General features: G+C 35.5%; 1 long non-coding RNA gene across 1 annotated transcript; it reads left to right on the plus strand.

Annotated features, from left to right (window-relative positions):
* The first annotated feature begins 20,464 nt into the window (after positions 1-20,464).
* On the plus strand, positions 20,465-27,906 carry LOC108585870. The gene is made up of 2 exons (XR_001902415.3): positions 20,465-21,050; positions 27,299-27,906. It is a non-coding gene; the product is annotated as an uncharacterized LOC108585870 (long non-coding RNA).
* Positions 27,907-72,089: the final 44,183 nt, after the last annotated feature.

Here is a 72,089-nt window from a genome sequence, read left to right on the forward strand (position 1 = left end):
TAGAACTTCTAATCATAAGAAAATCTTGTACCAAAAAGGGCAGTATTCTTTTCTATTTTATTTTACCTGCCCCCAAACTCAGATTCATGGTTAAAATTAATGTGAAACTGAAACTGTCACTGGGAAAAGCACTCTCAGTAATATAATCAGCAGAAAATGATGAAAACACAATCACAAAATATATAGCCAGAGGAAAAAGATGCGAGGAAGCTGACAAGCAAATGGAATCCAACATAACTCTTCTCTGTGAGCTGCTTACTTCCAGACAGATAAAAACCACGGAGCAACAATGTTACCACCTCCCTTGAGCAATATCATTGTCTTGTGAGTAACAAGAATGACAGACATTGACTATGTTTCTAGATATGTGAGGCTGTAAGGTCCTTTATGTATTTTGAAAGACACAGAGGTAAAACTGACAGTATAAGAGACCTATATATTTCAAGTGTAGGGCAAAGGTAGACAAGCTTGAGATTATATTTGCCCACACACTTTCAAGGGTAAAAGTGAGTAAAATCAAATGAAACAAATAACATGATAAATTACTGGAGAATAAATTATTTAAAAATCTCTTTTTCCTTGGCTTTGTGCTCAAGCTTCCAGGATCATAAACATGATCTAAAACATAGACAATGCTAGTTGATTAAAGAATAATTTGCCTGTGGTGACATAAGGATATATAACTAATTGTACTTATGAAGAATTAGTAGACCACATTCCATATATTCACTATTTTCTCGAGTAAAATTGCTATTTTAATGTGCTAATACAGGACAACTACAAAAATAGAGGTACCAAGGATCAGAATATAAATTTTAAAAACTAGAAAACCATAAATATTTCTTGAATTTTATACTTATGTTTCACTAGAAATAAAATTCAAAAACATGTTTGAATGTTTTGTAAAAGCTTTTAAAATTAGATTTAATTGCAACTACTTATCGATAAATTTGCATCACCATCTTAAAAATAATAAAATTTATTTTATAAAATAAAAGCTTACAGTAACAATATCAGGGGGTTGTGTGCGTGTGTGTGTGTTATTTTAATCAGGATGAACCTACATATAACATTATGAAGTGTATTGACGTATTAAAAAATTAATTGAACTGTTGATTTTATAGTTGAATTAATTAAAGGTGTTTTCATTATGTATAAAAGAGATTAAGATTCATCTGCCAAGGAAGGTAGGATTTCATCTCCTTGGCCTTCACCTCATGTTACATATGTGAATATGTTACCTGCCACGCAAAAAAGACTTTGAAGATGGAATTAAGTATGCTACTGTACTTCTTGCCTATAAAACTGTAAAATTATAAAGGTATGTTTTTGAAAACCTTTAAATTTGTGGTAGTTTTTTATAGCAGCAATATAAAACTAAAACATTCATACTCATATGCATGCATATGTGTATACATATATATGATCCTATAAATATGATCTTAATTCAGGAACATAGTAAGTGGTGTCTTGGAGGACTAAAAGAGCTAATTCCTCTTCAGTCATTTCTCTCAGGGAGTACACTGCATATTAGTACGTGATTTAATTTAAATATTTTAGCGTACCTGCAGTTTCATTGTTCCTTAGAGGTAACTGACTTCAAATCTTTTGATGCTTATTTTGCTCTGGAGATGGTATCTCTGCATTATTCATGTCTGCCTGCATCTATCTGCCCTATGAGAATTCCAAGAGCTCTAATTTTATGTGTGTGTTTGCATGTGTGTATTTTAATTCTTTCTTTTGTTTAACTCTGGAGATTTTTTTCGTAACAAAATGAATTAAACCATTTTATAGGCCTTTCCACTTAGAGTGACTACCAACTAAATTTATGAAGTATGAATTCAAGTTGAATTGTAAGTGTGTTCTTAGTAACATTGAGAATGTTCACTGACATCATATTATACACATAGAAGTAGTGAAGCAATGGTCAGAATAAGAGAATGACAATTTTAAAATAAGGCATCATGGCTGAACTACCAAAATACTCGGCAGCTATAGCAAATGGGGACTGCTTAGCAGAGGATTCACATAGGTAGAGTTTCAGAAAGTTTGCCAAAATATACTTATTAGTAAAATTTTAAAAATATTTTATTTGAAAATATTAGGTTGGTGCAGAAGTAATTATGGCTTTAGCCATTACCTTTAATGGCAAAAGTTAATAAGTGGCTTTATTAACTCCATAATACATTTGAAAGTGTTATTATAGTTTCTTTTTCTCTGTTTTTGAGTGCATATATGAGGAGAATAACGTAAGTGTATTGATGAATTGTATTGAGAAGTTATATGATTTAATACTTTGAATGAATTACATTATTTGATTTTACAACATTTTATGAGGTGCTTCCCCTATCCCCTATTTTCCACATAAGACTTGAGAAACAGGGATATTAAGAATTCACTCAATCCTAGCTAAAAGGCTGAGAAGTAACGATGTTAAGAATTCGAAGTGAAATAGTTAATAATTGACAGATTCAAGTTCTGAATTCAGAACTTATAAATGTCAAACAAGTTGTTAAAAACAGCATACAATGTAAGACTTTTTGAAAAAAGAGGGTCAAGTTTGCTGAGTATGATGTTTTTAACATAATTATGCAACATTTACTAAAGTGAAAAATATACCATATCTCAGGATGAATATGACAGAAATATATAAGTACAAGTAGTCTCCAAATAATCTTTCATAAACTATAAATATGATAAATTCACAATTTAGAAAAAAGTATGAAGACAATTAAAAATTATAATGAAATTATATGAGCAATACTATAAAAATGTATATTCAATATATTTAAATATATTTTGTGAATGATTACTATGTACCAGATATTTTACTAAGAATTTACACAAACTCATTGAATTTTAATAGGTTCATTCCAGGTGTATCAAACAGCTTTTCTTTCTCCAGAGAACTAAGGGATGGGGAAAACGAAACAGACAGGTTGATACAGAGAGAATATTCAATAAAGGCAATGCTGCCGTGACAATGGAAGTCACATAATAATCAATTCATATGAAGCCAGTTATAATCATTTTATATATATATTTCATATATATCATATATATGTCATATATATAACATATATCATATATATATAGTGTAATTCTTATTTAAAATAACTTTCCTACTCATACAGTTTTGGCTTCTTTTGGTAACTGTGATTTCCAGCATCACTAAAAAATGTTTGGTTTCCCAGAGAAGTTCTCTCATTTTAAATTTGTGCTAACATATGATCCAAAGCTTGAGTCTTTACTCTCTCTTAATTTAATACTTTATATTCTCCTATGTAGGCAGTCAGGTGTAGTGGTGGCTCACTCTTCCTTTTTTTCCTTTTTATTTGTATATGTGTGTTTGGGATGGGTTGAGATAAGAGGAATACAGGGATACATTTGGATACAATATGAAAAATTTGTAAAATTGCTGACATCTTAAAGAAAATTTAAATTGTGCTACTGTAGATTGCTGAGACAGCTCAGTCGGGGAGACATTAACCCAGTGGTGCTAGAGGAATTAAAGACACACATACAGAAATATTGAGTGTAGAGTAGGAAATCAGGGGACTCATAGCCTTGAGAGCTAAGACCCCCAAAAAGAGATTTACCCACATATTTATTGACAGCAAGCCAGTGTTAAGCATTGTTTCTATAGATTATAGATTAACTCAAAGTATTCCTTACGGGAAACAAAGGGATGGGCTGAAACAAAGGGATGGGCTCTGACTAGTTTTCCCTAGCAGGAGCATGTCCTTAAGGCACAGATTGTTCATGTTATTGTTTGTGGTTCAGAAACTCCTTTAAGTGATTTTCCGCCCTGGGTGCACCAGGTGTTCCTTGCCCTCATTCCAGTAAACCCACAACCTTCAGCCTGGGCATCATGGCCATCACAAACATATCACACTGCTGCAGAGATTTTGTTTATGGCCAGTTTTAGGGTCAGTTTATAGCAAGATTTGGAGGCTGTTCCCAACAGTAGGTGGTGCATTATAAATACTTCATTGGTATGTGGACGGTTCTGGGTTGAAAATTCTTTTCTTTAAGAATGTTGAATATTGGCCCCCACTCTCTTCTGACTTGGAGAGTTTCTGCCCAGAGATCTGCTGTTAGTCTGATGGGCTTCCCTTTGTGTGTAACCCAACCTTTCTCTCTGGCTGCCCTTAACATTTTTTCCTTTATTTCAACTTTGGTGAATCTGACAATTATGTGTCTTGGAGTTGCTCTTCTCGAGGAGTATCTTTGTGGCGTTCTCTGTATTTCCTGAATTTGAAAGTTGGCCTGCCTTACTAGGTTGGGGAAGTTCTCCTGGATGATATCCTGCAGAGTGTTTTCAAACTTGGTTCCATTTTCCCTGACACTTTCAGGCACACCAATCAGATGTAGATTTGGTCTTTTCATATAATCCCATATTTCTTGGAGGCTTTGTTCGTTTCTTTTTACTCTTTTTTCTCTACACTTCTCTTCTCACTTCATTTCATTCATTTGATCTTCAATCACTGATACTCTGTCTTCCAGTTGATCGAGTTGGTTACTGAAATTTGTGCATTTGTCACATAGTTCTCATGTTATGGTTTTAATCTCTATCAGTTCTTTTAAGGTCTTCTCTGCATTGATTATTCTAGTTATCCATTCATCCATTCTTTTTTCAAGGATTTTAGTTTCTTTGTACTGGTTACGTAGTTCCTCCTTTAGCTCTGAGAAGTTTGATAGACTGAAGCATTCTTCTGTCAGCTCGTCAAAGTCATTCTCCATCCAGCTTTGTTCTGTTGCTGGCGATGAGCTGCGTTCCTTTGGAGGGGGAGATGCGCTCTGATTTTTTGAATTTCCAGCTTTTCTGCACTGCTTTTTCCCCATGTTTGTGGTTTTATCTGCCTTTGGTCTTTGATGATGCTGACGTATTGATGGAGTTTTGGTGCAGGTGTCCTTTCTGTTTGTTAGTTTTCCTTCTAACAGTCAGGACCCTCAGCTGTAGGTCTGTTGGAGTTTGCTTGAGGTCCACTCCAGACCCTGTTTGCCTGGGTATCAGCAGCAGAGGCTGCAGAAGATAGAATATTGCTGAACAGTGAGTGTTGTTGTCTGATTCTTGCTCTGGAAGCTTCAGCTCAGGGGTGTACCCTACCGTGTGAAGTGTGAGGTGTCAGTCTGCACTTAGTGGGAGATGTTTCCCAGTTAGGCTACTCAGGGGTCAGGAACCCACTTGAGCAGGCAGTCTGTCCATTCTTAGATCTCAACCTCAGTGCTGGGAGATCCACTGCTCTCTTCAAAGCTGTCAGACAGGGGCATTTACCTCTACCGAGGTTTCTACTGCTTTTTGTTTAGCTATGCCCTGTCCCCAGAGGAGTAGTCTACAGAGGCAGGCCAGCCCCCTTGAACTGTGGTGGGCTCCACCCAATTTGAGCTTCCCGGCAGCTTTGTTTATCTACTTAAGCCTCAGCAATGGTGGGCGCCCCTCCCCCAGCCTCACTGCCACCTTGCATATTTTCAAACATTATCTTTCTGGTCAAGAGTTCCCTAAAATAGTAAAGTCACACAAAAAAGACCACGGAATAGAAAATTCTTGATAGTGGAGATTACTAATGATAAAATGATCAAATAATGTAAACAGTAAGGGATGTGTGTGTGTATGTGTACTTTTGATTCTCAATGTGAATAGCTAATTCCAAATTTCAAATTAACTTGTCACTGCAATTCAGTTTAAGCTAAATAAAATTAAAATGAAATAATTTAGGATAATAATTTTAAAAATTGATTTGGAAGCTAAAAATCTTTTTATGCTAATGCATATGTATAAGCTCAGAAAAGTCAGAATTTATTGCACTTTAAATTGATATCTTACAATTTTGTGACTAATTCTAGGAAACTTATCTACAGTGTTTCCTACTAAAGTTAGAAAAGATAAGAACTGCTTAAAATGCTGAAAGGATTACTTTTCCAAGTATATACCGATCTTTTAACAGTAGACTAGTGAACATTGAAAAGATATCCCTCACAGGTTCCAAGACATACATGTATATGCTGGAATACACACACACACACACACACACACACACACACACACACACACACACGTATATATAAAAATGTCACAGACACATGTATTTATTCCAAAAAGAGTAGTAACCCAGAAGAAATATGCTTACAATTAATGTTGCCTAGAAAATACAACTCTGAATACAAAATGTTATGTCCCTTATCTTGGCTCTGTTATTTTGTTTTTTTCTTAACTCATCTCCTTTGCCACTACTGTGATAGAGTATGTTCATACTCAGAACTAGAGCTTTTCACATTTTGCTGTTCAGAGGCTATTTAATTTTAATTGCTCCCTGAGCATAGGCCAATTCAGGATGGCAAGAGCTGAGCAAGAATCCTTCACAGATTCTTTGAAGTTGGGAGAGCTGCTATTCACATTGCCTCAGGCTTCCATTCCCACATTTGTGTGAAAATGTAAGCAGAGGAGCACCTCTGTCTACATGCCCAACGTTACTATAGCTGAAAATATCTTGTGCAGATTGAAGATTTTTGTGTCTCTCTCCATAAAGTTTCAAAGAAGGATATTAAACAAATGCTGTTTTGCTATATGCATTTAAAATTGCCTTAAAATACATGATCGTGATTGACTATCAGTGCTTGAATTAATTAAGCTAAAACAAAGACACACATTGAATCTTTTATATTAATGTTTGAGTTTGAGAGGTGGGGCTTTGTAGAACAATAAGTCATTACCATACTGGAGAATGAAATCATTAACTCTACTTTGTAATTTAACACATTTAGTATATGCAAAATATACTGAATAGCACTGATCTTTATAAAAGGCATAATAATTTCTTAAAGCATTTAATTTCTTGTTTTCTTGTCTAAATCAACGAGAAAATCATAAGTACATTTTCCACTTGCTTAAATGTATATATGTCTACTGTTTTTGTCATGTATTTGTGGAAGATGGAAGTTGAAAATAAATAAATCCCACCTAGTCCAAATTAGCATTATAAATAATAACAAAAAATTATTTTCAAAATTAATTTTTAAATAATTCAAAAGGCCAGGAGACATGTAAAAGGCAAATTATTTGAGAGACACTGTTCATTGAGTATTTAATTTTAAGTGATCATTATCAGATGAGAGAAGCACATTCAAAATTTGAAAACAAATATTTTTAAAGGATGACAAGAAGCTTACCAGAGTTTCACTGGAGACTTTGCCTTTCTAACATCAAAATGGATTCTGTGCATTCATTTCCATCTAAAAGAAAAACTGGTAAAAAATAAACCACTAATATGTATATAAATTAATAAAAAAGTATGGTTCACTGAAATTGGAAGTTCATTTTATTTCTAAATTTATATATTTGAAAAATTTTGTTTGACCCTATATTAGTATCTTCCAAGAGCCCTATTTATTACATTTTAGCAGAAGGGCATCAGTGCGTTATATTTTTTTTTTTATCATTTTTCTTAAGTAGTATTTTCCCAGGTTATTGTTGAAATATTTTATTTAGGTCCATCTAGGACATGTTATTCCTCTTTCAGATTGTATTTCAGTTGGGTATTCCATTCAGCTGCTATTTTTAATAAATCAACAGAGAATCTACTTGTACAATGTACCTTGTAATGGTTTGTGTTTATCTTCCTGGTTCCTCATCTCTGTTCCTAGGTACATCATTGAAATGAACCACCTCAGTTCACATCCTTGCATCGTGGTGTTTTTGGGCACATGTGAACTAAGAAAGAAGAATCTTCCTCTCTAAACTGAGCAATTCAATTTTAAAACTGCTATGTTTATCTGTTTTGATTTTGAAGGTGTTTGGGGTTTTGATTTTTGTAATGTGTTGTTGTAAGGTATGGCATAACTAGAAATAAAATCACAATTTGTCTGATTCTACCTGGTAGCTTTCTGATAATATAGGAAAGATTTCTTCTTTCCATATTCTTTTCTTATCTGCTGATGGTGTTTATATTCAATCCTTGATTATGTGACCCATCTCTTACACCACTAAATTGAAGAAAGAGTATTGTCACTCTTCCTTTATTACTCATTCTTTACTTTGTTTGTCTATTAAAAGCAGCAGCGGATTCAACGTAGATATAAGAGAAGCAATAAAATTGCTAGGTAACATATAGAAGAAAAAAAAAGGCCCTAAAGAAACAACCAGACTCCATCTCTGCATACAGTAATGGGAGAATCTTATTTCATTGGTTTTATTTCTGAGAGGTGGACAGGCATGTAAAATAAGTTAAAAGAAAGAATTGTATATTCAAACAACATTATGGTGTGACAGAATGAATTAGGCTTTGAAGCATACTTTTGCTCCCTTTTCTTTCCTTCTAATCAATCTTCCGTCTCTGACTTCTGGTAGTCATGCATGAGAAGAAGGGGTAGTCCAAGATTGCATTAATAAGAGGGAGTCTTTTTTTTTTTTTTAAGAAAACAAAGGAGGTGGAGGACAATGTTGATCAGAGAATAAAACGATAATAGACATACCAAAAAGATAATAGAAGCACAACTTGTCTATATAAGAGGTAACTATCAGAATGGATATAGCCTGGTACCCAAGCCAAGCAGTCACAAATGAAATTGTAGAAAGAAAATAGAATAATATCCATGATGTAGTTTTAGGAAGACATTTGACAGTGATACTCAGCTGATATCTAGGTTAAAATTGGTAACTTTGTCCAAGATTATTTATATTCTGGTACTATTCCAAACTGCATTTCAGATTAAATCCATACTGTGTACCAAGACAGATTTGGGTTCAGACAAATACCTTATTTACAAATCAAATAAGGTACAATTCAAGGGACTAGACTCTTTCTACCATGAGCAGGTCAGTTCTGTCTTTGGGATATTACCACAAAGGTAATATCAAAGGTAATAGTTCTGGGATACCAAACTTAAAGTTCTGGGATACATGTGCAGAACGTGCAGATTTGTTTCATAGGTATATATGCACCATGGTGGTTTGCCGCACCTATCAACCCATCATTTAGGTTTTAAGTCCTACATACATTAGGTATTTGTCTTAATGCTCTCCCTCCCCCTTCCCGCTACCCACTGACAGTCCCTGGGGTGTGATATTCCCTTCCCTGTGTCCATATGTTCCCATTGTTCAACTCCCCACTCACGAGTGAGAACATGCATTGCTTTTGTTGTTGTTGTTGTGGTTCCTGTGTTAGTTTGCTGAAATTATGACTTTCAGCTGTATCCATGTTCCTGCAAAGCACATGAACTCATTCCTTTTTATGGCTGCATAGTATTCCATGGTATATATGTGCCACATTTTCTTTATCCATTCTATCATTGATGGTCATAAAGGAATATTTGGATACATTATGAGACATCACATGTAATACATGGAAATACTATTTTCAAAGTTTAATGAAATTCTATTCAGAATCACAATAAATTGTCAAGGAATATTAAAATTTAAATGGAAGAATGAATGCAAAAACTAGTCATGACACTTTTGAAAAGTAAATGAAAAAGAATAACTTTTTTACTGGTATCAACATGTACAGGATTATGGGGTTACAATAATGCAAGCACTGGATGTGAGCTAATGTAACACTTTTGGAAAGTATTAGCATTGTCTTGTGAAACTGAAGATACGTAGATTCTGGAAATTTCATTCCTGGGTATATTATCTACAAAACTGTTGTGAATTTTGCCGAAGAGACATGCATGCCATTAATTGAATAGTTTTTTAATAAATAGTTTTAGTTTTAAAAACAGTTTTAAAACAATTTTGAATAGTTTTAACATAGTTTTGAATTGTTTTAAAAAAGAGACACAAATCAATTGTTAATCGAGTGGAGAGGGAGTAAATAAATTGTGACCTGTTTACACAGTGAAGTTTTATTGAGTCTCATAAAAAGGCGAATACAAAGACATACATGAATCTGGGAAACAAAAAGCTGAATGAAAAATAATTTTAGCAGACTACATACGTTTGACACTATTTTTTAAAAGTCTTAGACAATATATTTAAAATCGTACACATAGAAGGTAATCCAGTTAAAAAAATTCAAAGGGATAAATAACTTAAAATTCAAAGTATATATAGAGGGATATAAAGTTTGGAAAAGGATCCAGGTAAATTTCACAATTTTGATTACGTTTTTGCTCATTTTATTATTGTGATTCATGGCTTATTTCCGTGTAATATATATTATTTTATATGTATCAAATGTTATAATGAAAAAATGCAATTGTAAATAAGGCTGCATTGCAAAAAAAGCAAATCTAAATATGCGCAAATTAAAAATATCAAAGTCTCCTCACAGGAGGAAATGATGATGAACAAAGCCAATGAGCATATTGTGTGCTAAAAATCTGCTCTATGGTATTACTAAAAGAGGGATACAAAAGTCCAAACAGATGTGGTGAGAAAAAGGTTATGACAAAGAGAATAGATGAGATTTCTTGTAATCATCTAAAGAAAAATTCAGAAGAAGAGGAAGAGAAAATGGTGAAATCTATTGAAATAAAAGTAACAATAAAGATAACCACTTATTAGATTATTAGAATGTTTTAAACATTATTATATTATATAATAATATCTCTCAGACTGTTTAGGAATAGTGATAAAATTTTAGAAACAAAATTTTACAACACAAGTCAAAAATCTATGAATTTATTAAAAAGAAAAATAAGGTTGTCTAAAATGTATGGATAATTAGATTAGCACCAGATTTGTGTGTGTGCATTAATCACTAGTGGTAAGAGATAAGTCAAGTTCCTGGAAACACTCTTTTTTAAAGTGAATTGTAACTGAAGTGTGAAATAAGTCATACATTCAATTCAAAAGGCAAAATACATTTTCTTCCAGGCAAAAATTCAGAAGTTTACAGTGTTCTCTGAAAGAATTCATAGCTGTGGTGTAACAAATTAAAAAAATTTATCCAAGAAAGGGAAATGTGTGGAATATTTTGTAATAATGTTTTTACACCAGAACATGCTTTTGTTTATATATAATACTGAATTTTGATTATTATACAACATGCATTATAACTATTTATGTTTTCCAGGTGACCTCAAAATATTATATTAGATATAAAATTCATTTCTTATATTAATTCTTTTTTTTTTTTTTCTCGGACTGAGTTTCACTCTTGTTGCCCTGGCTGGAGTACAATGGCACAATCTCAGCTCATTGCAACCTCTGCCTCCTGAGTTCAAGCAGTTCTGTCTCAGCCTCCCGAGTAGCTGAGATAACGGGCACATGCCACCATGCCCGGATAATTTTTGTGTTTTTAGTAGAAACAGGGTTTCATTATATTGGTCAGGCTTAATAAGTAAAGTATCAAAAGAAATTTCTATTTTCTGATGAATGGTATCTACTAGAAACCTGGAGAAAATATTTAGTTAAGGAAAAAGGGTAGAAATATCTCCGCTAAATGCAATAAAAAGTCAAAGTCTTAGCCAAGGAAAAAAAAAATCATGTAATTTTTTTCAGTGTTTTCCTCATTTTCATGATGTCAGTTTTGAAGATGATATAATTATTTACCTTAAATATCTTAGCAATGATATGTACAAGATACATTTTGGTAGAAAATAGAAGAGGATTGGTACAGCTTGGATATGTTTCCCCCACACTCATGTTGGAATATAATCTCCAATGTGGGAAATGGGAACTGGTTAAAGGCGATTGATTTATGGGGGTGAATTTATCATAGATGGCTTAGTCCTATCCCCTTGGTGCTATCCTCACAATAGTGAGTGAGTTGTCAAGAGAGCTAGTTTTTTCAATAGTGAGTCAGTTGTCAAGAGAGCTAGTTTTTTCAAAGTGTGCGATTCCCCTTCTCCCTCTCTCTCTTGCTCCCACTCCCACCATTTGAGGCGCCTGCTCCCCCTTCACCTTCTGCCATGATTGTAAGCTTTCTTAGGCCCTCACAAGACACACTGCTTTCTGTACAGTCTGCAAAACTGTGAGTCATTTAAATGTCCTCTTTTTCTATAAATTACCCAGTCTTATGGATTTCTTTACAGCAACACAAGAATGGCCTAACACAAGGATATTTCTATAATGTTAAGATGATAACTTTTATCTAGATCAGTGCGGCATAAGAAAACTCTCTATGATCATGGAAATGTATTCCATGAAAATCCTTTGGCAAATTTCTCACCATCTTCATGTAAAATCTATGGACCAACTTCTATCTAAATATGTAACCTCTGTTTTCAGCCTTGTCAATACAGATTCATGCCCTGCTCCTATAAGAGGGATTTATTTTGCCCGATCTCTGGGTCCCTTCGATTTTATGCCATCAAATTATTCTCTCATTCATGTGTGATTTCTCCCCATCCATTCCAAATTTCCTTCAGCATATAAATACCCTAGCACTTCAAATTAAGTTAAAGATATATCATTTGGTTTCATGTTCCTCTTTGGCTATGACCCTGTTTTTTTTCACTCATTTTTCCCAACAAAAATTGTTTAAATAGCTGTTCATATTCAGCATCCTCACTATCCCACATTGTATTTTGTTTTTGCCTTCTTCCTTTTTTTTTTTTTTTAATTTAAGCTCTAGAGTACATGTGCACAATGTGCAGGTTTGTTACATATGTACACATGTGCCATGTTGGTGTGCTGCACGCATTAACTTGTCATTTACACTGGGTATATCTCCTAATGCTATCCCTCCTACCTCCCGCCACCCCATGACAGGCCCTGGTGTGTGATGTTCCCCTTCCTGTGTCCAAGTGTTCTCATTGTTCAATTCCCACCTGTGAGTGAAAACATGGGTGTTTGGTTTTTTGTCCTTGTGATAGTTTGCTGAGAATGATGGTTTCCAGCTTCATCCATGTCCCTACAAATGACATGAACTCATCCTTTTTTACAGCTACATAGTATTCCATGGTGTATATGTGCTACATTTTCTTAATCCAGTCTATCATTGATGGACCCTTGGGTTGGTTCCAAGTCTTTGCTATTGTGAATAGCACCACAATAAACATAAGTGTGCATGTGTCTTTATAGCAACATGATTTATAATCCTTTGGGTATATATCCAGTAATGGGATGGCTGGGTCAAATGGCATTTCTAGTTCTAGATCCCTGAGGAATCGCCACACTGTCTTCCATAATGGTTGAAGTAGTTTACAATCCCAGCAACAGTGTAAGTGTTCCTATTTCTCCACATTCTCTCCAGCACCTGTTGTTTCCTGATTTTTTAATGATCACCATTGTAATGGGTGTGAGATTGTATCATTGTGGTTTTGATTTGCATTTCTCTGATGGCCAGTGATGATGAGCATTTTTTCATGCATCTGTTGGCTGCATAAATGTCTTCTTTGAGAAGTGTCTGTTCATATCCTTTGCTCGCTTTTTGATGGGTTTGTTTGTTTTTTTCTTATAAGTTTGTTTAAGTTCTTTGTAGATTCTGGATATTAGCCCATTGTCAGATGAGTAGATTGCAAAAATATTCTCCCATTCTGTAGGTTGCCTGTTTATGCTGATGATACTTTCTTTGCTGTTCAGAATCTCTTTAGTTTTTTGAGATCCCATTTGTCAGTTTTGGCTTTGGTTGCCATTGCTTTTGTTGTTTTAGACATGAAGTCCTTGCCCATGCCCATGTCCTGAATGGTATTGCCTAGGTTTTCTTCTAGGGTTTTCATGGTTTTAGGTCTAACATTTAAGTCTTTAATCCTACTTCAATTAATTTTTGTATAAGGTGTAAGGAAGGGATCCAGTTTCAGCTTTCTACATATGGCTAGCCAGTTTTCCAAGCACCATTTATTAAATAGGGAATCCTTTCCCAATTTCTTGTTTCTGTCAGGTTTGTCAAAGATCAGATGGTTGTACAGTTGTGGTATTATTTCTGAGGGCTCTGTTCTGTTCCATTGGTCTATAGCTCTGTTTTGGTACCAGTACCATGCTGTTTTGGTTACTGTAGTCTTATAGTATAGTTTGAAGTCAGGTAGCATGATGCCTCCAGCTTTCTTCTTTTGGCTTAGGATTGACTTGGCAATGCAGGCTCTTTTTTGGTTCCACATGAACTTTAAAGTAGCTCCTCACCAGCAACAGAACAAAGCTGGACAGAGATTGACTTTGACGAGTTGAGAGAAGAAGACCTCAGACAATCAGACTTCTCCAGGCTAAAGGAGGAAGTTCAAACCCATCACAAAGAAGCTATAAACCTTGAAATAAGATTAGACGAATGGCTAACTAGAATAACCAGTGTAGAGAAGTCCTTAAATGACCTGATGGATCAGAAAACCATGGCACAAGAACCACATGATGAATGCACAATCTTGAGTAGCCGATTCAATCAACTGGAAGAAAGGGTATCAGTGATTGAAGATCAAATGAATGAAATGAAGTGAGAAGAGAAGTTTAAAGAAAAAAGAGTAAAAATGAATGAACAAAGCCTCCAAGAAATATGGGATTATGTGAAAATACCAAACCTATGTCTGATTGGTGTACCTGAAAGTGACGGGGAGAATGGAACCAAGTTGGAAAAAAACTCTGCAGGATATCATCCAGGAGAACTTCCCCAATCTAGAAAGTCAGGCCAACATTCAAATTTGGGAAATATGAAGAACACCACAAAGATACTCCTCGAGAAGAGCAACTCCAAGACACATAATTGGCAGATTCACCAAAGTTGAAATGAAGGAAAAAATGTTAAGGGCAGCCAGAGAGAAAGGCCGGGTTACCCACAAAGGGAAGCTCATCAGACCAACAGTGGATCTCTCGGCAGAAACCCTCCAAGTCAGAAGAGAGTGGGGGTCAATATTCAACATTCTTAAAGAAAAGAATTTTCAACCCAGAATGTCATATCCAGCCAAACTAAGCTTCATAAGTGAAGGAGAAATAAAATCGTTTGCAGACAAGCAAATGCTTAGAGATTTTGTCACCACCAGGCCTGCCCTACAAGAGATCCTGAAGGAAGCACTAAACATGGAAAGGAACAACAGGTACCAGCCACTGCAAAAACATGCCAAATTGTAAAGGCCATCAATGCTAGGAAGAAACTGCATCAACTAGTGAGTAAAATAACCAGCTAACAGCATAATGACAGGATCGAATTCACGCATAACAATATTAACCTTAAATGTAAATGGGCTAAATGCTCCAATTAAAAGACACGGACTGGCAAATTGGATAAAGAGTCAAGACCCATCAGTGTCCTGTATTCAGGAGACCCATCTCACATGCTGAGACACACATAGGCTCAAAATAAAGGGATGGAAGAATATCTACCAAGCATATGGAAAACAAAAAAAGGCAGCGGTTGCAATCCTTCTCTGATAAAACAGACTTTAAACCAACAAAGGTCGAAAGAGACAAAGAAGGCCATTACATAATGGTAAAGGGATCAATTCAACAAGAAGAGCTAACTATCCTAAATATATATGCACCCAATACAGGAGCACCCAGATTCATAAAGCAAGTCCTTAGAGACCTACAAAGAGACTTAGACTCCCACAAAATAATAATGGGAGATTTTAACACCCTACTGTTAACATTAGACAGAACAAGACAGAAAGTTAACAAGGATATCAAGGAATTGAACTCAGCTCTGCACCAAGTGGACCTAGTATACATCTATAGAACTCTCCACCCCAAATCAATAGAATATACATTCTTCTCAGCACCACATCACACTTATTCCAAAATTGACCACATAATTGGAAGTAAAGCACTCCTCAGCAAATGTAAAAGAACAGAAATGATAACAAACTGTCTCTCAGGCCACAGTGCAATCAAACTAGAACTCAGGATTAAGAAACTCACTCAAAACTGCTCAACTACATGGAAACTGAACAACCTGCTCCTGTTTTTGCCTTATTCTAAATAGTGTTTCACTCACAGTACTCCATTCAAACTACAAAGAGAGTAGACTCCACCTTCACCTTTACATGTTTTTTCTTTTGTCTTCCTAATTCCATACTCTTCCATTTTTCTTCCTCTTTCACCAGACACCACTACTATCTACTCACCTTCATCTACTCAACTTCTAAATATTACCACCAATACTCGTGCATCTCCTGTAAACTCCCATCTATACAAATAAGCTGCTTAATGTCCATTTCTCCCTCTCTACCAGTGATTTATCTATTATTCAACATTTAACCACTTAAAAAACAGTTTAACCTGACAGTTTTTGTGAGTCAGAAACTAAGTGTAGCTTTGCTGGGTGTCTCTTGCTCAAAGTTTCCAGAGATATTGTAACCCAATTGCAAGAGGGCTTTAGTTATCCCAAAGCTGGACTTAGTAAGGGTCAGCTTCCAAGTTCACTCTGCCTTCTGGGCTCTTGGTTCTGCTCACAAAGCCATTTACTCTTTATTATGAAAGTCAGCATGCATTAGCAGCTAAGTAGTTTTCACAACCTGTTTTCTAAATGTAGAAGTTTTGGGATCCAAATATCTCTTTTTCAGTTCAATCTGGTGACGTTTTTGCATATATAAGTGTTTAAAAGACTGTGGGTCTTTTATAAATCCTTTTGGGGTTCATTCCACCAGAAAAAAGACATGCCATATCTCCTATAAAGCGTACCTATACCTTTGTCTCCTATTGCGAAGGATGAGAGGAATCCCTCACAATTCTCATAGATCCTTTGGTTAGATTGAAAGGATTTGTGTAAAACACCTTAATCTCCTTCAAAGGTCTTCTATTTGACTGAAGAGCACTCTATGACATCACCTCTATTAGTTGGGGTCCTCCAAAGACACAGAACCAGTAGGATATGTTTAAATGTAGAAAGAGACTTCTTATAAGGAATTTGCTTATGCGATTATGGAGGATGGGAAGTCTAAAATCTACATGTGGGCTGGCAGACTGGAGATCCAAGAGAACTGATGGTACAGATGAAGTCTGAAGGCAGCCTGCTGGAGAACTGCCTCTTGCTTTGGGAGGATAATTTTTGTTCTACTTAGACTTTCAACTGATTGGATGAGGTCCAACCACATTATGGAGGGTACTCTACGTACTCAAAGTTCATTGATTACGTGTTAATTTTAACAAAAAACACCCTCCAAGTTGACCCATAAAATGAATGATCACACCAGTTTTGGTCATTCAGAAGTATTAAGAAGAGCTTTTACAGTCACACTTTCAGTTTTAGCCTCATACCATATTTTTCTGGTAGTTCCTGGATTTGATCTTTTGAAGCTGTTTCTTAATTTAGCACCTAATTTTAGCATTTTTTTTTAACACAGCATCAAGTTCTAGTTTCTTTTTTTACTAGTAAGTAGATCACACAGACCATTAAGTACACTTTCCTCTTTCCACATAAACACAGATGACAATGTTTATTAAAGTTCTTCAACCACATAACAACAATGGCCTTTGTTTCAGTTTCAATGTTTTCCTCACTCATCCATAAGCTCCTCAAAGCCATAAAGTCTATGAATAGTGCACTCGATGCACTTTAAGCTTTCTTAATCACTCTCCTCAATGGCCACTACCTGGTTCAAACACCACTTCTGCATTTGACTTAGGGAAACACTCTAACTCTAGGCACCAAAATCTTTATTAGTTATCTATTACTAAATAAAATATACCCTAATCTTACTGCTTTAAAACACACACACACACACACACACACACACACAGTACCTCACAATTTCTACATTTGATCTTAGCCAAAAGGCTAAGAAGTGATGCCTCCTCAGTTTCTATGGGCAAGAGTCTAGGTGCAGCTTAGCTGGATGGTTCTATCTCTAGTCTCTCAATCATCACAATTTAGCTAATCATCTCAAATCTCCACTGGAGTAGATTCTACTTCCAAGCTCCACCACTGAACTGTTGGCAGACTTCAGGTCATTGCTAGATATTTTTTGTCCTTTTGACGTCTGAATAGGGCAGCTTACAAAATGGCAGGTGGATTGCTGGAAAGTGAATGAGCAAGAGAGCAGAAGAGGATGCTGAAAATCGAAGCCACCATTTCTTTGTGATCTATCCTCAAAATTGTCATCCCATCTTTTCTGCCAAATTCTCTTCAGGAAAAGCCAGTCAATAAGGCCAGCCTACACACACATGGAGGGTGCAATACAAGGGTGGGAAACTCTGGGAAGCATTTTACAGCCTGTCTGGTACACGTAACCACACGCTTACTGCTCACTTTTAAGCCACAAATGGGGTTTTCAAAAAGTCAATCTGTATTTTCTATCTCCACTTCCATGCCTACCAAGTCACGAATTGCATGACATGACTCTAATTTCAGTTGTCTTTTAGATGCTGTGTCTTCTGGCCTCCTTTATTGCTCCTTCTTCTAACTTCTATTTGCATGTTGATGCCCCCAGGATCCATTTCCTTTCTCTATGTGTTTTCCTCAAGAAAAACTTATTTTCTTCTGTGACTATCTCTTCTGAAATTTCTTAAATTTATATTTCCCTTCTGTGATCTTCATTGACATTCATATTTATATTTCTAATTTCTACACCAATCTTGTGATGTGTCTACTCAATTGTGATATGAGCATCTCAAATTTAATATGTTCAAAATCATACACATGCACTCAGGCTTCTTAGGGATTGTGTTAAAATACAAATTTTAATCTAATAGAACATAGGGGTGTCTGAAAGTACACACTTCTAAAAATCCACCAGGTGATGCCAAGACTTCTGGTCATCAGAATGCTCTCTGATAAGCAAGATTCTAAATTACACTCCTCAATGTGTGGTTCACCTTTTGTACTGGATCATTTAGAGACATGACTATTTGCCTGTATATGCAAGTTAATATATACTATATCACACCAGAGTTGTTTTTTTCTCTTATTCCTTCTGTACCTTGTTGCAAAATTATGCACGTCTAAATTCTACATAGTAGTCTAAAATGGTCTCTGATTTTCATCCATAGCTATCAAAACTTTATCTTGTTTATTACTGAAGAGTTGTAATCAATCTACTTGCCTTCCTCAAATACATTCTCCATATTACTGCAAGAGTAATTTCCCTATATAATATAAAGCTTGCTATGTGACTCTTCTTTGTTTTCAAGATAAATTTTAAAGTCAAGCTTTTTATATAAGATATTTCATGACCTCACTTTGCCTACCTCTGAAGTCCCTGTTTCCAGAATGTATTTTCTATAATTATTCTTAATTTTTAGGATTTTTTCCCCCAATGGTTCACTTACTAGAGAGAAATCTCCTGAAAAGTGACTGTCAATTCTACAAGGTCAAGTGTTTTAATAATATTAGTCTTTTAATCACATGTTCATCTTTCCCATGCACACACAAAAATATTTATTTAATGAATACCTGTGAAATTAAACTGTTAGGATAAGGCATAATATATTTACTATTTATAATCAAATATTAAGTCTTCAGCATATATTAATTACGGAAATATATATTTTATTTGCTTTCTAATGCTTTTGCTTTTGTTGTATCACGAGTGTCTTCACTTTTTTTTTACTTTAGGGATATATTATGTTATGGTGTCTAATTGTTTGGCCACCTGCTGCAACGGTGGCTCACATTATAAAGATATTTGGTCATTAGTCCATACAGTTATTTCACGCATGAGAATTATCATTTTTAATTTGGCACCAGTGAACTAACACCCAGCATGTGTTCAAAACTACCACCTCCAAAGAGCAATAAAGAGAGTTGAGTAAGTTGATTAAGACAATAAAACTATTAAAACGGCTTCAGGGCTAACAAAAATGCTTACATCGACTCATACTGTTTATAATTGCTAGTATTTTTTTTTTCTATTTTTTCTTAATGACAATAATACAAGCTACTAATTCAGGTTGTAAATTTAAATCTACATAAAATAATAATGTAGTTCATAAATTAAAAAAATCACCCATTGAAACTTTAATTATCAAAATATTTCAATGTAAAATGCACCATGATAAGATACTGAGCTAAATATATTCAAGTTACAGGCATTCAGTCTTCATATAAGAATACCAAGAGTATTCGGAAGGAAAATGTAAATGAAATGAAAATGTAATTGGAGAAAAAAAATAGATGTGTTATAAAGGGACAATTTTGCCTCTTTGCTTCAACTTCAGTTATCTAAAACTACACTGTCTTTTGATAGCACTCAGGTATAAAGTGGAATAGGAGTTTTGTGGTAAACGAAATAATTCAAGCTATATAAACAGGTAAACTATTTATTGCAAGAGGAAAATGGCGTTTCTTATTAACATTGTGCATAAAAGTTAATAAAGTTTCCACTGGCTATTGTTTATTAGTTACATTTGCAAATTTCACTTCTTACGCTTGTTATTTTTATATTTGATAAAGGAAATATTAATATAGCAGAGTTTTTAAGCTTAAATAATCAACTATAAAAATTATATGAAATGTTTGTTCCATATTTAACCCAAATCAATAAAACAATAACAAAACAGAAATTAAAAGAAGCAACTAATATATGTTTTATGGAAATTTTCTGTCAAAAAACAAAGCATGATAATTTTATTAGATAAATAAACGACAGTTTGCAAAGGAATGACCACTGGAATAATTTGCTTTGCTTTATTTGGTGTTCACCGAGAGCATGGTTCTCAGCAGTGACTATAAATTAGAATTACCTTGGAAGTACTTTATATCCATGAACACCAATCAAATAAGAACTGATGATGGTGAGAAACAGACATCCATAGTTTTAAACAATACTCAGATGATTATATGAGCAGCCACCAAGGATAATTTCCTATATAGGCTCTTTACCTTGCCATGCTCCTATGATGCCTATATAAACAAATTATATACAAGCTTATTTCTATGCAAAAATAAGGTGAAATACATAATTTTAAATGACAATTTTTAAAATTTTTTTGTTTTCCAATTTGTCAAAATTTATTTTGGTAGTTTTTTTAAAGAATGGGAAATCACATGTATTCCGTGGTTCAGCCCCACTTCATATAATTTGAACATTTTGCTGTTTTCAGCAGTAGAACAGTCCCAGGATGATTACATAAATGATATGACCAATTCTTAGTAAAACCAGACATCGTGACGTTCACATTAACAATTTTCAGACGTTCCTCAAGTTGTGAGAGGTCTTTGAAGTGTCTGAGGCGCTGAGTGATAGGCCTGTCAACTCGCAGAAATGTCAGCTTAACAGGAGAAAAACGGCTTCCATGCACGCAGGTGTGTTGAAGATTTTGTTTCTTTTAGTTATTTAAAGTGCCAGTTTCTCCTGGGTTACTGAGAGCGAATCTAGTTGAGCCTTGGTGAATTCAAAGGCCACACTCAGAAGAGGCCACAGTTTCTGCTGGAATTAAAACTAAAAAGATAAAATACAGCAATGTAAAGCTTTCGTTTTGAGAACAGGATGGTGGGAAATATTTCTACTTTATAAAATGTAGCATGGTTTGGAAGCAGGCGCGCAGTATGTAGAATATTCCTTGTTCAGATTTTTTTTATTGTTTTTAGTTATGTACAATGCTCAATTTCTGCAATTAAGGATTACTTCAAATAGGGATTTAGATTTATTGTGAACATTTTATTTATTTCCACAAATATAATAGTTTATGTTTGCCTAAGCATGTTTCATAATTGAGATGAAAAGCTTTTTTAAATCTCATAACTAGAATCAATAAGCAAACATAGCTGAAATATAAAACATACGATTTAAAAAGAGAATAAGGAAATGAATTCATCTCTTAAAAGATAGAAAGCATGCCCTATGTTGTAGTAAGTTATGGTTCCCTAATGGAATAAATAAAAAGCAGTCATTGTCCTAAACATTTTTATAGTTTACTTGGAAAAGAAAGATAAATAAGGACATCTAGGACATAACATACTAACAGATGGTAGAGAATTAGAGTATGTATTGCTATTCAGAGGCTTTTTTGGGTAAGTTTTAAATATACGTGTAGTCATCTTACATGATTAGTTGCAATAAGTTTTTGTGTACATATTTGCAATTATTTGTCCATCAAAGGACTGGCAATAAAGAATGACACAGCCATGATGATGCTTTTTAAAAATTTGTGGTAGTTAATATGTATGTTCTCAGCGCTGAAAATATAGTAGATTGTATTAGGCTCTAGTCTTTAACAGAGCAGATTGTAGTAGGTTATAAAAATAAGTGCAAGTACTATAGAGCGATCTTAGAAAATGAGTAAAATAAGTCAAGTAGTTCATAGCATGATTGTTGATGCTATGATGGAAATATAAATTTTATTCAGGTAAAGTATCTCACATTTCATTAGTAATCTAAAATATTTGAACAGATTTGTTTTTAGTGTTTTAACTTACCAACCCGACATTGTTACCTGTCCCATCTCCTAGACAAAAGCAAACAAGCCAAAAATATGCAGTTGGCTTATTTTTGAATAAATAAATACTAAATGTGTTAATCTGGCTCCATAATTCTCTTTTCTAACAAGTTAGTATGATCCATGAAATTGCTATAATGAAGTCAAAAGGTCAGGTTTTTTTGTTCTGTTTTGTTTTGTTTTGTTCTGTTTTGTTTTGTTTTGTTCTGTTTTGTTTTTACCATATGATGAAAGTCCTTTGGGTTGAAGATGGTATGTTTAACTTTGTTTTAAGGCCACAATAGCGTCTTCATTGAGTGGGTCTTCATACTTGACAATTCAAGCAGAGTCATTCTCAAGTTTTGGTTGTGTACATGTGGCTGAAGAAACCCAATTATATCCAGCCACTGGAGTGAGAAAAGCATTAGATGCATGAACCAGAAGAGCAGAGCAAGTTTTTCCCCAACACTCGTATTTATGTTTCTTGCTATAAAAATTAAGTCTCTCAAAGACAAAATTATTATTCCTAGTTATGGACACGTTGCTAAAAGCTTCCAGGCGGATGGTGGGGAAAAATGAAGGTGAGGAATCACACATTTGGAGGATAATAAACATTACAATTTGCAGTCTAGTTTGTCTCATTACAGATTCAAATGTCTATTTGACCTTTGAAAATCTCTGCCTGCAAACATATTGACATAAATATCCTCAATTTATGTAAATACTGGCCTACTAATTTTGCACAGCTTTATTATTGGTCTTGGCTCTATTCTTGAGATCGGTGCAGCACAATCTTTCTTCACTACCACCACCCCTCAATCATTTGAAGACTTTGTATGTATTATCAAGCTCTGTGAAATTATAAGCAAATCCAAGTTTAATGTTATAAAAAAACACAATTTTTTTTATTTTTAAGAGTACATTATTCACAATTTTGAGACTGACCGAAAGGTTTTTATAAAGCTGTTAGTTTACATCTTCTAATTTGGAAACAAACAATATATTTTAAATAATTGTACGTAGATTTGTTCACTCAATCAAAAATATTTATTGAGAAAGTATTATATGACACTGTCTTTAGGACTAAAGATACAAATCCCTAGTGTAATAGGTGTCTCGAAGCAAACACATTATTATTCTAGAGAAATATATCATCAAAAACTCTCCGTGGACCATCTGCTTCAGAATCTTCTGATAAGATAATTTTAAAATAATGTTTTCTGAGTCCCACCTGAGATCAAACAAATGCAATTATCTGTCTATGAATCCTGATATTATGCATTTTAGCAAATTCCTGAGGTACTGTATTGAAAAAAGAACAAAAATGTTGTTTTGGTTCTAAATCTGTGTGGTTTTGGACATTAGGATTTTATTATCCTAGTTCTATAGTAAAATTTGAGGTGCTGAAGCAATAGAAGAAATACAGTAACCAATTTCTTCAATCAATCTGTAAATGGTATTTAGATGATCTAATTTAGATGGTCTAATGGTCAGTCCCTGGCTGTGTTTAAAAGTTCATTTATATACTTCTATCTCAGTCTCCACCGACAAAATACCAACCCCAGCATTTGATTGTATTTTCTTCCTTGGGTATTATTTCCAACAGAAGGAATCTAGACTTCACTCAGGTTTCTTCTGCGATTATTAATGGAGGTACATTTTGCAGATGAGTGAATTTACTCCTAGCAATCAAGCTCAGATTGATCCATTTATAGTTAATTATAAAACCCTAGGTAGAATAATGGTTTTTTCATTGTGTTTTATTTATATAACTCTAACAATCAAAAAATTGGAAGCTATTAGATATTTGCTAAAAGTTAATATTAATCGAAACAAGTTAATTAAAATTAATATTAATCCAAACAAGTTATTTTTCTATAGTTGTAGGATAAATTGAAAGTTATATGGGTTTTTATGTTCCTCAATGAGGTGAAATGACATTTTAATGGACAGGGGTAAAAGTATCCCAATATAATGTTCTTAGCATAGAGTTAGACAAAATGAACAATGTGTGCTCTAAATATTCACCAGACAATTAGCATTTTCTAAGAAATTTTCCTGCTTGAAGAAAACTATTTTTAATTAAAATTGTGGCTCATGAGAAAAGTGTAGTCAGGGAATAAAGTGTGTGTGCATGTGTGTAGATGTGTGTGTGTGTGTATGTGTGTGTGTGGAGAGAAAAAGAATACGCTTTTTGAAAACTGTAAACAATTTAACACAGCAATGTATTGTGTTAGACACTAAAGGCCAATAAATGCTATTAGAATATATTTTGAGGCATATTTCTTTAGAGGTAAGGAGTTCAGAATCAAGACAAATACACATTTATTTTTACTGAAAATTAAATTTGTTTTAAACTTGCTGAGTAATGTAATTGAAGTCATTCAATTCAATGACTTAGAGGCTTCACTGATACACCATGAAAGATGAGAAGAGGAAAGCAACTCATAAAGATCACCTAAATATCATTTACAGATTGATTGTAATCAATTACCAGTGCCTTCAGAGACTTCATGCTCATATACATATGGACTCGGCTGGCATATGGCTGCTAAATGGCACAGTAACACAAATACAACATTTATGTGCTTTGTAACATAACCCATCAACTGCCAACATCCATAACTAACCTGACTAATATCTAGGTATTTATTAATTTCAGGTTCTTCTTTATTTTTCTGTTTTATTATTCTATCTCTATGCCTATGGATATATTCAAACAAGTCATTGTGTAGCAGGCAAAACTGTTAAAGCAATTTCTTTCCTAAACAATTATCTTTTCCTAAATGAATTCAGTCCAAAAAATAATTTCTTGACAAAGCATTTTCTTCTTCATCTGGAGAAGAGTTAAAGAAAATAAAGAACAGATCAAAAGAAAATTATATTAATACTCTTTGAATATTTATTGACATTTATTATTGGTTTGATAGTTGTATACAATTATTTCCTACTTTACAATTTCTATACTTTGAAGCAACACCAATTAAGCATTTTACAGGTTCATGCCTTACAAACATTATTGTGTAGAAAAGTTAATTTCCCAAGGTAAAGGAATGAATGCAAAGAAAAGCAAACTTTCTCAGACAATTTTGCAAAGCTAAGAGCTTTATGAGCTCAACATATACAAATAATTATAATAATAATTGCAATGGTAATAAAGGTAACTAACACTCAGCTGTTTCAGATATATAAATTTTATATTTAAAAATTAATCTCAAGATAGATACTATTATCATACCTTTTACATAACATAAACTAAAGCACAGAGAAGTGACGGTACTTACACAAAGTCACACAGCCAATAATTTGTAAGATTATAATTCAAAACCAAGCTGTCTGGCTCCTTCATAAGGTTTCAAATGTTGGATCAATTGCAAGTTGTCAGAACGGAGCTCCGGGAAAAAATGAAATAAAATACAGTAAAATTAAACTTAAAAGTTCTAAGGCTTAGTTCTTGGTAAACAACAAAAACTTGGAATTTCTTTGAGGTTTAGGGCAAAAATGACACAGTGATTTATCACGAATGATCATTTTATGATTTATCAGCTGACAAATTGATTACGTTCTTTTAATTTAAATAAAAATGTAAACATCTGAGTTACTAAAGGATTTATTACTCAGTAATTAGGCTCTTTGACTTCCTGAGATCAATACCAATATTTAGAACCCTCCATTTGATTGGTACCGTGAAGTGCTGTTTTGCTTAGAAACGATGACCCTAGGAATGGTGGCAGAAAAACAGTCATAAAAGAAGTGGGAAAGAAGCAGCCAATGGCATGAGTGTATTTGGGAAGATAAAAATGGAAGAAAGAGTATTCGAGGAAGTTAAGGATCTGGAAATTGATGTTATTAAAGCTATTCCTGTTTCCATATTTACCCTTTGGAAAGTCTTCATAAAACCCTTTTCAGGTAGAGAGAGTACAAACAAGTAGTCCAATATGAAAGATACTTAATGAAAGTTCCATTTTCATGTGACTTCTCTGTATATGCTAGAAGAAGTCTGTAATCCTGGTAGCCAGAAAAGATCCATGTGTACTTGCATCTTTGTTGTGATTTTCCCCATATTTACCATGCATATGTATTTTTGGTTTATAGCTTTCCTAATGTTATGATATAAAAATATTCTACAGCCTCTGCTACCCTTTCTTGCTAACCACGCCAAAGTCATGACAGCAGTGAATTTTTTGCAAGTATTTATGTTCACAAGATCATTTTTTTCCCATTTTATAAGGCTTTGTAACAAGAGCAATATACAGTAAAAGGATATATGTACTCTTACATGGGTTTATCAGCTCTGGAGTTAGTCGGCCTCAATTTTTTTTTTTTTTTTTTTTTTTGGTGAAGGAGTCACTCTGTCACCCAGGCTGGAGTGCAGTGGCGTGATCTCGGCTCACTGCAAGCTCCGCCTCCCGGGTTCACGCTATTCTCCAGCCTCGGCCTCCTGAGTAGCTGAGACTACAGGTGCCTGCCACCACGCCCGGCTAATTTTTTGTATTTTAGTAGAGACGGGGTTTCACCGTGTTAGCCAAGATGGTCTCAGTCTCCTGACCTCGTGATCCGCCCGCCTCGGCCTCCCAAAGTGCTGGGATTACAGGCCTGAGCCACCAAGCCCGGCCGTTGCCCTCAATTTTTACCCAGTCTTCACCACTTACTAAGATGTGATATCTTGTCATCCCTCTGTGCCAAGGTTTACTCATTTGAATAATGGAAACAACCAGAAGTATTCGTCTTTTATGGCTGTTGTGATCATAAAGTAAATTATCATGTGTAGAGCAACTGGCATGTTGCCAGGCACATAGTAAGTGATCAGCAAAATGTTAAGAAGCATTATTGTAATTTAGCTACATGTCATAGCTGTGCAGCTAAATTTCTTCTTCGATTTACATTATCTTATTAAGGATACCATTTATAGAGTACAAATTAACTTCTAGCCACTTGGCCGAGTTTTACATACACCATTTTATTTTGACATCTTTAAAATGTTCTAAAGTATATATTATAATAATTTATTTTTACATAAGAGGCTAAGGAAAATTAAATCATTTGGCTAAATATACACCTCTGGAAATATGATTAAAATTCAACCCTGTCTGTCCACATTTTAAATACTTAAATAATTCTTATTTCTTTTAACAGACCCTCTACAGAAGAATGGCATTAAAAGCAAAACCAATAAAAAGCCATCTATCTTTTCATGGAACAACTCTACTGCTTTCACCTAGTATCAGAGATTTACTGTGCAGATTCCTCCTCAGGGCTGAGGCCCTCATTTCTCCACTGACTACAAAATGTGACTGTTGATAATCCATAGCTGAATCTCACTTCAATAATTTACCTCAGCACAGAGAAAATGCTTTAGTCGTGGTTCAGGTCTTCAGTCCTCATTCAAATGCCTGGTCAATGGAGAGATACAAAATCTGGCTCTCCTTATTCCGATTTGGGATATCACTGAAGGACCAGCCCAGGTACAGTATTATCATGTGATCTGCTGGGTGCTTGTTGTAACCAAATTGCAGCTCAATTTCTTGTTCTTTCCAATTCTGCTTCCCTCAATCTTTACAGTTACGATATCTCTAGCTCTCCCTCATAAACTACCTGCCCTGAAATATATGTCTCAGAATCTGTTTTTTGAAGAGCACAAGTTCTAACAGATCTCCTGCTGTTTCTTGGCATTATATGTAAAAACCTATAAAAGAAAATATATGTTGCAGAAATTTCCAATAAACTAATTCTGTGATGATTTTTCAGAAACATGCTAGTTGTTTTTAAAGATATTTCTACTTCAAGTAAGTTTTAATAATTCTGAATTCAATAATAATTAGATATTATATGATAGGATTTTAAAAAACATTTTTCCTCTGTAAAATCAGTTGATTAATATCTATTAATAGCTTTGGAAAAATGAAAAAAAAAAAAAAAGCACATCTCTTCCTAAAGTTTTTACTGTATTTCGATGCTCATTTTACAAGTATGAAAAAATTAGAGCTAAAATACCCTGCTTAAAAAATGTACTCTGGCGTAACTTTAGTAAAGGTAGTATTGGTTGCTGTTGAAATGAAAAAGACTGTATAAAAATTGATATTTCTCTAATATTTTAGAAAACAGTATTTTGTCATCACATAATTTAGCCTTTTGAAATAATTTGATACAACTCTGCATTTTATAGATTCAAAAATGAAGCTTAGTTCAAACAACAATTTCATGACAGAAAATGTACAAACATATTTCTATGAATTTTTAAAAATCAGTGATAAATTCTGCTCTTTTATAAATACCTTTTATCATGTGTAGAGAGAAAAATCTAATAGTTTAGGTTATGTAAAAGGGAAACCATGCCCAAAATATCTAAGAAATTTTTATAAATCAAGAAAAAGTCTACAAAAATCGAATATGAACAGAAGAAAGAATCTAAATGTCCATTAAATATTTTAATTCCAGGCCAGCTGCAGGGGTTCACACCTGTAGTCCCAGCACTTTGGGAGGCCAAGGCAGGCAGATCACTTGAGGTCAGGAGTTCGTTACCAGCCTGGCCAAAATGGTGAAACCCCATCTCTACTAAAAATACAAAAATTAGTTGGTCATCGTGTCACTTACCTGTAACCCCAGCTACTCAGGAGGCTGAGATGAGAGGGTCGCTTGAACCCAGGAGGTGGAGGTTGCAGTAAGCCAAGATCATACCACTACACTCCAGCCTGGATGACAGAGTGAAACTCTTCCTCCAAAACAAAATTAATTCCTTTTGATAATCAGAGAAAACATATTAAAATAATTATATGGTGCTATCACATTAGCATATATTAAAATTAAATTCACTTGAAGTAAAAAATATCAGAACATGCTACCTTAAAACATGTCACCTTAATACATAAATTATTTTGAGCTGAAGGTAACTGAGAATCAAAAGATACAGGAAACAAACAAACAAACAAACAAAAAAACAAAACTCTGGGACCTTCCTTGTCTTACTAAAAGCAGAAACTTCTGGGAAATGAGGACTGCCATAAATCCTGTCTCCAAGGATGTGTGTGGCCATGAGAAGACAGGAAGCTAGCACTGGAATTAGTCTGCACAGAGGAAGTTTATTAAAATAATCCTTATATTTAATTGGTTTCCACATATATTGGCCTTCCCACAATTTACTAACCCCAGAAGTTAAAACTTCCTTTTCTTTTGTCTAGTCAATTATCCACAGTTAATCACCTTTTGTTAAAATGGTATATATGTTTCTGAGTCAAATACTTCTGTAGGTTTTTTCTTCTTTTAGTGATACTCTCATATATATAAAAATGTTAATAAAATAAGACTTTTTTTTTGAGACGGAGTCTTGCTCTGTCACCTGGCTGGAATGTAGTGGCATGATCTTGGCTCACTGCAACCTCCATCCCCTGGATTCAAGCGATTCTCCTGCCTCAGCCTCCCAAGTAGCTGGGACTACAGGCGCCCACCACCACACCCAGCTAATTTTTGTATTTTAGTAGAGACTGGGTTTCACCATGTTGTCCAGGATGGCCTTGATCTCTTGACTTTATGATCCACCCACCTCAGCCTCCCAAAGTGCTGGGATGACAGGTGTGAGCCACATAAGACTTTTATGCTATTAATTTACCTTTTATTAATTTATCTTACAAGCCCAGCAACTGAACCTCAGAGTGTAGTAAACAAAAGACATTTTTTTTTTTCTCCTCTAAACTCCTGTTGTGTCTGACATGGTTCTAAGAGCTTTATCCTCATTGTTTATTTTTCTGAAAATGTACAGCAAACTAAGGAATGAATATCTTTGTCACAAACATGAGCAAGCTAAAACTCAGGGCAGTTAAGAAATGTAAAAGAAAAACAAAGGTAAAATTTTAAACAAGATTCAATATTATTGAACTTCAAAGTCTATAAATCTTCATTAGGACATATACACAGTTGACTTTTGAAAATCACAAAATTGGATTGCATGGGTCCATTTATACGTGCTGTTTTAATAAACATTTTGAAAATTGTTTTAGAGTTTTGCAACAATTTAAAAAACTCACAAACCATGTAGTCTAAAAACACTGAAAAAAATCAGAAAACGGTATGATAGGAATGTATAAAATATATGTAGATACTAATGTTTTTATATCATTACCATAAAACATACACACACACATTATAAAAAGTTAAAATTTATCAAAACTTACACACACAAATACTTACAAACTGTCTATCAGGCCATTCACATTTGAAAGAAATGTAAGCAAATATAAAGATGCAGTATTACATCATAACTGCATCAAATTAACTGTAGTACATACTGTACTACTCTAATAACTTTGTAGCCACCTCCTGTTGCTATTACAATGAGCTCAAACGTTGATAGTATCTGCTTAAAACATCTTGTGGTACTCATCATCTCTGCATGACCATTTTGTCTCTCCAGTAATTTGCCTGCCATAGTAAAAAGTGATTTCTCTTGGTTATTGTGTATTTTTAGCCATGTATAGGGTAAACTTATAAACCCTGAATAACATCATGAGGCCCATACAAAGTGTTACTAGTAATGTGGACGCAAAGTCATGACACAACAAAAAAAGTTGAATTGCTTGAGGTGTATCATAGATTGATAATCTGCAGCTGGGATAGCACACCATTTCAAGATAAATGAATCCAGCATGAGGAGTATTATAAAGAAAAAAAAAAAAAAAGAAAATTTCTGAAGCTGTCACTGCAGGTATACCCCAGGCACAAAAACCTTGCACTTTTAATAAAATACCTTTTTATCTCATATTGGAAATGGAGCTTTTTATATGGGTGCAATATTGCTACAAGAAGGACATACCTATAGACTCTAATATGAATTTTTTAAAAGTTGAAGTCCTTATAAGATAAAACAAAAGGAATATGAAAAATCTAAGGGTGAAGAATTTAATGTCAGCAAAGGATAGTTTAATACTTTTACAAAGGTGTTTGGTTTTTAAAAAATGTCAAGATAACAGAAGAATCAGCTTCTGCTGACCAAAAAGTAACAGATGGATTTCCAGATGCCACTAAGGAAATCATTGAAGAGAAAGAATATCTGCTTGAACAGGTTTTTAATGAAGTAAGTGATCTATTCTAGAAAAAAAAAAAAAGCCACAAAGATTATTTATCTGTAAGGAAGAGAAGTGAGCACCAGGATTTAAAGCCGAAAGGAATAGGCTAAGTCTACTGTTTTGTGCAAATGTTGGTGAGTTTATGATTAGGGCAGTTCTTATTTCTAGAACTGATAACCCCCAAGCCTTTAAGGAAAATGATAAACGCAAATTGCCAATCTTTTGTTTGTTTATGTTTCTTGGACAATGAGAATACATTTTCCAGATTGGTTCCACTGATGCTTTCTTACAGAATTCAGAAGGTACCTTGTCAGCAAAGAACTGCCTTTTAAAATGCTTCTAATATTGGACAACAATCCTGGTCACACACAACTTCATGAGTTCAAAACTGAAGACATCAAAGTGATCTTGCCACCAAACACAATGTCTATAATTCAGCCTCTAAATTGGGGTGTCATAAGGACCTTTAAGGATTACTCTGTGAAAGGGATTGTCAATGATACGAAAGAGAACTCCAATAGAGAGAACATGATAAAAATCTGGAGGGATCACACCATCGAAGATGTCATTATTGTTTTAGAAAAAGCCATGTTGTTCACGGGCCAACTGTATTTGTATGTGTTGGTTGAATTGAAAGATACAACTTTGTGAAAAAGAAAACTTTGGGCCTATGTCTTGTTAATTCACTAGACTGAGACTATGCAATAATTATCTTTATAACTCTAGAACCTTCCATAGCAAAAACAACAAAGCTAAAAATTCAATAACATCCAGCAATAAAAAGGGCTGGTGTCATATTTTTATACATACAATTTGTAATATTTTGAAAACACATTCTAAATTGTGAATTATTTTTATGTCTAAATTTTGCAATATTTTGAGAACACATTCTAAATCACTACCTGGTTCACTATGAATGGCTCAACATGGTAACATGTTTGGCTTGCAGAACACATACATAGAAACTGGAATCTTGTTCTCCATGATAGTAATTGTGAAAATGTATATCACAACTATTAATATATCAATGTAAAAGGCACATTTCCTCACAGTATATTTTGACATATCACTATTTTTACCCCAAATAGTTATAAAAATCAATATTCTATGGTAGTCCTGATACAAGATGGACACAGATCTATCTTTCAATGAAGCCTCCATCTTAGCCTTGGTGAAAAGTGCTACATAAAAACCAGAGGCATAGAAAGGAGCATCCAGATGAGAAGAAACCAAATCAGCAAAATACCAGGAAGGACTCCAGGTAAACATTCTTTGTGCCAGAAGCTAATTATATATGGTGAAGAAAACAAATTTATGTAATATCTATCCCCAAATTTGAAAAAAAATAAATAAATTGAATCTTAGCTGTCAAAAATAAATATTGAATAATAGGTAAATATCTGGAGCAACACCTAGGTCAAAAGATATAATCAATTTTCAACAATCCCAAAGACATCTATATAAATTAATAATTATAATAAAGATAAGGAGGCCAGGTGTGGTGGCTCACGTCTCTAATCCCAGTACTTTGGGAGGCCAAGGAGGGTGGATCAAAATGTCAAGCATTAGAGACGAGCTTGGCCTACATGGCGAAACCCCATCTCTACTAAAAATACAAAAATTAGCCAGGCATGGTATTGGGCACCTGTAGTTAGTCCCAGCTACTTGGGAGGCTGAGGCGGGAGAATCACTTGAACCTGGGAGGTGGAGGTTGCAGTGAACCGAGATTGTGCCACTGCACTCCAGCCTGGGCAACAGAGTGAGACTCCATCAGAATGCCTTCTCACTTTTTTGTGTGCCTAACACTTGCTGGTAACAATAGGTTTATTATGAAAAGTTCATTTAGTCAAGGTTCCTTAAGGAAACTGATTTCATAGAGTAATTAGTTTAAGGAGATTTTAGTAAAGTAATTTTTTTTTAATGTGGGCAAGATTTAAGAAAACCAACAGGGAATTGTCCAGTATCAAACATGGGAAAGGCAAAAGCAAAGGAGCTATTGGAGAGAGACATAGCCCACAGCAACCCAGGAGAGATGAAGTATGCATTTCTGAAAACTGCTTTGGGTAAAGAACCAAAATAATACAAACCACGGCGGGTAAGGATACTACTTTCATCCTGGCAAACAGCAGCAGGCCACTTTTTGGAAAGCTTGGGGGAAGATTCACAGTGTACATCAGCTGCCATGTTGTAAGATCTTTTCTCAAAAAGACCCGGTTTGCCCAAGGTCAGGTCAATCCAAAGTCGTGAATTGGTTAATGCCCAGAAACTTACTATGAGGCCATTTATCCTCATAACAGTGAGTGGAGTTAGGTATCTGCCTACTTAATGTGGACATAGTTTTGCTGTTATATGTCAAGCAACATATTAGTAGCTGATGGTCTATTTTGTTTCTAGCAATATTGTGATAAATTACCCAAAGCCACAGATACTTGTGTGCACAAAGTATTTTCTGTGTATGGCTTATTGTAATAATTCCTTCTACCTTATCTCTGGTAGTTAAGATCTGTCATCCGCCTCTACTACTTTATTATCTTCATGCCTAGTGAGATCAGAAAATTCAACCTTATTATAGCATCTCCACAGTAATCTCTGGCTCACAGAAGACGGCCGCCATTGAACGTTTCAAGGATGTTTACAAACCCTCTCATCAAAGCATTTCTTAGTATAATGGCTTCCAGCTGTTATCATCTGACTCCTTCAGTTGGTATGAAAAGGCAATGCCTTAACAGATTTTACATGACAAATTTCTGGCATTTTTGACTCATAGACTATAGGCTATTACATTTTCCAGGCTTTAGTTAGTCAATTGAACAGATCACTGATGCCACACCCAAGTTCACAAGGTAGTACATTCAATCTTGAATTTGAGGATTATGAAACCATGTCAATAGATTTTACCCAATTCAGCACTATAATTTATTCTCCTTGACTTTATGCCCTGGAACATACTCACATAGATGCTTCTGCAGCCTGAGTGATAGAAATTAGGAATCTTTTACAATTTGTTGGCCTATGTCCTCAAAGAGTAGTCCACGTAATTGTAAACTGCATGCCATGAATTATCAGTATTTTCTGGCAAGGAAGCTATGTACACATTCCTCAAACATGAGCAATCCAATCCCAGAATTCCATGTTGAAGGTCTGTTTCCTAGGGTCACTCCTGGGTACCAATTGTTGTATCACTTGTTTTCTTAGCAGGAAGCAGTTAGACTGGGTATTTCTAGATAAGTTTAATAAAAAAAAAAAATTGTGAAGTAATAATCAGAGTTTATGAAAATCAAAAGGAAAAGTACAGTATTCCAGTACTAATATGGTGATTTTCATATGAAACAGATAGTCATCCCTAATCCCTGCAGTTCCAGGTGTACCTATCACTCCTTTCATTGAGAGGTCATGTATTTTTCCTCCTCCTCATTTCCAGCTGCCTTATGACTTGTTTTGACCAGGAAGAAAATGCCGTTAAAGTGAAGCTGTGTAATTTTTGAGACCAGCTCTAAAGAGACCTGACTGCTTCTGCTTTCACTCCCTTGGGTCCCCGAGCCAATATGTAAAAAGCCTGGCTACCCTCCTTGAGTCAGAGAACCATTCAGGTCTCAGTATTTTCTGACACCCAAGCTAAAACTTCCAGCTGCATCCTGTTGTAAGTGCTATCCTAGCCAATACAATGTGGAAAAATCGCCCCTCTAAATCCCTGATACAATTAAGAATCACGAAAAAGTGAATATTTGTTGTTGTGTTAAGTTATACAATTTAACTTCGGGGCTATTTGCTATGTAGATAGCTGAAGTAGCTAGTAACAGTGAGTCACTGTATCACTCTCAGATCTGAAGGATATGCATTGTAAATACCTTTCTAGGATGAGCACAAATTCCAGTTTCCCTCTGAAATTCCATGCGGAAGTAATCTATAACACCTGTGGATTCCAGTCAAGCATAGTGGCTCATGCCTACAATCCCAGCATTTTGGGAGGCTGAAGTGGGTGGATGATTTGAGGTCAGGAGTTTGAGACCAACCTGGCCAACATGGCAAAACACCATCTCTCCTAAAAATACAAAAATTAGCTGGGAGTGGTGGCACACGCCTGTAATCCCAGCTACTTGCGTGACTGAGGCAGAAAAAATCTCTTGAACCCAGGAGATAGAGGATGCAGTGAATTGAGATTTAAAAAAAAAAGAAAGAAAGAAAGAAACCTCTGGATTTCTAAATCACTTATTGATATAAACCCTGTATCCTTTATAACCAACATCTTAATTATAATTATTTTAATTATTTTTTCTCCCCAGTTATGTTGCTGATCTATGGTATGGGAAATCATTTTTATTTGACTGTTAATATCGCCTTGAAAATGTTTCCATGAATTAGAATAAAAATCAACACAGAAAAGACTTTGTGTAAAAATACATGATAAAGATATTCAACAACAGTGGTCAAAATACTGAATTAGACATGAGATTAAATTTTCTTAATAGAATAGTAATTTTAAAAATTCATTACTTTTATATATTCACTGGCCATTAACAAAGAGTAACTACTACATTCATAAAAATCAATAATTTTTATTTCTACTGTTTAATAATTGCTGTATTTTATTCCTAAAGACTAATATGCTTGTGATATATATTTTATATATATATATGTGTGTATATATATATATATATACAGTACCAGAATTTGCATCTAAAACACTTACACATAATTTATAGGTTTTTCCAAATCATTATTGGCCATCAATAATATGTGTCACATTGTAATGAATACAGTTATCAGACATAGTGATTTTCATCATTAGTATGATAGTATCTTTAATATATGATGAATGAATATCTTGTTAGGAAGCAAAGTAGTAATTGGTAAAATTTGAAAAGTACTTCCTATATACCCTGTGCTTTCCTAAGAGATTTTCCACATTAACTCATTTAACCCTTACAGCAATCTTATGAGTAATATTATTATGACCTCTATTTTACTAGTGAGGACACTAAGGCATGAAGAGATTATGTGAAATTTCTACGTATGCTAATCGGCTACAAAACTAATAGGATGGAGTATTATTTTTTATAAATTTCCAGCAGCTATGTGGACACACCTTGGTATGTGAGGATTATCATTCCATTTTCTTTAAACTATTATCTTTTGGAGTTACTGTAAAGGTAAGCTATCAAAGACACTCAGTGATTTTTCTCCCTCCTTTTATTTTTGGGTTTTCTGTATAATTTCTTCTGTTCTATCTGAGAACATGCTGTCTACTTACATAGTGTGTAGAAATACATAGCTCAGTCCTCTTAAAATTTTTCACAGATACCTTAGTCAACTTGCATTTGATATGTGCTATTTGTTTGTAACACTGGAAAGAATATTAAACCAGTTCACGCCTCTTTTTTATGACTGAGATAGTAATGATGGGAGTGATGGCTCGTCTGGAGTGGCCACTGCCACGACACCAGGTGCAGTGTGGGAGGCATGGCAAGGGCCACACACTCCACAGAGCTGGTGGGAACTGGGAACAGGCAGAAGCCCCACCCCCTTCCAAGTTGGAGGGGTAGGAGCCCCACCTTCCTAGGCACAGCTGTAGTTGCCCAGCAGTGGCAGTGGACCAGGGCATCTCTGTACTCTTGGGGTCCCAGGAAGCACCCCTGCCCCCTCAGGCTCAAAAGTGCCTACTCCCATTGCCTGGCCTCTCCCCGCTTCTGGCGACCCCACTGATTTTGGAGCAAAGTTGTGGCTGAGCCCAGACGCTGTCACGACCTGGCTTGGTGTGCATGCATTCGAGGCAGTGCTGACAAGCCAGTGCCCTGCCACCTCAGGCCCCTCTGGACATTGAGCCCTGATGAGCACAGGAGGGAGGCTGAAGGGGGCTACGAATGGCTTGGTGTGAGCCTGCAGGCACCCCTTGGCACAAACAGCCTGGGTGCCATGAGCACCATGGATGGCAGGTTAATGGTGGCAGGAGGCAGACAGGCTCCTGGGAAGAAAGAGGTTGGTCCTCAGTGAAACCCTACCTTCAGGCCAGGGACAGCCTGAGGCCTGGGGGCTGGGCTGCCAGTTCCATGGACCGGAGTGAGAAACTACGTTGTTCTTTCTAGGCCCACCCATGGCTGCTCATGGACCAATCAGCATATACTTTCTCCCCTCTTAAGTCCATTTAAACATCATACTCAGCCAAACTCAGCCAAATGAAGGGATGAACTGCTTACAGAGACAAAATATGTACTGTGGGTCTCCTCTCCACTGAGAGCTGGACACTTGGGGATGACCTACCTGTGGAGAGGAGTGATCCACTGTGGGTCTCCTCTGAGCTGTTCTTTTGCTCAATATAACGCACCTCTTTGCCTTGCTCACCCTCCTCTTGTTCAGGTACCTAATTTCTCCTGGATGCAGGACAAGAACTCTAGGCCTGCTGAATGGCAGGACTGAATGAGCAGTAACACAAACAGGGCTGAGATACACCCCTTGCTTGCCACATTATTGGCCATGAGAAGGAGAGAAGAGTGAAGGAGAGAAGAGCTGCAGCTCTTCTGGGAGCCCAGACCTAGGAGCTCCCCAAGCCAAGGCTGTGACACACTCTTTGGGGCTCTGTGGTTCCTGGGGTCTCCAAGCTTTCAGGTGCCACTACATTTCCCAATGGCAGCTATGGAAGCTGCTTGCAGTGTGCCTGGTCCAGCCACAGCCTTTCAGAGAGCCAGAACCTGTGCCGCCACTTGTAGCTGCCAGTCCCATCACCACCTGTGTGCTTTGCTGTATGACGTGGCTGTACCCCACGCTCACTCACTCACACACCCCTTGCCACTTTGCACCTGGCTTATCCTTGGCAAGCATGGGATCTAGGCTGGTAGGGCAAGCCAAGTGCAGCCTGTTATGCTGCATGAGCAGAACGAGCCCAGCAAGTCTGAGCAAATCTCAGGCAAAGGTGCTACTCGCCACAGAGGTTTCCAGCCAGAAAAACAACACCCCAAGATCCTGTGACAGTAAGTTAGGCTAAAGAGAATCATGATTCATAAATACCAAAGTCTTCAAGCAGAGTTATAAACTAAAAAGCTATGTGTTTATAGAAAGAAATTGTGGAGGTGAGCCATGCTTCCACTTAAAATCTATAGACCATATATGGCTGTCCCTACTCTCAATAAAGAGCAATACATTGAGCTATTTATAAATTAATTTTTCTATGCATTGTGAATTAAAATAATATTTCATGTAAAATATTCCAGTAACATTAAATAAATTTAAAATGTTCTATTTATCTTTGGGAAATAAATGTTACTTTTCTACTGTGAATGTGTTCATGGAATCACGGAGCAGGTATTGCTTTGTATTATCTGTAATTCTGATAGGTAGCATTTGTTACTTCCTCACAAAGATACAAAGAGAAAACTGATTTGAGTGCAGTAAAAATACTGTGCTCCAGGTAAATCAATTTCGTACACGTTAAATAAATATAATGATGTTTTTGCCAGATAGGTAATTGTCACCCAGTAGAGTTAACACACTTCATTCAGATGAATGGAGCAGATAAGTCTAACTGTGATAGACTGAAATAATATCCATTTGGAGGCAAGGTTGTCAATGAATAGTAACAAATATTTTTTATCCTTGAATATATTGAAAAACCTTTTAAAACTGTGTCCAAATTTGTTATATATTTTTATATACACATGGAATGCTTTTCATGAACTCTTGATTGGCTCTTGTTCCCAAATCACTCTGACACTCCCAGTGTGGGCTCACAGAATGGTGCCTATAGGACTCATTCGAAGGAGCAATTTCAGGCATATTTTGTCCTTAGGGAGCTAGGCAATCCAATCCAACATCAAATTGATTGTTCTTCAAATTCAGTTCCATTGAACAAACCACAAATCTGCCTGGCCTCCCAATTTCCTTATGACTCAAATCCTCACTGTGCATTTGAATAAAGTAACAGACTTTATTCAAATATCCATTGAATGAATTCCCACCCATGGCTAGGTGATATGCTAGAGAAAACACACTACTGATATGACTGCAAAAATCAGTATAAAAAGCCTACATTAATTCTTATGTAATGGGTCTTATCTTTCACTCAAATGAATGTATAAAAAATTCTCTAACTCATAACAGCACTTTGGCCAGAAAAGACTTAAGCAATGAAATTAGGCAACAGAACCAACTGCTGAGAAACTGATTAGGACTTAAATATAGCAAACATAAAATATGTAAAGAAAATGAATCTGCATGCATTAGTGTAACAAATGAAAATAGTGTAGAAATGTAACAAAGTGGATAAAGTATAAACCATAGATAACCTTCTTATTGGTTGTGTGTCCTTGTGCTAGTCGACTATGCTCTCTAAAAATTGTTTTTCCTTTTTCCAAAATGTGAGAAATAAAGTTTACAGGATCTTGTATAATTATAGACATAATAGTCATCTTTAAGTAAGTCTATATCAAATCTTACATAGGGTAAACATTCAATAAATTATTAATAGTCATTAAAGTAATTAATACTAATAAGACTGTTTGCTATTTCAGATACCTTTAGCAATATTTGATTTAAAAAGCCCTATCCTTTAGTTAATTCATTTTATAGATATTTACTAAACATGTACAGTATGATAGGCAACATTTTAAGTCTTGAGGTACCCAGTAGACTTGGTCTCAATGTCATGAAGCTTTATATATTCGTAAAGGTAAGCATGATTAATTAGTAATAACATAAATAAATAAAAGGTAAATAAATAGAAAATATTAGAAACCAATAAGAGTGACAGCAGCTACTTGTGTGTTAGGAAAAGCCTTCACAGGAAGTGGAAATGTGAGTTAAGTTTTGCGTGATGAAAAAGATCAGCTTAAGAAAATCTCCTGACACTGGGAATATAATTCACCCAAGACATTATCCAACATTTTCCAACTTACATAAATATTTTAAATACATAATGGACTTAGAGTTATTGAATATTAGCAGTGATATGTAGTGCATGGACCCTTATTAATGATATGGCTTACTTGTAATATGTAATTCATTACTTCATTCCTACTTCATGCTTCAATATATATGAAGCAGTTATTGAACATTTAATTTACATGTTGAATGTGTTGGCTGTCGTCAAGGCAAGCAGCATGGTGGCTAGGAATTTCAGGACTATATCTGACTTCCTAGTTCTCTTTCACAAACAGCCTTGTAACTTGTACAAATTATTTTATGCTTAAACATTTATACTGTCATTAAAATTCTAATAATAGTATACATGTTGTAGAATTTGTAACATTATATGAAATGATGTTCATAACCTAACCTCAGCATGTGGCATATGCCAATGATTTGGTTTTAAACAATATAATTTAACAAGATAAGAGAAAGGAGCTAGACTTTTTTTTTGTTGTTTTGTTTTGTTTTGTTTTGTTTTTTTCAGTATGAGAGACACGTGATAAAAGCACATGTCCAGGGTGGGTTGAAAACACATAGAAAAACCCTTACCTCTTGTTGAAAGGGGGTCAAAGAACAACTATCAGAGAAGATTTTACATGTCAATGAATGAGTGTTCTCTAAATCACTTACATTTATGGTTTTCAGAAGTTTGTGGCAGATCTGATGCCACTTGGGAGAGTAAACTGTAAGGTTTGTCCAAGGACCTTTTCTGCCCAGATTGGCCATGTATCTCCTGTTTGAATCTATTTGACATTACGAGTTGGAGATGAATAATAAAATATAAACTCTATGTGTGGTTATCTCTAATGTTTCCTTCTGGTTTTTTTGTTTTGTTTTGTTTTGCTCATTTGTTTGTTTGTTTTGAGACAGAGTTTCACTCTTGACTGCAGTGGTGTGATCTTGGCTTACTGTAACCTCTGCCTCCTGGGTTCAAGTGATTCTCTTGCCTCAGCCTTCCGAGTAGCTGGGATTACCGGCACGTGCCACCACACCCAGCTAATTTTTGCATTTTTTTTTTTTTTTCCGTAATAGAGATGGGGTTTAACCATGTTGGCCAGGCTGGTCTCAAACTCCCGACCTCAGGTGATCTGCCCTCCTCGGCCTCCCAAAATGCTGGGATTATAAGCATCAGCCACTGTGCCTGGCCTCCTGGTTTTAGAAGAATAAAGAAAAACAAATCTTAATTCCTATCATTTCTAAATAAAAGTTCAAGCCACACATTGAAAGACTAAATCTTTAAGAAGAGGGAATTTAAAAATACATCTGTATTTAGTACTTTGAACAACAATGTTAACTTGTGCCTTGGAATGAATAATCAAAATCCAGATGAAAGCCTACCGAGTATCTTCTTGAATCAAATGAGGCATCTAGAGAAGGCACACAGTGTGCCCATCTTGTAGAGACAAAATTAGAGAAATGAAGTCTTATTTAGATAAGACATGATATGCCATTTTTAGATTTAGTTAAAATAGTTTATATCAAGTAAATCATCATTCTACTTCTAGAACTAATCCTCAATTAACGGGAATATCTCTAATTATTAAATGTGTGTGTCCTTACAGCTTTAAATTTTGATACCAGTTCTCAGCCTCAGCAATGACATTCCAGTGCACTTGTTAAGACAGTCTCCAAGTTCATCGATTCTTCTAATTTTGTACCCCAGTTGCTGTATGCCTGCCTTATAGGATAGTTTGAATGCATTAGGTTCTTATTAGGTAACCTACCTCCTTTGTTGCATGAATAACTTATCCGGGAGCCTGAATGTGAACAAATCTGTGCTGTCAAACTAAATAGCAGTAATGGCTGCTTCACAAATCACTTCTTCTTGAATGAAATTCTGAATCTTATGCTAAACTTGGACCATTGTCTAGTGGTTCTACACACTGGAACACCATGTCTTCCCTATCTTTTTTCTGACTGGACTCACAGTTCATTCTTCAAACTACATTGAATCTCAAAGTAATTATCTCATCATTGGAATAACTGTCCCAGGGTTTATTTTTAGAGAACTCAATAATCTCTTTGAGTTGGGGAAACATACACAAACCACCCACAATGAAGTGTCATAATTACAAAGCATGTTATTTGATTTATACCACAATAATCGGATTTCAACACACATTTTCATATGAAGGGAAAGTTTAAGTCTATGTTTCACATTCTCCAAGTGCCGTTCTGGTTCATTTTAATTTCAGCCACTGAGTTGATAGGGCTCAAAGGAAAACGAAATGGATTTATCCATCACTGAACACAATTAATTGTATATTGGCCTCTTTAGGAATGAAGTTAGATAAAATGACTTAATCACAATTTTTCAGAGGGAAATTATAAATAATTAACCACTCTGACTATGACTCCTATAAAAGAAAGTGAAATTCAGCACATCTAAGCAAATGACAATCAGATAAGGAAATTACTTACGAAGAATATTCCATTATTGTAACTGCTTCTGCCCCATACAGCAATACCTACTGGCTAAGGCTACTACTTTTTAAAAATAAAACTAGCTATACTAAGAGTGGAAGTCAAATGTGTCCATATAGCTGCACAAATAACCAAATAGTTTACAAATATCTCCATGTTTTACCAATAATTCCACTTTTCATTAATTCACCTCTAAGAAAAATTAAAAATGAATGTGAAGCTGTGCATTTTATCAAATCACTAAAACTGAAATAGTTTTTATGTCCACTACAGAATATGTTTTGGGCATAACCACGTAGAATTAATCCACGGGGAATTAAGGATTTGTCAAATATAGCTATTTATTTGATACAGTTTTCTCAATCTGCAGGTTTAGAGACATGCCCTGAAAAGATGCATATTTGTTGATGATACATAAGAAAGATATAAATAATTTCTTGTCACACGAATGATTGCTTGTCAGATGAAGCAAATATCAAGTCCTTTTGTTTTTGGCATGTGCAAAACTTTGATGGTGTCATATGCAGTAAAACATTCAACCAGAACAAACCATATGAGTTTGCTAGAGTTTCCAGAACAAAATACCACAGGCTGGGTGTCTTAAGAAGCACATGTCTATTTCTTCTAGCTATGGGGGTTGGGAGTCCAGGAGGCTTAGCTTGCTTTGAGGCTTGGTTTCTCTCCTTGGCTTGCAGTTGTTTACCCTCCTGAAGTCTTTTTCTCTTCTTATAAGGACACAAATAAAAGTGGATTAGGGCCCCACCCTAGTGGCCTCATTTTAATTTAATCACCTCTTTAAATACCTTACCTCCAAGTATGTCTATATTCTGAGGTACTGAAGATCAGGATGTCAACATACTAATTTGGAGAAATAAATTCAGCCCATAACACCAACAAAATATAGCAAAATCTTGCACCTTAAATCCTTCAATTTGCTCTGAAATTTATTTAATCTCATCTGCAAAATACTTTCCAAAATCCTTTGTAGTTAAGTTTCCAAATATTAAAAACATGCTGCAGCTGAGATGCAGCAGGTTTTGCCTGAATGTTGACAGCTGATGAACGATCAGGATAATGGTTGCTGAGAGTTAGAATGGCTACGACAATTTCTTAATATAAGACAATGATGGACTCTTCACAAAGGATTCAAAAGAACTTTTGCACAACAAAGGAAACTATGAATAAACAGACAGCTTACAGAAGCGGATAAAATTTTTGCAAACTATGCATCTGACAAAAGTCTAATATCCAGCATTTATAAGGAAATTAAACAAATTTACAAGAAAAACACCAACAACCCCATTAAAAAGTGGGCAAAAGACATGAACAGACATTTTCAAAGACGACATACATGTGTCTTTGAAAATAAAGCTCAAAGTCATGAAATAAAGCTCATTGTCACTGATCATTAGAGAAATGCAAATCAAAACCACAATAAGACATTATCTCATACCAGTCAGAATGGCTATTATTAAAAAGTCAAAAAATAACTGATGCTGTTGAGATTGTAGAGAAAAAGGCACACTTATACACTATTGATGGGAGTGTAAATTAGTTAAACCATTGTGGAAGACAGTGTGGCAATTCCTCAAAGACCTAAAAACAGAAATACCATTTGACCAAGCAATTCCATTAGTGGGTATATACCCAAAGGAATAGAAATCATTCTATCATAAAGATACATGCGTGTGTGTGTTCACTGCAGCACTATTCACGATAGCAAAGATAGGGAATCTACCTAAATGCCCATCAATGATAGACTGGATGAAGAAAATGCGATACATATACACGATGGAATACTATATCACCATAAAAAAGGACACAATGTCCTTTGTGGGGACATGGATGGAATTTGAGGCCATTATTCTTAGCAAACTAATGCAGGGATAGGAAACCAAATTCCACATGTTCTCACTTATAAATGGGGGGAGCTAAATGAAGAGACACATACACATGGACACATAGAGGGGAACAATACACATTGGGGCCTATTGGCAGGCAGAGGGTGGGAAGAAGGAGAGGATCAGGAAAAATAACTAATGAGTACTAGGCTTGATACCTGGATGATGAAATAACCTGTACCACAAACCCGCATCACACAAATTTACCTATATAGCAAATCTGCACATACATCTAAACTTAAAAGTAAAATAAATAAATAAATAAATAAACTTTCAATAAATACATAAATAAAATTAAAATATTTTTAAAAAGAAAAGTATAAATCACTGCAAGTTCTACAATGGAGCATATATTTATATGATTTATTAGAAACATTGAAAGGAGAGGAATGAAAGGAAGAAGAAGGTGGTCTCTAGGGGAGCAAAATGAAAGAGTTGTTACCCAAAGATTAGGAAGCTGCCTAACAACTCTAGGCTGAAGCCTACAGTCCACAATCAATGGAGTCGCTGAAGGCTGTGCTGCTATAATTGATACTGGAATTGAGCAAGACACCAAGAGTCCACCTCTTGCTGATGCATGTGACACAACTGGCAATTGCTTTCAGTATACCTACCATTGCATAGATGTCACTGTTACAGGACATGTGGAAGAGAAAAGAAAATATTGGCTACTTTCTTCTTTCTAGTCTCCATCTAGTGCTTCTCACTGGTAGAGCTTCATAGAAAGCCAGTGGAGCCCGGCGCAGTGGCTCATACCTGTAATCTCAGCACTTTGGGAGGCCGAGGCAGGTGAATCATAAGGTCAAGAGATCAAGATCATCCTAGCCAACATGGTGAAATGTTGTGTCTACTAAAAATACAAAAATTAGCTGGGCCCATGCCCAGGTTGTGCACACCTGTAGTCCCAGCTACTTGGGAGGCTGAGGCAGGAGAACTGCTTGAACCTGGGAGGTGATGGAGGTTGCAATGAGCCAAGATCATGCCACTGCACTCCAACCTGGTGACAGAGAGAGACTCTGTCCTCCCACCTCAAAAAAAAAGAAAGAAAGAAAGAAAGAAGGAAAGAAGGAAAGAAAGAAAGAAAGAAAGAAAGAAAGAAAGAAAGAAAGAAAGAAAGAAAGAAGAAAGAAAGAAAGAAAGAAAGAAAGAAAGAAAGAAAGAAAGAAAGAAAGAAAGAAAAAAAAAAAGAAAAGAAAGAAAACCAATAGATAAGGGAGTCATTTCTGCCTAATAATTACGACTTTATAATAAATCTTAATATTTGCTAAACCAATAAAAATTATTTGTAGCATGTGATGCTGTTTGATAACATTTTACCCACAGATCTTCTTTCATAATTACAATGAACTCTCTCAAACCCTGCTGCTACTTTGTCAACTAAGTTTATTGACTCTTCTAAATCCTTTGTCATTTCAACAATGGTCCCAGCATCTTCACCAGAAATACGTTACACCTTAAGCAACTATGTTCTTTGTTCACCCATAAGAAATGACCCCTCATCCATTAAAGTTTTATCATGAAATTACAGCAATTCAGCCACATCTTCAGGCTCAATTTCTAATTCTAATTCTCCTACTGTTCTCACCACAACTGTCATTAACTTCCTGCATTGAAGTCTTGAATCGTTTAAAGTGATCCATAAGAGTTGGAATCAACTTCTTCCAAACTCCTGTTGATGTTGACATGTTGACCTCCTTTCATGAATCATGTGTGCTCTTAGTGGTATTTAGAATAGTATATCATTTCCAGAGGTTTTCAATTTAAGTTACCCATATCCATCAAGGAAATCACTATGTATAGCCTTACAAAATGTATTCATTAAATGATAAGACTTGAAAGTCAACATTACTCCTTGATCCTTCAGTTGCAGAGTGGATGTTTTATTCATAGGCATAAAAACAACATTAATCTCCTTGTCCATCCATATCACAGCTCTTGGGTAATTAGGTGTACTTTTAATGAACAGTAATATTTAGAAATAAATCTTTCTTTTTTCTAAGCACTAGGTCTCAACAATGGGCTTAAAATATTCAATAAACCATGTTGTAAATAGATGTACTCTCATCCAAAATTTGTTGTTATATTCATGAAGCATAAGCAGCAGAGTAGATATGGCATGATTACTAAGGGCCCTAGGATTTTTAGAATGCTAATGAGCATCAGCTTCAGCTTATGGAACTAATTGAATTATTTCTTAATAAGAGAGTATTATAGTTTGGTGCATGTCCTCACCCAAATCTCATCTTGAAATATATCTCCCATAATCTCCATGTGTCACGGGAGGGACCCAGCAGGAGGTAATTGAATTATGGATATGGGTTTATCCCATGCTTTTCTCACGATAGTGGATAAGTCTCAAGAAATCTGATGGTTTTACAAAGGGTGGTTCCCTTGCACACGCTCTCTTGCCTGCTGCCATGTGAAATGAGCCTTTACTCCTCCTTCACCTTCCAGTGTGATTGTGAGGCCTTCCCAGACATGTGGAACTATGAATCCATTAAACTGCTTTTTCTTTATAAATTACCCAATCTCAGGTATGTCTTTATTAGCAGTATGAAAATGGACTAATACAGAGAGTCAGACTTCCCTTTGAAGCTTTGAAGACAGGCATTGAGTTCTTCTCTCTAGCTATGAAAGTTTTACCTGGCATCTTCTTTGAACATAAGGCTGTTTCATCTATATTGGACATCTGTTGTTTGGTGTAGCTATCTTCATCAATTATCTTAGCTAGATCTTCTGGGTAACTTGCTACAGTTTTTACATCAGCACTTGCTGCTTCACTTTGTATTTTTAAGATATAATGAAGGATTATTTCCTTAAACCTCTTCAAACAATTTCTGTTGCTTCAATTTTTTCTTCTGCAGCTTCTTCACCACTCTCAGATATTATAGAATTTAATAGAGTTAAGACCTTACTCTGGATTAGGCTTTGGTTTAAGGAAATGCTGTGACTGGCTTAGTTTCATCTTCTATCTAGATCACTACAACTTTCTCTATATCTAAAATAATATTATTTTACTTTATTTGTGTGTTCTCTGGAGTAATACTTTTAATCTTCTTCAAGAACTGTTTAGCTGAACATGGTGGTTCACACCTATAATCCTAGAATTTTGGGAATCTGAGGTGCGAGGATCTCTTGAGACCAGGATTTTGAGACCAGTCTAGGCAACATAGCAAGACACCATCTCTACAAAATTAAAAAATTAGCTGGGCATGGAGACATGTACATGTAGTCTCAGTTACTAAAGAGGCTGAGGCAGGAGGATTACTTGAGCCCAGGAACCCAAGGTATACAGTGAGCTAAGATGGTGCCACTACATTCAAGCCTGAGTGACAGAGCAAGACTTTCTTTCTAAAATAAATAAATAAATAAATAAATAAATAAATAAATAAATAACTTTTTATTTGTGTTCATAAGTTGGCTAGATGTTTGGTACAAGAGAGGACAAGCTAATGGACTATTTTAGCTTTCGACATGCATTTTTACTAAACTTAATCATTCCTCACTTTAGGTTTAAAGTGAGAGTTGTGACTCTTCGCTTCATTTGAATACTTGGAGGCCATTGTAAGATTATTAAATAGTCTAATGTCAATATTGCTGTGTCTCAAGGAATACGTAGGAGCAAGGAGAGGAAGAAAAATGGAGAAAAGCCAGTCAGTGGAGTGAGTACTTAGAACATACACGTTTATCAATTAAGCTTGCTGTCTTAATTGAGTATGGTTTGTGGCACTTCAAAACAATTACAATAGTATCATCAAAGATCACTTATCACAGATTACCATAACAGGAATAATTATAATGAAAAAGTCTGAAACATTACAAGAATTACCAAAATGTGACTCAGTGACATGAAGTCAACACATACTGTTGAAAAAATGATGCCAACAGACTTGGTCAACATTGGATTGCCACAAACTTTCAATTATGAAAAGTGGCAATATCTGTGAAACATGAATGAGATGAGGTATGCTTATATTATGGACATACTTCTTTACATACTCAGCTCAGTCATTCAACAACTATTTACAGACATCCATTCTCCCCCAATAAATACTTTTTAGTTATCTTCATGTCAGAGGCCACTCTTTGATCATCTCCATTATTCAAACGTTAAAAGTTGTCCTTTCCATAGAGAAACGTCTATAACTCTAGTCATGTTTCTTTTCCTGTTGTTTGTTTCTTTGTTTTTGCTTTTTCTAGAATGTATCTGTGTGTTGGCATGTACTACACATTTATTGATAAATCTCATCTTTCCTTTAAACTCCATGGCTACCTATTTATCTCTATAAAATATTTATGTCCATAAGAGTTTTATCTGACAAGCACCTCAGTGTAGTATATTCTAGAATGAATTCTTGCTTTAAATTATTGAAAACTATTTGTCTGCTTTTTCTTTCATGCTATTAAATCACATAACCATCTATTAAAGACAAAACCTTATCTAAATTCAACCCTGTCCCTAAATGCAGAAATTTAATCCTACAGCAAGTTCTATCAAATTTGCCCTTAATGTATGTATGGATTTTACCAAATTTTCTTCAACTCAACTTTTACCACAAATATCTCTCACTGGGATAATGGCACTCTTTTCCTAACAGGAATCCCTACGTTTTACTTTTGTTTGCTTTAATTTAGTCTACAGAAGTCATGCCTAGAACTTTTGAAAATATGTCAGAACATATTATTCCCCAGTTAAAATTTGGAGTCAGGACTTCCAGAATGCAGGTATAAGATGCTTGGAGAAACATTCATTATGCTGGTGAAATTTAAGCAAAACCAATCATTCAGTTTACCTGGAGGTTGATGAAAGGACTTACAGCAGATTGAGAAACATTTATTTTAGAAAATCTATGAAATCTTGGTACGACTATTGGGAAGCTATGGCTTTCTAATAGGTATTCCTCCCATCTCCTCATGGCTTTGCTTTGTAGAAGAAATGTTTCAGCAGGCTCAGGGCCATGTGGAAGTCTGCTTTGCTCTCACTTCACTAGGATGAAAGAGCTATTCTGGATGATTTCAGAAGACAGAAGCTATCAGAACATCCAATTTTCCACAGTTTCATTCTGTGGAAGGACTACATCAAATCAGTAGTGGCAACCAGACAACATCCTAACCCTACCACAAACTCCCATGATGTAGGCAGGAGCCAGGCAAGACAGCTGGTAAACAGCATAGTACCTCTTTTCTGCACAGCCCTATGTAGCAGAAAAGCGGAAAGAGTGGGCTTGGCAGCTGCATGGTAGTTCATATATTCCCTTACTTCCTTGAACAGAAAATCTATTCCAGGTAGATGCAGCAGCCAGTGAACACCAGTAGCTCCCACCATCTGGCTGAAAAATATTCATACTGGCATTTTAGTCCGTTGTCCGCTGCTATGACAGAATTCCCAGACTGAGTAATTTATAATGAAGATAAATTTATTTCTCACAATTCTGGAGGCTGGGAAGTCCAAGGGTATGGTGCCGACATCTGGTGAGAGTCATCCCATGATGGAAACAAGAGACAAAAGCCAGCATGCAAAAAGGAAGATAAATGGGGCCAAGCTTATCCTTTTACCAGAAGTCCAGTCAAGCAATAACTAACCCGCTCCCACAATAATGGCATTAATGCATTCATGAGCACAGACCCCTCATGATGTCATCACCTCTGAAAGGTCCAAACTCTTAATGTCATTACAATGGCAATTACATTTCAACATGAGTTTTGATGTGGACATTCAAACCATAGCACAAACCATGTTTAAGTAGCCAGGTGTGGTGCTAGTTTTGAGCTCAGCTGTGCCCCTTCTCTCACATGTGCATATGCACAGCTCCTCCTCACAGTAGGGTAGCACATAGAGAAGGAGCTACTCATCTCCTTCCCTCCCTCCCAATTGCTACTGTTCCATGAACAGAAGTTCTCCCCATGGAGGGCCTGGCCAAATTTCAAATACTGGTCTTCGCCAAAGGGCCTAACTACAAGCAATTAGAATCAAGAGCAATACATTTTTCAGGGATTGTAAAAAAATAACATAGAGTGGAGGCATCATTTAGAAATTAGGAAAGGCTAGGCCATCAAGAAGCTTAATGGGGAACTCAAGGAAAATGATATTCAAAGACAGCATGGCTTTACACAGTCACCCTTGAAGAGCAGAAGACTGTGTACATACTCATGTCCTTGGACTCTGAAGAATATCAGAAGTATTACACTGTTTACTGAAATAGTCTAGCCAAGTCACTAAACAAATAAACAAGAAAACAACAACAAATTCTAAAGGTGGGGAGCTCAGTCTCCAGAGTTGCTATATAGTGTTTTGTAAAGTGCATAGTTTTCAATGAAAAAATAAGAGACAAGCAAAAAAATGGGAAAGTGTGATATATCAAACAGAAAAAAGAAATACAGATAATTGAAATTGACTTTGAGGTGGGTCAGATATTGAATATTTACACTAAGATGTCAAAACAGCTGTTATAACATCCTTTGGACATTAAAGACCTAAAGGAAACTAGTTTAGTTTTAAAAAATTAATATTAATATAATTAACATAATTAATAGAGATAAACTATGTTTAGAACTTAAAAATAATATAATGACAATGTCTTATTGAATAGAGGATGTTAATAAAGAGAAAATTATAAAATGTAAGGTATAAATGAAAATTCTAGAGTTGAAAAGTAGAAAGGACAAATGGGAAAAACTTCATTAAAGGAGCTATAGTTTTGAGCTGGTAGAACAAAGTACCAGCAATATTGAAGACAGATCAATGACTATTATGCAATATAAAGAGTAGAGAGACAACAGAATGGGGAAAAGCAAATAGATACTCCCTATCAAAATTCCAGCTGCTTTTTTGGAAAGTAATTGACAAACTGTTTCTAAAATTCCTCTGGAAAGCAAGAGAACCAGAATAACCATTATAACCTTGAAAAGGAAGAAAGAAGAAAAACATACATTTCATCATGTCAAGACTTTCAAAAGCAACAGTAATCAAAACAAACGGTCACTGACATTTGGAGGTTTGTCTGTGTGTGCGTACATGTGCGTGTGTGTGTGTGTGTGTAAAATTAAATTTACTGTTCAAAAATAAATCCTTAAGTATATGATCAGTTGATTTTCACCAAGGATGCCAAGAGAATTAAGTGGGGGCGGGGGGGGGGGAACAACAGTCTTTAAATAAATGATGCTGAGACAACTGAATACACACATGCTTTTTAATAAAGTTGAAGCTCATAGCACACACAAAATCAACTCAAGATGACTCATAGACCTCAATGTAAAAGCTAAAACTATAAAATCTTAGGAGAAAACATAGGATAAATCTTTATGACCTTATGTTAGGCAGTGATTTCTTAGATAGAATACTAAAAGCCCAAGTGACAGAAGAAAGAAGAGATAATTTGCTTCAAAGAACACCATCAATAAAGTAAAAAGAATCTACTAACTGAGAGAAAACATGTGAAATTAGCTATTTATCAAGAATGTGACTAGGCACAGTGGCTCATGCCTGTAATCCCAGCACTTTGGGAGGCTGAGACAGGCGGATCACCTGAGGTCAGGAGTTTGAGACCAGCCTGACCAACATGGTGAAATCCTGTCTCTACCAAAAATACAAAAATTAGCCAGATGTGTTGACGCCCGCCTGTAATCCCAGATACTCGGGAGGCTGAGGCAGGAGAGTTGCTTGAACTCGGGAGGCAGAGGTTGCAGTGAGCCAAGATAGCACCACTCCAGCCTGGGTGACAGAGTGAGACTCCATCTCCCACCCCTACTCCAAAAAAAAAAAAAAACAAGAACCTGTATCCGGAATATATACAGAAAGAATTCTTGAAACAAAATAATACAAGATAAATAACAAAATTTAAAAATAGAAAAAGGAGTCATTTCTCCATTGAAGCTATGCAAATGACCAATAAACATGTGAAAAGATGCTCAATGTTATTACTCATTAGGAAAATAAAAACCAAACCACAGTGAGATAATATAATATGATATATATTTATTAAGATGGCTATACTTAAAAGCACAGAAAAGTGCTTACAAAGATGCAGCATTACTCATAATAGTGCAAAAGTAGACAACTACAAAGTCCATCAACTAATGAATAAAAAAATATGGTATAGTCATGAAATGACATATTATTCAGCAATAAGAAGGAATAAAGTACATGATATAAGCTATACCAAGGAAACCTTGGAAAGCATTATGCAGAGTGAAAGAAGCCAGTCACAACAGACTGCATATTGTATGATTCAATTTAAGCAAAATATCTAAGATAAAAAATCTATAGACACAAAAAGTAGATTAGTATATTCTTGGTGGTCTAGGCCTGGTCAGAAGGGAAGAGGTTGACGGGAATGGAGAGTGCTTGCTAGTAGGTACAGGGTTTCTTTTGGGGTAATGAAAATATTTTTTAAATTACATCATTTTAATACTCTATAAATGTGATTTAAAACCATTGATTTGTACTGTTCAAATGAGTGTATTGTACTTTGAATCAATTCTCTCTCAATAAAGTTGTTTTTAGAAATAAGAATAAATATATAAAAAGAAAAAATTTAATATCAAGACATTAAAATAAATTAAAAATATTACTTCCTTCTACATCCATATAAGATCCTTTCGTATCTATCTCTGCTTATTTATTCTTTCTCATTTCTAGCTACCTATCTATCACTCATTTTCTCTAGCCACACTGGTCTCTGTTCATTTCTGAAAATCTGCCAACATCTGTGTGTTTTTCCATATTAATACCATTGCAAAGTTTGTGTCATCTGCTCTCAACTACCCCAACTCTATACTAACGTTTCTTCAGCATTATTAAAGTTCCAGAAGTAATTTAGCAACTCCAACAGGTTTTCTCTGACCATGCTTTTATAATCAGTATATTCTGACCTTCCCTGCCATAACATTGTCTTCATGATACTTCAGAGGACTGTTTACATTTTTAACCTCTTAATTGGCAGTTTCCTTTCACTAGGATTTAATCTTAATAAACATAATCGTACGATTTTCATTCACCTCAGTATATCCAGTATCTAGTATAACACTTGACACAAAATAGGCTTAGAATTGTTTGTTTATTGTTATTAGTTGTTAAATTAATAAAAAGAACATAAAGCGACATCTGCATTAGCTGTGCCTATCTAGCACCTACTATCTAATAATGAACAAAATATTAGGCTAAATGTCAGAATGAATAGTAATTCCACTGTCACCAGTGAGTGGATGAACAACTTTGGAAAAGTTTGTTAAAATGCAAAATTCTCATTTTTCTCCACTCCAAAATGATGTCTCTGATACCTGATCTTACAAGTCTTACAAAGACCGGGCGTGGTGGCACATGCCTTTAATCCCAGCTACTCGGGAGGCTGAGGCAGGAGAATTGCTTGAGCCCGGGAGGCGGAGGTTGCAGTGAGCTGAGATGGTGCCACTGCACTCCAGCCTGGCCGACAGAGCGAGACTCTGTCCCAAACAAACAAACAAACAAACAAACAAACAGTTCTCAAAAATAAAACTGCTCTGACAGCTGTCAAAATAAAATTGTACCAAAGATCTCAAAAAAGAGACGTGAAAAACTATCTTGCAATTGTACCAACGACAAGTTTTGCAGAAGTTAAAGAAAATAGCAAACTGAGAAAACCCCAGATCACATAGCCTTCTCTTCTCTAACCCTACAAAACTGTAAAGTTGCTTAGTCCTATGAGTTTCCTAGATTTATAATGTTCTCTGCTGTGAATCAGCTGATTAAAGCCTTCAACGTCTATTCGAGTCATTTTTACTGTTTGTTTTTCTACTTCAACACTTTGTAAGGACAGAAAAAAAATATTTTTGCATTTTGCTCACACTCCCTCAGACCTAATCAAACTCCCTTGCTCATAGTGGGCTCACAATAAGGTCATATGGTTTTATAATCATTTCATAATGCAATAAAGCCAAGTTTTAAGTTTCTAGACCTTGTGAATTTTCCACATATATTTCCAATCTAGATAAAATGAGTTTTTACTCTCCATGCTCAATATAGTTTCCATATTTTTTTCTAATTAATTAATATGTTTGTAGCATCTGTGTGGCCTTCTGTGCCCTTATTTTTATTTATTTATCTATTTATTTTGAGACAGAGTCTCACTCTATCTCCAGGCTGGAGTGCAGTAGTACGATCTCGGCTCACTGCAACCTCCGCCTCCCGGGTTCCAGTGATTCTCCTGCTTCAGCCTCCCGAGTAGCTGGGACTATAGCCTGCACCACCACACCCGGCTAATTTTTATATTATTTAGTAGAGATGGGATTTCACCATGCTGGCCAGGAAGATCTCCATCTCTTGGCCTCGTTATCTGCCCTCCTCGGCCTCCCAAAGTGCTGGGATTACAGGCGTGAGCCACCACCCCTGTCTGTGTCCTTCTTTTACAATTGCCTCTCCCTATTTAAGAATTTAAGATGACCTAATTCACATCTCAAAATCATTTACTAATATAAGAGTTTCCTTGAATATTTCTGAGGTTAGTATATTAAAGATTCAACCTCTTCATATAAAACATTACTATTTTGGTCAAATTACACAATTTATGTAAAAATCCCTAGTTACCTTTTTAAAACTGCAGGTTGTATAGATCACACAGAATGTGATTTGGAATTATTTTAAAAAGCTTCATAAAATAAGTATGGGAACTTGAGGTCAATAGATTATGAGAAATAAATATGCAAAGAGAGAAAAGGACCTGAACCAAATGAATATTCATGCTGTTAATCCTGGTTTTGTGTAGTAAAATTTAGGAGTATTTGCCAAGAATGAAAACTGAACCCTGCAAATATTCTAGTACTTATGATTTATAGACCAGCACAAAATATAGTCATTTGAAGAATATGGTTGATACAATAGCTCCCATAACCATATTGGAAGCATTTTTATATTTAATTATAAGTATATCTTAAGAATATAGAAAGGATCTATATTGGAAGGCTAACCAAGTTTGCAATAGAAAATAAACCACAATGAGATACCATCTCACACCAGTTAGAATGGCAACCATTAAAAAGTCAGGAAACAGCAGGTGCTGGAGAGGATGTGGAGAAATAGGAACACTTTTACACTGTTGGTGGGACTGTAAACTAGTTCAACCACTGCGGAAGACAGTGTGGAGATTCCTCAAGGATCTAGAACTAGAAATACCATTTGACCCAGCCATCCCATTACTGGTTATATACCCAAAGGATTATAAATCATACTGCTATAAAGACACACGCACACGTATGTTTATTGCGGCACTATTCACAATAGCAAAGACTTGGAATCAACCCAAATGTCCATCAATAACAGACTGGATTAAGAAAATGTGGCACATATACACTATGGAATACTGTGCAGCCATAAAAAAAGGATGAGTTCGTGTCCTTTGTAGGGACATGGATGTAGCTGGAAACCGTCATTCTCAGCAAACTACTGCAAGAACAGAAAACCAAACACCACATGTTCTCACGCATAGGTGGGAATTGAACAATGAGATCACTTGGACACAGGAAGGGGAACATTACACACCAGGGCCTATTGTGAGGTAGGCAGAGCAGGGAGGGATAGCATTAGGAGATATACCTAATATAAATGATGAGTTAATGGGTGCAACACACCAATATGGCACATGTATACATATGTAATGAGCCTGCATGTTGTGCACATGTACCCTAGAACATAAAGTATAATTAAAAAAAATAAGAAAAGAAAATAATCCTTCAAAGACGCCAGATTCCTGATTGTAAAATATACTAGAAAATTAAACATATAGTTTCATAATAATGACTGATGCTTGAAACTCACTCTGCACTCATTAAAATTGAGCAAGCTGTCCGATATCTATAGATAACTCTTTCTATTCAATTGAATCTAGGTAACATTCTTCTGTACTATGAATATACAGAAAATACTCATTTGATAGAAAAGATTATTTTCAATACAAAAATGTTTTCTAAAGGAAAATCTTTACAAACAAGTTATAAAAGTGTATATACACACTTGTAAGACTGACATGTTTAGGTATATTTTTGAAATTCAGTTCAATAACAAAAAAAGGTTAAACATACAACTTGCTATATTTATAAGCATAGTTGATAAAGTAAACATTATTTGAAACACACCAGCAGTTTTAATGCCCACACGAAACTAGCATCAGTATGAACAAGCTATGATGGTGATGTGATGAAAACACACGTTATTTATTATGTTGCATCTGGCAGCTATGTGAGCTTGGGCAATTCACTTTGGCTGTGGAAGTTTCAGCTTCTTCATTGCTAAAAATAATACTTCTATTAATGATAATAAAAAGATTTGTTCTTTTAATACACATTATCTGGTGCTCACTGTGTAGGGCTGTCCTCTACGTACTTTACAAATACTATTTCACACAATGCTCCATAATTTAGTGACGTGAGAATATTAATACCTCCATGTTTTCAGATAAGAAAATAACTTAGAATGGCTAAATAAGTTATCCAGATCAAACAGATAGCAAGGTTTGAATATAATTATAATATTATTACCTAACTTACAAAAATGCTGTGAAAATTAAATGAGACAACAGTCATGGATTTATTTTTTAAAGTAAAATCAACACATACAAAAAGTGTAATAATGGTGATAGACTCAATTTTTAAAGTAATGTTTTAGAATAATCATTTGGAGTAAAGCCAAATGAGACATATATATTCAAGTGTGTCCATTGAAATACATATCCCAGGCTCTCAAACATTTGAAGATACATGAGTCAGTGCTCAAAGAATTTCCCAAGGTAAACAGTACAGGAAAAAAAAAAAAATACTGTGCAAAGAATTTTATTTCTTCAATTAACAAAACAAAATTTTCTTTATCCTAGCTTTTTTATACATATTCACCTGGTTCTTTTATTCACCTGTTTTATGGATACAAATCAGTGAGTTTTGGTAAATTGACGTTGTGCAACCATCACATAGTCCAGTTTTTAAAATATTTTCATCACCTCCAGATATTCCTGTTTGCCCTTTTGCAGTCATCTCTGTTTCCATCCAAAGTTCCAGGAAACGTAATCTACATTGTGGCTTTTGTTTTATGTTTTTTAAGCGACAGTCTGGCCCTGTCATCCAGGCTACAGTGAAGTGACACGACCACGGTTCATTGCAACCCTTGATCTTCTGGGCACAAATGATCCTCCCCTACCTCTGCTTCCTAAGTATCTGAGACTAACAGGCGACACTGCTATGCCTGGCTAGTTTTTGTAGGAGTTATTTTTTTGTTGTTTTTGGGGTTTTTTTGTTGTTAGAAATTAGTCTCGCTATGTGACCCAGACTGGTCTTAAACTCCTGGACTCAAGGGATCCCCCTACCTCTGCATCCCAACATGCTAGGATTAAAGGCATGAGTCACTGGCACCTGGCCTTCTAATATTCTTGTCTCTAGATTTGCTTTTCTTGACATTTCATATAAATAGAATTAAACAGGGTATGCTCTTTTGGAAGCCCAGCATATTGTAGCATGCATGTGTTGATACATCTTTTTTTAATTGCTGAACAGTATTGCTCTGCATGGATATACCACATCTTGTTTATTCATTCATCAGGTAACAAACATTTGGATTATTTATAATTTTTAGCATTTTCAATAGTGCTGCTATGGAAATTTGCTTATAAATTTTAGTGTGGACATATAGTTTCATGATGCCAGTGGGTAGATATCAAGGAGTAGAATTACTGGGTCCTATGGTAGATTTAAATTTAACTTTCAGAGAAACTATCAAACTCATTACCAAAGTAATGTTGGACATCTTTTCATGCTCTTCTATGGGAAAATATCTATTCAAAGATTTTGCTGGTTTTTCATTGGGTTTTACTTTTTCTGATTATTGAGTGGTAAAGGTTCTTTAGATATTGTAGATATAGTAGTCCTTTTATAGAGATAATTTTCAAATATTTTCTCTGAGTTTATTGCTTGTCTTTTAAATTTTCTTAGATGTGTCTTTTAAATAACAACGCCCCCCCCCCACCCTTTTTGTTTTTTTTTTTTGAGACGGAGTCTTGCTCTGTCACCCAGGCTGGAGTGCAGTGGCGCGATCTGATCTGGCTCACTGCAAGCTCCGCCTCCCAGGTTCACGCCATTCTCTTGCCTCAGCCTCCCGAGTATCTGGGACTACAGGTGCCTGCCACCACGTTTGGCTAATTTTTTTTTTAAATTTATTTTTAGTAGAGATGGGGTTTCACCGTGTTAGCCAGGATGGTCTCGATCTCCTGACCTCATGATCCACCTGCCTTGGCCTCCAAAAGTGCTGTGATTACAGGCGTGAGCCACCGCGCCAAGCTTAATACATTTTTCTTAACCCATGTTCACATAGTTTTCTTCTATGCACATGACTTTGATCTGGAATTAAGTTAAATCACAAGAGAGAATTTGAGTATCTATTTGCTAGTGTGATTTGTGGCAGACATGGCATGATCTGCAACAGAGATAGTTACTGATCTTTCAGACAGTTTCTTAACACAGTGGCTTAATGAAAGTGCCAGCATTAGTGTGTTTCTGGAGTGTCAAATAGTAAATCATTTTCAGATTCCTCATATTACTTGAGACAACAACTTTCTTAATGGCCCAGTTCTGTCACATGGTTCTGTTTGTTATGTCTTCCAGTGACTATCAAATCACTTTTGGCTTAAACTAGTTAGAGTAGACTCTGCTGACAGCTACTAAGAATCCTAGTAATATATATGCCTGCAGAAATTTACCACAAAACTCTACTAGTCTACCTTGGGGAAAAAGGAACCAATAAAGTGTATTTTATAAACAACAGAAAGTACCTACTGTAGTATTACTATAACTCTTCCTAATATCATTTAATAATGCCACATTTATGAACATTAATATTTTTGATAGTTCTGAATATGTAGACTCAAACCTACAGAGCACAACACTATAAAACATCTAAAATTTGAGACATTTAATTTTTTCTTTTTTATGTTTATTTTTACATAAATTTGAGATCAAATCTTTGCTTATCTGATATTTCAGATTATTTTGATGTGTAATTATCATTAAAATTAATGCTGTGAAATTATTGTGAATGATTCTGCAATGAGGATGAAAAAATTAGTCACTATGAAGGCAGTTCAAAGGTTCACTTTTAGCCTATGATTTGATTGATGAGAAAGTCAGTTAAATCATAAAAATACAAATTCTGATTGAAGAGAAGGGAAATTCATCCAACAAAAAGAAGAATGAAATTACCCAAAGAATAAATTTCTAGTTAAGAGAAGAAAAACAAACAAGTATAGTTTTTAAAAATATAAACATAAAAATTGTTTCTCTTAGTACCGGCACAAAATAATATACATAAATTAAAATATGTGTGGGTATATATAAACATATATATGTATATAACTCTGCATATATATTACTTAACGTATGTTCCTTAAGTTTGCTGTGTCTGGACAGGGGTTTGCAAAGGAAGAACAAGTTATTATGACTATTTAGAACAGAAGTATTTATGCTTCTGTCTAGACGAGTTGAAAAATATCTTTTAATGACTGATACCATTCCCTGGCAATTCTTCTTGAGGATTCACTGAAAGGCAGATCTATATCAGTTTTATCTATATTAAGTATGTAGGTTATAGTGAGAATGCTGGGCTTCTATCAAAAAAATGAAAAGAATGCAGAAATTAAAATTTTCCAAAATGAATTACAAAGCTGATGCGATTGTTTTCGTCCTCTTCTAATCATCTATTATTTCTGTACAACTGATAAATTATTATAACATACATTTGCCATTCATTCATTTATTCAAAACACCTGTATGGTAAACATGTAAACTCTCAGGGGCACTTCTCTTTACCTGGTTAAATAGTAGATAACAGAAACCATATGGAACATTCTTTATCCTGTTTCTTTGTTTTGATTTTTAGAGACAGGTTCTTGCTGGGTTGCCCATGTGGGCCTCAAACTCCTGGGCTCTAGTGATCCTCCCGTGTCAACCTTTCGAGTAGGTGGGAATACAGGCACACACCATCATGCCTGTCCTCATATCCTATACTAAGAATTAAATGACACCTTATTTAAAATTTAAAATTTTCACAAACTACCTGTCAAAATAGTCTTTTTTGAGGGGGATGGGATTCATATTTCTATTTTCCACATAAGGAAACATATAGTATACAGGCTTATTATTTAAAACTAAGAAACGGAAAATCTTGTCCACACTTCTTAAAAAAGTAATTCATTTTTTCTAGTTGGCAGTTTCTTATATAGAAAATGAGGAGAATAAGAGCTCTAAGATGAGTTTCTTATAATTTTCTATAATATTATGAATTCTAGCACTGAGATTTTTAAGCTTCAGAACCAACTAATTTTGACTTTTAAGTTTAATATCTGTAGTTAATTAGTTTGATTTTTAAAAATAATGTAAGGAATGTAGGGTCAAACATGGCCCATAATCAATTTTAAAGTGGTTACTATGCCTGTCTATTTACATTCTTCCCCATAATTTTTCAGTTCTGATATTAAATTAAAACCCCTAATATTGCACACTAATTTTCTGATATTCTTGCTCATATAATTTGGCTTACACATTTTACAGTGCTGATTTTGCACCTTCAGCATTATTTCATGTGTGAGAAAATGTTAACTTTCAAAACTGAAACGAGATTTTTATACTTTTGGAATTTTTCTATTCACTACCACATAAGGTTGCCACATTAAATTTTTAAATGCATATGACAATAAAAAGTTATGAACAAGAGTTATAAAGATCATATAGACAATCTAAAGTTTTTGTTTTCTCAATTGGTGTTAATAATAACACCTCTTACGGATTCAGATAAATTAACTAAATTGTCTAAACCACGAAACTAGTAAATATAATATCATTTGAGGAACCCAGCACCAATCTTTAGCTTCCAGGGTCTCGGTGCTGGTATAAAGAAAGATTTAGGTTTCCATTTGAAAAGGAGAAAATAATTAAACATGAGGTTTTGTAAAAATATTATATTTGGTCTCGTTTGTTTCAATGATTTGAAAATAAGCATGCTCCAGCATACTCAGGCTACAACAGCAATACACCATAGACACTATGGTTTAAACAACAGAAATTTATTTCTCACTGTTATGAAGGCTGGATGTGCAAGATCGAGGTGCTGGTGGAGTCATGTTCTGGTGAAGTTCCTCTTCCTGATTTTCAGACAGCCACCTTCTTGCTGTGTGCTCATATGGTTTTTCCTTGGTGTCTGTGCACACAGAGAGGGAGAGAGGCCGATAGGGAGAGATAAGAGAGAGAAAAAGACAGAGAGAGAGAGAGAAGAAGAGAGAGAGGGAGAGAGAGAGAGGAAGAGAGAGAGAGAGGGCTTCCTCCTTTTATAAGGCCACCAATCCTAGTGGATTAGGACCCCCACACCATGACCTCATTTAACCTTAATCACCTTCTAAAATATGTTTCCACATATTGTCACACGAGCGGTTACGGATTCAGTATGGGAATGGGCATGGGGGGTGGTTCCATTCAGTTCACAGGAAAGCACATACTGACTTTTATGACCGTCATATAATCTCCAAAATGATTCTGTCTGGGAGCCAGAGAAATTCCTGGAAGACATATGTATTATCTCACAATGATAATTTTAGATCTTCATTCTTGTTACCAGAAAATGAAACAAGACAAAGTTTGTTATTTTTAGATAAAATTGACCTTTCTGTGCAAAATGAATTGGCACTCAATGGTCTCTTATGTAAAGCAACAGCTAATAAGAGGAAAAATGAAATGATTAAGGAACACTTAAGGATTAGGACTCATACCAAAATTATCCACAAGTCGAGACCAAAACCATGAATAATAAATATCAGATAAGAGAGGTTAGAGCTAATGCTAGAGGAAAATGTTGTCTGAGTTAATTAAGAGTACCAAGATAAGGAGTTTTCAATAAAAGAAAAACGTAAATTTCTATTAGCCATGTATATTTCCTAAATTTATTAAATACCAGCTTCTTGTTCATTATGTAAATTTAGCATTGTTTCATAAACTGATTCCTACAAGTTAGATATAGCTTTTGATTCAAGATAATATGTCTCATTGAAGTTTCACCATTAATTAACAGTGCTATGGAAATTTTAGCTTTCTTGTCATTTAAAAATAAACCCGTGAAGCTTTATACTTTAATTTACAATGCATGTGGCATTTATGTTCTCCCATCTTTTCTTTTCTTTTTTTTTTTTTAATTCAGTTTTCCTTTTGCTTGCATTCTAAGGATATTTCAATGACTTAGCAATTTTTTTCCCCCCTCTGGCTTTTTTTTTCAGATGGAGTCTCAACCTCTCACTCAGGCTGGAGCGCAATGGCATGATCTTGGCTCACTGCAATCTCCACCTCCCAGGTTCAAATGATTTTCCTGCCTCAGCCTCCTGAGTAGCTGGGATTACAGGCACCCGCCACCACACCCAGCTAATTTTTGTATTTTTAGTAGAGGCAGGGTTTCACCATGTTGGCCTGCCTGATCTCAAATTCCTGACTTCATGATCCACCCCCTTCAGCCTCCCACAGTTCTGAGATAATGGGCGTGAGCCTTCGCGCCCTGCCTTCTCCCATATTTCATACCATTCTCAGCTTCTCTACATGACAAAATAGTGATCAATTCATTGATTTCTAAAATGGTTTACAAAATAGAAATTCTCTCTAAAAGCTGAAGGTAGCATTTGCCACAAAAGCTGACTTCCTCTCCATTTTCTGTTCATGAATCAAATAAGACTCCTAGAGAAAGAATTTCTGAATGGTAACATCTGAAATTATATTGTTGCTCTCTCTCCTATCAGGTTCAATTCTCCATTTTGAGACATAATTGTAGATATTCTCATCTAAATTCTATCAGGACCACTAACCCAGTTAGAGAGTAAACTTTCAGCCAAATATTTTTTGGTGTAAAAATTTACAAAGAGAAACGTGTGCCTGTCATTTTATTTATGGAATTTCAGTCTCCTTTGGGACATTGACAAGAAATTGATGAAACTACTCAAACAAAAACTAGCACCGAGAAAATGGATAATCATATTTCTGAAATAGTTTCAGTCTGTTTTCACAACAGGTTTTTATCTAACAATAATTCAACCTGAAATAAATATGTTTTTATATTAATGTCATGGTATTTTAGGTTGTTGTTTTTTCAGCCAGAAACCTCTGTGGCTGGTAGCACATTTGCCCGAGTTTTGCTTGGGCCTCTGGCTTGTTCCACCCACTCAGCCAGTCAGACTGCACTTGGCTTGTGCTACTAGGTTGGATCCATGCCTGCCAAGGGCAAGCCAGGCATGGAGCGTTGAGGATGGGTGAGTGAGTTAAGGGTCTAGCCACTATGCACAGCCAGGCATGTCAGCCGCAGCAGGGTAGGCAGCTCCAGGTGCCAGCACAGGCGCCAGCTCTGTGCCAGGCTTCACATGGACCAGGCATACCATAAGTGACTTCCACTATGGCAATGGGAAACGTGGTGACACCCAGAAGCTTGGAGATACCAGGAACTGCAGAGCCAAAGGGATGTCATAACACAGGCTTTGGGAGCCCCTAGGTCTGGGCTCTCTAAAGGGATGCAGGTCTTCTCTCGTTGTCACCTGCAAAGTGGCAAGCAAGGAGCATTTTTAGCCCTGTTTGTGTCACAGCACTCTGTCTCGCCATTCAGCAGGTCCTGAGTTCTTGTCTGACATTCGGGAAGAGTGAGGTACATGGACAACTGGAGGGTTACCAAGATGGAGGGGAGCTTCACTGAGTGACAGAACATCTCTCAGGAGACCCAAAATGGGTAGCTCCTTTCTGCAGGCAGGTCATACCACAAGTGTCCAGTTCTCAGCAGAAAGGAGACCTGTGGTGGGTAGTTCCTTTCCACAGGCAGGTCATCCTGATGATTCAAGGAGACCTGAGATGGCTAGCTCCTTCCTGCAGCTGGTAGTCCTGATGTCTGTGTGAGTCTGGCTGAGTCAAGGGTTTTTATGGGCTCAGAAGAGAGGACATGTGTGCTAATTGGTCCAATGGTGGGCAATGAGCAGGCCCAGAAAAATCACCATAGGTTCTCCGGGCCACAGACTCCACTCTGAACTGGCATGGCAGCCCAGCTCCCAGGCTTCAGGCTGGCCCTGGCTGGAAGGAGGGGTTTCACCAGGGACTTGCCCCTTTTCACCCAGGAGCCTGTCTGCTTCCCACCATCAACATGCTGTCCACGGCACCCAGGCTGTTCATGCAGAGGGGTGCCTGCAGGCCCACTGTGAGCTGCTGTCAGCATCCCCTGCCTCCCTCTCATGCTCGTGAGCACCTGGTGTGGTTTGGCTGTATCCTTAGACAAATCTCATCTTGAATTGTAGTTCCCATAATCCACACTTGTCATGGGAGGTACCTATGGGAAGTAATTGAATCATGAGGATGATGCTTTCATAAGGGCTTTTCTCCATTTGCTTGGATCTCATTCTCTCTCCTGCCACCCTGTGAAGAGGTGTCTTCCAACATGATTGCAAGTTTCCTGAGGCTCCCGCAGCCATGTGGAACTGTGACTCAATTAAACCTTTTTTCTTTATAAATTACTCAGTTTGGGGTATTTCTACCTAGTAGCATGAAAATGGACTAATACAGCACCCAAAATCTGGAGGGGGCTGAAGTGGCAAGGAGTTGGTGTGTCAGCATCGCCCTGAATGCATACGTACCCGACCAGGTCGTGACAGTGTCCGGTCTCAGTCTCAACTTTGCTCCACACTACAGCAGGCTCCAGGAGTGCACAGAGGCCAGGAATAAGGAACAGGCACTTCTTAGCTGTGGGAGCAGTGGTTTCTCGGGCCCCCTACAGTGGAGTGATGCCTAGGTCCAGAGCCACAGCTGAATGGCTGCAGCTATGCCCAGGAGCACCTGGCTCTCACCCAGCCAACTTGGTAGGGGGCAGGGCTCCCGCCTGTTCCTGGTTCTCATTGGCCCTGTGGAGCGGGCAACCCTGGCCACACCTCCCCTGCTGCAGTTGGCATCTTCACAGGGGCCACTTTAGATGGGCTGCCACTGCCATTATTAATAGATTCTCAACTTTATTATATTGAATTTTCCAAAGTACTCAAGTCTCTACTAAAACAAACAGGAAAGCACTTATTAATGAGGCAAGTTTCTGTTTATTGCAAGTGGGAAAACAAACATTTTTAAAGTCAATTATTTGGCTTTAAAACAGGTAAAAATGTGATTGAGCCTGTTTGCTAAGATACTGCTATTCTTATTTCTTTTTTTTAACAATCAACATAGGCCTCTTGTTGATAAGAATATAAAAATAATATAATTTTTAGAAACATAATTTATTTTCTACTAAAACTTTATTAACAACTATACCATACTAAAGTATAGCTACAAAGTTTATGAAATTCACCCACATTAGAATTTTTGTGACCCATAGAAAAAAATGGAAACATGTACTTCCCCCAGTTTCCTAATTGGAAAGTTATGAGTGGCACTAATTTATGGCTTTGGAAATTAATCACTTCTGGCCTAGAACAAGGGATAGAAAATATAAACTTTAATTTAAATTTTAAGGAAAAATATCAAGAAAATTAAAATAAGACTGAGAAATTTTTTTCTTTTAAAAACTCCCACACTATTCTTTATAACTAATTTATTGCAAATATTCAAGTTAGTTTTAGTCACTAACTCCAACTGCAGAAATATGCAAATAACATTCAACTTTTAGTAATAACTCAATTATTTTTAGTAATAATTCATTATTTTTGAAAGATAATCAATACAGAGCTAATAAGTAAAACACAGTAATTTGTCTAGTATTATGTGTCATAAGACTTAAAGTTATTGCTCTAAATGGGTGTTTTCTGAGAAAGTTGTAACTATTTAATTCAAGTATATTTAAAAACTCAAAAATGTACTATGAAACACAGTATTTAGATACATAAGAAAAGCTAGAAAGAAAGACCAAAATAGTTTTCTGATTATTCCGTTTGCTTTGTACTTGAATTTCTAATTACAGTTGTTTTTAATCACAAATATGTCCTCAGTGAGCTGAAGTTTAGGTAAGGGCCTATTTTCTGCAGTAAAATAATCAGTTAAAAACATCCAACCTTTATACTAAATTCCATTTGCTTGGATAATAATAAAATTATGCACTTCAAATAAAAGTAGAGGGTATTTGGTAGGTTGAGCATTTTAGCATAGAGAAAAATCTATCATGCACAAATAAAGCAGAAAATTGTAAATTAACAAAATCGGGGTCTAACAGTGCTCCCCCTTTCCCCAAAAAGGCCATTTAAGATGACTTAGTCAAGTTAGAAATTTTTTTATGTTTCATATTATTGGGTTTTCTAAAGTAATGGAATTAATTAGAATGCTCAAATCTCTATATTATTGAAGAAACAAATAGAATTACTATAAATATTTAGTTAACAAGAATACATTGTTTACCAGTGCTTTTTTTTTTAAGCATTATCTTTGGCTTTGTAATTGACACATAGTTTTAGTACATGGTGGCTTATATGTTCATTAAATTAAAATTTAGTAAGTCTTCAAAAATGAAGACAGATAATTGGAATTACCAATAATACAAAAAAAAAAAAAATAGAGCAATTTGACCTTATTAAGTTAGAATGTGTGAAACTGGAAGGAAGTCTAAAATTTGTCACAGTGGTCATTGCAATCTCTTCATTTATTTCTGTTCGGGGTATGAAAACATCACTTTAACTTCCTATATGAATTTCAAGTATCTAATGAATGCCTCTATGTAATAAAATCCAGTGTAAGTACACTATATATATGAAAGACTTATTTTATTTTATTCCACTGGAAACATAATGATTGAGAAATATTTTTAAAAACTTGAAACAATAGCTGATATATAGTATTATCTATTAATTGTACAAATAAAAATAAAATAAAAAAATATTACCAGTATCAGAAAAATATTTAACATAAATTTTCACCAAAAATCTAGTCTAGGATGCAGATTCTAGACTAGATCTGTAGAGTCTACAGATGTAGCATACATCAGTCTGGAAATTACAAATTTAATTTCCATTCAAAACGATTTGAAATACTATTTCATAGTAACATGTGATAACACATTTGCCAAAATGCCTCTCAATCTGTTTCAACAGATGTTGAAAAATAGCTACTTCCAATTTCATAACAACTAAAATAAGTGGGAAAAAAATTCAGTGGAAATAATTTTATTACTGGGGGTGAAAAAAAAATAGAGAAAAACAGATACTATACAGATTTGGCACTATATTACTCTCAAATATTCATTGAACATACAAAAGGTGCCAGTGTTGTGATTAATACAAAGCAATAGATATTCTGACAAATCATCACCATCTGGCTGTGAATTATATTTCTGTTGAGCATTTCTGTATTTTGTTACATTTCCAACCAAACTATATAATGATATTTGGAAAGCTCCTCTTTCCCATGTTTTAAAATGTTTTTAAATTATGTCCACTTATCATTGGAGCAGAGGACATTTCTAAGAAGAGAATCAAAGCTTTTGCATGCCAAACAGTATCTTTCAAGAAAGACTCTTAAACAGCACTGTAATAAATAAAATAATAATAATAACAATAACAATAAAACCTTAGAACACAAAGTCAATGTTGAAAAATGCTCACGAATAATCAGCAACATGGTTCTAAAAGTCACGTCACTCAGCCTGTGCTAATAAGAAAAATCCTTCTGATGAACTATTTAATTGAGTTTAACAAGGCTGTTTATAGCTAATCCTAAATGCACTAATAGGAAATTGAAGTCCGATACTCAATGTTAGTTTTTCTCCCTTTAGATCTTGGTCATAATTATAGTTTGCTCTTTAATTATTCTGCCTCTCATTTTCAATTTATGATTAAGGCCAACAGCGTGCCCCAGAGACCAAAAGTGCTGAGGTGGACAGGAACAGAACAGAGGACAGCAATTCCTTTAGCCTCTGGCATATGTGGCCCAAACAGATTCTTCCTTTTTTTTTTTTTAACTAATTGCTCCAAACTAAATATGAAAATCGTTCTAGGAAATCAGTGTCCAGCTCTTCAAATGCAGGCCAAAGCAATATTTTATAGCATTTTAAATATATATTATTGTGTGACTAGCAATGAATAAACCCATGGATCCTGGGCTATAACACAGTTTATCTAATGCCAGCTCTGCAATTTATTGGCTTCATGCCATTGTGAAAGTTTCTTGAGCTATGTTTCAGTCACCGCAAGTTTAGGGATGACAACATAGCACAAATCACAAGAGTTGTTTTGTTGACTACCTCAATTAATACGTACAAATTATTTTGAACAATGTGTAGTACATTGTAAGCCCTCAAATTTATGTAAGATATTACCATTATTTTTTATCAAAATACTATTTGTGATCATTGGAAGATCTTGCTAATTCCAAATTGGAGGTATTTTCAGTTGACTTGAACACCTTCCTTCAAATGGGAGTGCGTAGAATTATGTAATCAAATATTTTTCAGCATAAAACTGAGAAGTTAATGAATACAACAAAATAACATTTTAAGTAATTTTATTCGTGTAATACATGTTGTATCCACTCAAATAATCCATAGGCTGCATTGTGAGCTGCTTTTACATTATAAACTATAAATATCTTTCTAAATTGCCTCAAACATCAGTACATCGTAACAAAAGAGGAATGGAAAAATCCCAAAAAAGAATTCAAATGTAATTAGACTCTAGGAGTAGCACATATGCTTGACCCTTTAGTGATATGAGTAATGAAATAGGTTTAAGAGATTAACAGGACCAGTATAAAGCAGTCAGGATAAAGACAGAATCCGTTGAGCAGATGATATTTTAATGTCAATCAGGGCAAACAGAACTATGCAGGATATGACATGAGGACATTTATGGATTCATTTGTCTTTTCCTGTGGTCTAAAGGAATAAAATGTTAAAAATTAATTACTCCATGTAAAATATTATATTCCTGTAGGACAGTTTGGTGTCCTAAATTGTGTTCCTTATGAGATTTTCAAGCTTTCTCTTGCCTCCTTTAAATGTTCAGGTCAGTTTGGTGTATGAATTATGTATCCTTTTAAACCCTGATTATATAATCTGGTCATTCTTTCTTTCCTGATGTCCTAATGCCCAGATGAAGTAATCTTTCCCTTATCTAAATTCTTATAGTATTATTTCCATGAATCTCTCAATTCCTTTCACTATCATACTCTAGAAATTATGTAAAAATGTTTTCAACCAGAATTCCACAGATCCTCACAACCTTTGTTAGGAATGAGACCATATGAAATTAATTGGCTCAGGCTTAATTGGCATGTTGCCCCAATCTGAATGCTGTTGGGCCTTAACTTTCTCCCTGAAATCACCCAAAGTACTTTTGGAATCCTCATTCCTGAGTCCTTATGGTGCCAAAGAGGCACAACTATCTATGGTAAACAAGGCATGGTTACTTTTTTCTTTCTATCACAAATTACAGGAAGGGCAGTCATAATATAACAATGTATTTCCCTGATGTATTACAAAATTTAGTAAAACTGTTGCTTCAATTTTTTTTTTTTTTTTCTGATAGCCACCTACCTCTCACAGCCTCACATAATAATACTAACTGCTAATACTCATTGAGAACTTACTATCTTAACATGTGCTAAACACTGTTTTAAATTATTTCCATGAATTGTCTTGTTTACTCCAATTCTAAATTCTTTGAGGCAGACACTATTATTTTCACTCCCTGACCCTTTTTATAAATGGAGAAAATGAATCTCAGGAAGGGGAAACAGCTTACTTCAGGTCACATTGTTTTCAAGTGGCAATGCCAAGATTGGAACCCAGGTGGTCTGACTCCTGAGCCTGCAGGAAAAGAAAGAGGAGACTGTATAGGGGGCAGATTAGAGTTCCAATCATTGCACTCTATTCAGAATTGCTCTACTAAGTTTGTGTACTGGTTTAATCTTCATGCCAGTTTTCTTCCACTGGGTATCACCCTACATTCTGAGAAACTCCAAATGAAGGTATCACTAATGATAGTCCATCTTTTGTTCAGAGCTCTCAAATTTATAACTCTTTTAGACTCTAAATCACAATGGGCAAAAAATTTACATAAATTGTCATGGAGTAAATATTTTAGGGTTTGCAGGCCATACAGTCTCTGTGACAGTTACTAAACTCTAAGGCTGTAGAGTGAAAGTAGCCACAGAGGTGGCTGGTCCTGGGTGACATTGTGATGTGAGCGCCTGGGGAACAAAACTTAAAGAGGCACACATTTTCAGGGTCATTTCAATGCAGGCTACTGAAAGTGAATGCTTCCTTAAATTTTGTGCCTTGGGGCTTTACGTTTTTCATCCTAGTCCCTCCCCTGAGTATACAAATGGGTGTGGCTGTGTTCCAATAAAATGTTATTTACAAAAAGAAACGGCTAGGCTCTAAGGTGGCCTTTTGCAGATCTCTGTACTACATGCACACAATTTCTCATAGTCTCTGAGTGTCTATTACAAAATATATAATTCATACCTGAGTCATTGTAATAGTCTGTTCTCACATTGCTATAAGGAACTACCTGAGACTGGGCAATGTGTGAAAAAGAGAGGTGTAATTGGCTCACAATTCCACAGGCTGTCCAGGAAGCATGGCTATGGAGGACTCAGGAAACTTACAGTCAGGGTGGGAGGCGTAGGGGAAGCAGACACATCTTCACAGGGTGGGGCAGGAGCAAGAGAGCAAAGGGACAAATGCTGCACACTTGTATACAACCAGTTGTCATGAGAACTCACTATCACGAGAACAGCAACAGAGAATCTGCCCCCATGATCCAATTGCCTCACACCAGGCCCCTCCTGCAACATTGAGGATTATAATTCGACCTGAGATGTGGGTGGAGACACAGATCCAAACCATATCAGTCTTGTTTATATCCTTTAAGCTACTGAGAAGAGCATCCTGAGCATGACAGAAAGTGAATCAGTAAAAATAAAGGAACACATCTGCACAAAGACATGACTCTTTAGAGCCTTTGAAATTGACCAGCCCTCAATAACTCACCAAAATACAAGTGACTCTGAGTTGAAAAATCTCAGACGGAGAAATAAATTTTGAGTGAGAAACAGGCTGCATTGCTTCCTTATGTCTTATAGATTTGTGGGCTGATTTTTGGCTTGGAGGATATTGAAGGAAAGGAGATGATTTAGTGTTTTGGCTTCAGAAGAATATGGAAAGAAGAAGAGGGAATATGGATTTCAAAGAGAAGTGGAATGAAAGAGAACATGGCAACAGTTTGGGGAAAAATAAGTAAATACAAAGTCAGGAATTATAAGAAGAACTTCAGCCAGTCATAAGTCAAACAATATCTTGTTTGAGAACAAACAAGATATTGATTTGTTCTCTCCAATATCACTACCGCACACTTAGACAAGTGTTTCAAATTTGAACCTGCATTTGGTCTACCCTATGCATTTGGCAGGATTAGGAGCAGTCTTACCAAGAATTCATGAAACATTTTCTCCCATGAGAGTGAGTTCACACAATAAAATAAAATGCGTTGAGATATTTGGCACCTAAAAGGGAATCATACCTTTTGTTGGTGTCATCGTTGGTAGTTGTAGGAGAGTGGCGATGAGGAAACTTCAACAAAGTTTTTCAAAGTGATACCACATGCAAAGTGATACCACATGAAGGTGCTCGTAGGTGCTATAAAGTGTCTGACATGTTAATGTTAT

This window comes from Papio anubis, chromosome 3 (assembly GCF_008728515.1).
Source record: "Papio anubis isolate 15944 chromosome 3, Panubis1.0, whole genome shotgun sequence".
Lineage (NCBI taxonomy): Eukaryota > Metazoa > Chordata > Mammalia > Primates > Cercopithecidae > Papio > Papio anubis.